Source organism: Adiantum capillus-veneris, chromosome 18 (genome assembly GCF_014529385.1).
Source record: "Adiantum capillus-veneris isolate H3 chromosome 18, ASM1452938v2, whole genome shotgun sequence".
NCBI classification, from domain to species: Eukaryota; Viridiplantae; Streptophyta; class Polypodiopsida; order Polypodiales; family Pteridaceae; genus Adiantum; species Adiantum capillus-veneris.
This window is the reverse complement of record NC_140948.1, coordinates 131,841,046-131,913,134: the sequence shown is the minus strand read 5'-3', so window position 1 is coordinate 131,913,134 and position 72,089 is coordinate 131,841,046. Positions and strand designations below refer to the sequence as shown.

Genomic DNA, 72,089 nt, shown 5'->3' with positions numbered 1-72,089 from the left:
ACAGGGATGCTACCAAGGGAGAGTACCATACGACGTCGTAAGTTAATCGAGATGATTATGTATAATGTATAGTTTGTTTCAATGAGTTGATTTCAGTTATTAGATGCCCATAAACTTATGTGAGGGTATATGGTTAGACAACCCGAACCGCATAGATAGATATGATTAAAGTGGCTTTCTTTTTGGGTTACCGTTTGCTGCTGTGTGAGTATCATATGGGGAAAGTGATGTGATAGAGTGCTAGTATATATTATGGAGTTGAGCTTGATGCATTGGTTTGAGGTCAAATACTTTCATTTGCATGTTATGCATGCTCCCGAAAATGGCAAAAAGTTGTTTCTTGCATATGTGCGAAGTTAGGGTTTATGGTTCACCTAAAGGTCGGAGCTGTTTTGCATCATGTTTATGGTGATGGAATGTTATCATATGATGTATGGAACCTTACGGATTGGTGTGTATGCCTCATGTGCATGGTTATGATGATTTCCACCTTTCTAGGTCAAAACTAGCTCTATGTGCTAGAGAGGTGAAGTGCAGATGTGATGCATCAACTTTGCATGGTTGGATGTTGTCAAAATTGGATTTTTATATCATGTTTAGTTGCTGGTCGAATTTCTTTTATGCATGAAAAGCTCATGTCTTAAGAGTCATGTGTGTATAGACACCGATTGACTGCAGGGGATATGTCAAACTCCAAGTGTGGGAGTTCGTTCATTGTGAATATGATTTGTGGTTAAGGACTTAGATTCCTCATGGATTATGATTGTGATTTTTATGGTGGAAGCTGGTCTGGCTCTTGGTCTTTTTTTTCAGATATGGTTATGTTGTCGAAATGCTGCCGAGATTTTTGCAGCCATGTTATGTTCTAAAGTGGTTATGAAGGATTGGGTGTGCCTCACCCAAGTTGGGTGGAGTGCTCACCCATGTGATGTGATTGGATTATGGTTTATGGTTTTGGGATTAGATCGTGAGGTGATCTGGACGGTTTATGATAGACGTGTAAGGGTAGAGACCCTGTACAATCGAACTGCTTCGAAAACATTGTTTGTGCATATGGAAAGTGCTATTGTGATTGGACTCATGTGTTATGTTTCTCATGCAGCGTCGCTACAAGACTAGTGATAGTCGTTTTTCGGCTCGCCGTAATTGCCATAGTGAGTTAACCCACCCTACCAAAATCATCCAAACACTGTGGCTATCCCTACCATTTCACTGTATATATGTGTGTGTGAGTTAGGGGACTTTTCCCATATCTTCTTAAAAACCCTCAATTAGCTAGTCACTGGGCTAGTTGAGCCAAAAAAATAAAAAAATAAAAAATTATAAGTATATTATGACCCATTTGTGTGTAAACATTTCATTGTATATAGGGCCTAAATAAAAAGATTTTTCATAATTATTTTGGTATTTATTTAAATATTTCTACCTATGGTGTATTATTTATGCTATGTACATTGACTCACCATTACCATATTTTTTCTTACCATTTTGCATACTCTTTATTCCACATAAAAATAATTTCATGCAAGCTTCTCTTATTTTTGGTGTAACTCCATCCCAACAAAAATCCAAAAAACCTAGTTCTATATTTTTTCACTATTGTGATTTTTTCCTTCCTACATCTATTCTCTATTACTCTCATAAATTAAACCACCAAAAATATTCATCTTTTTATGGTAGGCTTATAATGAGAGATATTTATTTTGACCCCTTTATATTTTTTCCACCTATATTATTTATATTTGACATGTACATATTTTTTTTGACCCCTCAATATTTGATTTTCTTAGTTGTACTATTCATTTATGTCATGATCTCAACAATATCTTCAATTATAGACCTACCAAATAAGGTGAAGGGTATGTGGCATGCATGCATGCACTATGGGGGGCTCACACTTGGAGGTATTCAAAAGAATCATCCAAAGAAGGACTCACAAGGACTTTGTGCAGTGGAAAAAAACAGTCGGTTTTTCTGAATTTTTAAAGATCACATGCTCCCCGAATTTGAAAAGGTGATACAAACAAAAGTTGTAGTTCGTGGGCTGAACTTTTACCTCAAATTCTTTCATATTTTTTTGAGCTACGAGCTGTGAGCTATGATTTTATTGGTGGACCTCAGTTTGCCCATGCTATGCAGCCACACTCCCTCTTCCACTTTATCATTTTCCTCTTTCACACACACTTCTCCACTCATCATCCCCACCTCTCTCACCACTCCTCTCTGCACCCTACTCACCTTCTTCTCAACCTTGAAGAATAAGAGAAACCATGGTGAACTCATGTCTCCTACACACACTTCCATTCCAAAATTGACCACCTAGTCTCATTTTTCCTCTTCCATATTACCCATATCTATCAAGAAAACCACAAAATTCAGCCTCTTCTCTTGAAATACAGCACCATGTTGATTGATTACTCATATTCAATCACCTTGGCTCTCAAGGAAGGTCAAGAGTGGAGAAAAAACGTACCGTCAAAGCTAGTGGACCGTCAACAAGCGTCAAAATTGACCCTACTCAAGACACTTGGAGCATCAACATTGTAAGAAATCCATAATTTCTTACCTATTAAGAGTTTTTTCTTCCTTATTTTTATCCTACATGGATACTCCCATTGTAAATATCCAATTCCATTTGTAAATCAATAAAAATACTAACTCTACTAGTTTACTAACACTAACCTACTATGAAAAGTCCTATCACCTCCACTTCTCTCCTCTCTCTCTTCTTCATCTATCCCCACCAACTTCTTGATAATTCCAAGCAAAAGAAATTAGATAAGTGCTGAAAATCTAACCCAACCATGGTTAGAGGAGTAACCCTAGCCCTCAAAATTGCTATAAAAAGGGGTGTAGCTAGCACAAAAGGGGGGAGCCATAAGCAAGAGCACTATGCTATAGCTTGAGAAGCCAAGCTCAACCTCTCTAGAAGGAGCTCTTGAGTGGAAGCTCATTGTCTTATGCATATGCATGTGTTGTATTAGGGGTGATTAGCAAGGGAACTCTATGCCATTGTAAGAGAGAGTTATCATTCAATTGAGAGTAGGAAATCTATCATTTCTCCTACTAGTGTAAGCCCAACATTTGCTGAATCAAGGAGGGTGGATTTGGACTAAGCTTGGATACTTTGTCTCTCTTCCAACGTAAAGTAATGGACAACAATGATGTGTAAGTGTCTTGGTGTTTTTTAAGTTCTTGATAGCTTGTCTCTGGGTGTTGTCATCAAGTCAACCATAAATTCCACATACTGTAAGAAGGCAACAGGGTGGAGAGGACTCCCCTGGCCTTAAGACAGTGATTGGGGTGGCTTTTCTTGTGATGTGCTGTGGTGTAATTTACTCAAGCTATGTTGAACAAATACTAATCTCACTTTGATTGGTCGTGACAGATTTGTAAGAAGGTATTAATGCAACAAGCATCCCCTCCCCCTTCTCTCTCTTTCTTACATATATAATTGTATTTGCTTCATCACGGCCGATACATTTTAAAGCAGCCCGAGCATTCTCTCTCTCTCTCTCTCTCTCTCTCTCTCTCTCTCTCTCTCTCTCTCTCTCTCTCTCTCTCTCTTTACACGTCCTAGTTCGCATCCAAAACTAGGTGGTGCCCCCAAATTTGTGTAGGGTTAGGTTGCGGGTTTGTGTGTGTGTTTGTTGTTTTTTTCCAACCCCAACCCAATTGAGCAGCACGGGAGCCTAGAAGAGTGCTTAGAGGCCACTCTTCTTGTTGCCCGCCCCGGACCGCCTTCAAATTGGTGCCCCCACTGAGGAACCAACTTGTGTATGTTTTTGTGTAGGATCAATCTTTAGAATAGTCAAGTAGTTTGCAAGAATCACGAGAATTTGTATGATCCTTTCATTCCGATTGCACGGCAAAAGGTACACATAATTGTTAGTACTAAGTTGCAATTTCAACGTGTAATTCGTAGAATTTTAGGTCCCCTTAGGTTGGCAGAGATAAACGCATCAGTAAATCCCTTTATTTTGCCTCTCATTAGGTACGACCTTAGTTTGGACGTCTATATTTTTGTTTTGTTTTAAGGATTAGGTCATGCATAGACCATGGATAATGGCCCAGGAATAGAGGTTTTCCCCTTCCATTCCCAGGAATAGAGGTTTTCCCCTTCCATTTCACTCCACACATTAGAATAAACGTTGCAATTAGTAGGAAGATCCACTTTCAACAACGTATAGTGTTCATGTTTGGTGCCCAAAGAGTAGGAGAAATTATGGCATCACCAAACCCTGTCATCCTGCCTCTTATTGATTCTCATAGGTCATTTGATGTGAATATTTTTATTTTGTTGTAGAATAGATTGCAATTTAGAAAATATTACTGTGTAAATCTTTTTTTTTTTTTTAACAAACAAACAAAAACGTGTTGTCACCTTAAAACTGATTCAATGGAGGCCCAACGCCAAATGTCTGGATATCCTCTTTTCTTTGGAGAGCCTGGAGAGGATGCAGAATTATTTTTAGCAAATTTCAAGATGTCTTGTCGTATCAAGAGGATAGTAACTGATCAAGAACGCGTAGAGATGTTTGAAGTGGTCCTTAGGAAAGATACTAGCACTTGGTTTGACTCGTTGCCTGAGGAAGTTAAAGGGAATTACACAGAAGTTGTGAATCATTTCAAGAGATACTTCTTTGATCCCCAAAACACTCAAAAACTATGGTAAGACATTGTTTCTCATAAGCAAAAAGACCTAGATGACTACTACTTGTACAAGCAAGAGTTTCTACGTCTTTGGGTTGTATGGGTGAGAAATGTTGCTAACCCTGGTGATGGTGCAGAGTTCCTAAAGAAGGAGAGGTTCATAGCCGGACTCTTTCCTGACCTTAAGATAAAAGTTGAGGCGGGTGCACCTGCTACCTTTGATGCAGCTGAAACTAGGGCTGCTGAGAAATATAGAAAACTCAAGTGCCTAAGGGGAGAGGTTCCAATAGAAGGTCTTAGACCCAAAGGTAAGTCACAGGCATCAACATCTAGGGAGCTTCCTGAGGTAACGGCAGAAGTGATTGAGAAGTTAAATGAATCTTTAAGCAGCTTGTCAATTCACCTTGCACAAGCTGTAGGTCCAAAGGGACAAGCAAAGAAGTCTGAAGAGCGAGATTCACGACCTAGGAGAGTCTTGCAATGTTGGAATTGCGGTGAGTCTGGACATGGGATGTATAATTGTCCTTGGCCCCGTGGGGAGCCAGGGAGACCTAACTTGAATTACCCAGTGATGAATGCAGGTGAAGGAACTGGTCAACAACTAAGGCTTCTACAAAGATCAAATGGAGCAAGACCACCTCCACAAGGGGTAGAAGGAGTTCCACCTTTTCCAGATCCAAATGTGCATGTGGTAGAGGTGACAAACTCAAATGAGGTTGACATGGAAGCAAATGGCATTAAGTGTGGCCGAGGAAAAGGTAAAGAGAAAGAAGGTGTCACATCACAGAGTGACCATGGACGAGGCAAGAAGGCAAAGGAGACCAAGGAAGCTAAGAGGACTTGACGTCGTATCAATCTCCAAGACTTCCCTCTTGGACATGGTATGGCTCCATACAACCTGTTGGAAGACCTGCGAGGTAAGGGTCCTGATATCTCATGGCCTCAGTTTCTTGCATTATGCCCACAAGTTAGGAGGGATTTAACAAAGGCAGTTAGCACTAGGAGAAAGGTAAAAGAGAGTGTTCCTATTGTAAAAATTGCACATGTTGAAATGAATAAGGATATTACACCTATGCTAGATTGTTACATCAAAGGAAGATTGGTTAGGAAAGGTCTAGTGGATGGGGGTGCACAAATTTGCATCATGACAGAGGGACTCATGCAAAGACTAGGCATGCACATCCATGAGACACCTGAAATTAAAGTCAAGATGGCAAACAATAGCAAGGCTAGGTGCGTAGGCATTTGTAAAAATATTTTTGTGGAGGCCTTTGGCATTAAGAAGGCATTGGATTTCTATGTCATGTCTACCAAAGGAAATGATTACCCATTTATCCTAGGAAGACCATGGCTAATGAAAATGCGAGCTTTGCACGATTGGGAGAGTCAAAAATTAATTTGCAAGAACGACAATCATAAGAAGGTTGTCTTTGACATGAAGGAGCAACGCCAAGAGGGGCTCCATGAAGAATCATCTCAAAGTGAGACGGAGGAAGGCTGGACCGATAGTACTTCAGAAGGAGAAAGTAGCGGCAGCATTACTGAAGAGGAGTCTTCCATTGAAGTCATGGGGGTAAGGTTTAAGCCAAACAACCAAGAGACCTCTTGCCCAGGTTTGGAAGAGGTAGGTTCCCAAGAGAACTAAAAAGTGGAAGATGAAAGAATGCTAGAAGGTATGTTATCTACAACACTTACAAAGGATGAAAGAGAGGATCTCAAAGGTGTGTTAAGGAAATTTCCTAGGCTTTTTGCTAAAGACTACACCGATGTGTGTGGAGTAGATGCTGTTCAACACAAAATTGAGTTGAAGCCAGAGGCCACACCTAAGGCTCAGAAGCTACGAAGGCTATGAGTCATCAAGGAGAAGGCTTTACTCAAGGAGGTAAGAAAGCTTCTAGCAGCAAGTTTCATTTATTAATTGGAGAATTCAGAGTGGGTCTCTCCCGTTTTTGTCACTCCTAAGAAAAACGGCAAGTGGAGGGTGTGTGTGGATTACCGTCCACTCAATGAGGCAACAAAAAGAGATCACTTTCCCCTCCCATTTCAGGATGAGATACTAAATGAGGTAGCTGGTCATGAGAAGTACACTGTGTGTGATGGCTACTCAGGTTACTTTCAAATAGGTATCGCATTGGAAGATCAATTGAAAACAACCTTTATCACTCCTTGGGGTTGTTATGCTTTTAGAGTCATGCCATTTGGTTTGAAAAATGCTCCTGCAACATTCCAACGTTTCAATCATTCTTTGGAAAGTCATTTAGGGTGTTCATTGATGATTTCTGCATTTATAGCTCAAAATCATTGCATCTAAAAAGGGTAGAAGAAGGTTTAAAGAAGCTCTACGACATGGGAGGTCAACTCAACCCCGACAAGTGTCACATAGGTGAGGATGAAGTGATCTTGCTTGGTCACAAGGTTTCCTATAAAGGCATTGAGGTGGATCCTTCAAAGGCAAAGGCTCTTATTGAGCTCCCATCACCCAAGAATCTCAAAGAGGTCATCTCATTCATTCAAAAGGTGAAGTATATGTCACGCTTTATTCACTTAGCTTCGGAGTTGCTTCATCCTTTGCAAAAGTTGACACAACAAGTAGAATTTGCATGGTCTTATGAGTTTGAAGAGTACTTTTGTAACATTAAAGTCATTTTGTCAGAGCTACCAACACTCATGCCTCCTTGTTGGGGGTACACATTCTTTGTTAGCTCTAGTGTTGGAAAGGAAACAATTGGTGCAGTTTTACTACAACAAGATCCCCACATTACCAGGATGCGACCCATCTACTTTGCTAGTAGAGTCATGAATGCTTTGGAGAGAGGCTACACGGAGGCAGAACTCATGATGCTTTCTCTCATGTTTGCGGTGAGAAAGTTTAGATCCTACTTGCTACCGAAACCTTTTGTAATTCTCACTGCAGAAAATTTGTTTCCTTGGGTGTCATCTCAAATGAATCTTAGCACTAGGATCTCAAAGTGGATTATGGAATTGCAAGAGTTCCAATACTCTTTCAAGGTAGAAGATAGTGTGCGTGCACAATTGGCAGGGATCCTTACTTATAGGGTACATGAGAAGGAGATTAAGGTGCCTGAAGTAATGACCCTACCATTGCCACCACCTAAAAGTATTCATAATGCTTTTACCTTGTTCTTTGATGAAGCTTTTCGACGAGCCACAGGAAAAGCAGGGGGAGGGCTAGTGTTGCTCAACCCAAGTGGGGAGGTGGTCATGAAAGAGAAGGTCAGTCTACCAGGTTCAACTAGCAACAATGAAGCAGAATACGACACACTACTTCATGGTTTAAAGATATGCATTGGCCAAGGTATACAACGTCTCTTGGTAAAAGGGGATGCACTTCTCATTGTGAAGCAAATTTTAGGCATTTGGGCATGCAAGAATGAAAGCCTAAGGACAAAAGTTCATGCCATTCGTAGATTGTTTAATCAATTTGAAGAAGTGCAACTATATCATATTCCTAGGAAACAGAATGAAGATGCCGATTTACTTGCACAGCAAGTAGTTACATGTGATGAGAAAGAAGTGCAGGTCATCATGGTGGCAGCAACTGTCAAGCAACCGAGATACCAGGGATTGAAGTCATTGACTTCCATTATTAGCTACATTTTGGAGGGTGAGTTTCCACAAGACTTCACGAAGGCTCAGAAGAGGAGACTCATGAAGAAGGCAAGCACGTATCTCTTCCTAGAAGGATCCCTCTATCAAAGAGGGAAGGATCAAGTGTGCAGAAGAGTACCAACTATCAAAGAAATTCCAGCCATTCCAAAAGGTTTGCATGAAGAGGCATGTGGTGGTCATTTTGCCCAAGAGTTAACTGTGAAGAATATTTTGCTTGCGGGGTATGTTTGGCCAAATCTGCATGTGGATGTCCAACATTAGTGTAAAAGTTGTCACAATTGTCAGGTAAATGGGAATAGAAGATTGGTTTATGATCCAAGGCAAATCATGCTTGCAAATGGACCCTTTGAAAAGTGGGGCATTGATGCTATGGGTCCTCTGCCTAGGACAAAAAATGGTAAACTCTACATTCTAGTGGCTGTAGACTATATGACTAGGTGGGTGGAAGCACAAAGTGTGGCAAAGCCAATGGTACTGGATATCTAAATTTTGGATAACTACTCTCTCTATTAGCATCTTACATGACTATTTTAGCCCTTTGTCGGATTTGAACCGACGGCTTACGCCTTACCATGGCGTTACTCTACCGCTGAGTTAAAGGGGCCTATGTACTGTGAATAAATATAGACTGGCGATAAAAATGGGGTAGAATCCCAATTTTTATTTCCTCGATTGAACTAATTAAGCTGCATCCATGGGGAAGTCAGTAGAACGGAAAGGAAAAACTGATTCTCTTTAATCCCCCGTTACCTGTCGTTGCTGATCAACGCAGTGTAGTAGCGTTACCTTAACGTGTTGATTCACACCTAAGGTTTGGAAATAATGTTGCCTGCTCTTTTCATCAAAGCAAACAGGGCAATAGCTTTTGTTAAGGCAAAGCCTGGAGACCGAATAATTGTTTGGCTAATGATAGATTTCACGCCACAGGGCTTGTCGCTTGCTTTTTTGCTTTCGTTTCTTTGGGATTCGGCCCAAACTGTTTGGCAGATTCCCACGCGTTACGCACCCGTTTGCCACTTTGTCTTCAACTGTTCTATAAACAGAAAACAACGTTCAACTTGCATGTGTTAAGCATATCGCCAGCGTTCATTCTAAGCCAGGATCTGAGCCAGGATCAGAGCCAGGATCAAACAATTGGGAGGACAGTGAGAAAATTTGTCTACACTCACATTTGTTGTAAATTTGGCACACCTTGGAGATTTTTTCTGATAATGGTCCAGGGTTTAGAAAGGGCTTGCTCACAGAAGTCTGTGAAGAACTTCACATTGTACATCATCATAGTACACCCTACTATCCCCAATCAAATGGTTTGGTAGAAAAAGCTAATGGTGTCATTGCAGGCATCATTAGAAAGATGGTGAAAAACAAGACAAAGTTGTGGGATGACTTCTTGGATGGTGCCTTGTGGGCGTATCGAACCACATATAGGGAAGCCACGGAGTTCACACCATTTCACTTGGTCTATGGTCAAGAGGCTTTACAACCAATTGAGCTCAACATTCCAACAATGCGACTTCATGGCAAAGCAGCACAAGATGATCAAGAAGCATGGATGGATCAACTTCTTACCTTAGCTGAGCTTGAGTGGAAAAGAGAAGCAGCATACGAGTGCTACAAGAGGAAAGCTACATAGACGAAGGAAAAGCTTGACAAGAAACTGAAGGACAAAGGCATCAATGAAGGAGATCTTGTGCTAAGGTATGACAATCGACTCGATAATCGTTTTGATGCCAAGTTTGAAACTAGATGGCAGGGGCCATACATAGTCAAGAAGGCTTTCAATTCAAGTTACTATCAACTTATGGACTTGAATGGGAAAGAGCACTCCAAGAAGGTAAACGGGTATCGCTTGAAGCCTTATTTGAGTCGCCTTCTACCAAAGGATCTACAAAAGATCTGTCAAAGGGCAGCTGTCTCATATAAGTATTGTTACATGACGCATGAGTGTAACTCCAGCCAAAATTCTGAGGGGCCAAACAATGAAGATCTCGTCAAGGACTCTGAAGCTCTCTCTTTGGAAAAGATGCTCTATGATGGTACATGAATATACCATCATCCTCGGGGAGGGCTAATGATAGCCGTTTTTCGGCTCTCCGTAATTGCCATAGTGAGTTAACCCATCCTACCAAAATCATCCAAACACTATGGCTATCCCTACCATTTCACTGTATATAGGTGTGCGTGAGTTAGGGGACTTTTCCCATATCTTCTTAAAAACCCTCAATTAGTTAGTCACTGGGCTAGTTGAGCCAAAAAAATAAAAAATTAAAAAATTATAAGTATATTATGACCCATTTGTGTGTAAATATTTCATTGTATATAGGGTCTAAATAAAAAGATTTTTCATAATTATTTTGGTATTTATTTAAATATTTCTACCTATGGTGTGTTATTTATGCTATGTACATTGATTCACCATTACCATATTTTTTCTTACCATTTTGCATACTCTTTATTCCATATAAAAATAATTTCATGCAAGCTTCTCTTATTTTTGGTGTAACTCCATCCCAACAAAAATCCAAAAAAACTAGTTCTATATTTTTTCACTATTGTGATTTTTTCCTTCCTACATCTATTCTCTATTACTCTCATAAATTAGACCACCAAAAATATTCATCTTTTTATGGTAGACTTATAATGAGAGAGATTTATTTTGACCCCTTTATATTTTTTCCACCTATATTATTTATATTTGACATGTACATATTTTTTTGACCCCTCAATATTTGATTTTCTTAGTTGTACTATTCATTTATATCATGATCTCAACAATATCTTCAATTATAGACCTACCAAATAAGGTGAAGGGTATGTGGCATGCATGCATGCACTATGGGGGGCTCACTCTTGGAGGTATTCAAAAGAATCATCCAAAGAAGGACTCACAAGGACTTTGTGCAGTGGAAAAAAACAGTCGGTTTTTCTGAATTTTTAAAGATCACATGCTCCCCGAATTTGAAAAGGTGATACAAACAAAAGTTGTAGTTCGTGGGCTGAACTTTTACCTCAAATTCTTTCATATTTTTTTGAGCTACGAGCTGTGAGCTATGATTTTATTGGTGGACCCCAGTTTGCCCATGCTATGCAGCCACACTCCCTCTTCCACTTTATCATTTTCCTCTTTCACACACACTTCTCCACTCATCATCCCCACCTCTCTCACCACTCCTCTCTGCACCCTACTCACCTTCTTCTCAACCTTGAAGAATAAGAGAAACCATGGTGAACTCATGTCTCCTACACACACTTCCATTCCAAAATTGACCACCTAGTCTCATTTTTCCTCTTCCATATTACCCATATCTATCAAGAAACCCAAAAATTACAGCCTCTTCTCTTGAAATACAACACCATGTTGTTTATTTACTCTTATTCAATCACCTTGGCTCTCAAGGAAGGTCAAGAGTGGAGAAAAAACGTACCGTCAAAGCTAGTGGACCGTCAACAAGCGTCAAAATTGACCCTACTCAAGACACTTGGAGCATCAACATTGTAAGAAATCCATAATTTCTTACCTATTAAGAGTTTTTTCTTCCTTATTTTTATCCTACATGGATACTCCCATTGTAAATATCCAATTCCATTTGTAAATCAATAAAAATACTAACTCTACTAGTTTACTAACACTAACCTACTATGAAAAGTCCTATCACCTCCACTTCTCTCCTCTCTCTCTTCTTCATCTATCCCCACCAACTTCTTGATAATTCCAAGCAAAAGAAATTAGATAAGTGCTGAAAATCTAACCCAACCATGGTTAGAGGAGTAACCCTAGCCCTCAAAATTGCTATAAAAAGGGGTGTAGCTAGCACAAAAGGGGGGGAGCCATAAGCAAGAGCACTATGCTATAGCTTGAGAAGCCAAGCTCAACCTCTCTAGAAGGAGCTCTTGAGTGGAAGCTCATTGTCTTATGCATATGCATGTGTTGTATTAGGGGTGATTAGCAAGGGAACTCTATGCCATTGTAAGAGAGAGTTATCATTCAATTGAGGGTAGGAAATCTATCATTTCTCCTACTAGTGTAAGCCCAACATTTGCTGAATCAAGGAGGGTGGATTTGGACTAAGCTTGGATACTTTGTCTCTCTTCCAACGTAAAGTAATGGACAACAATGATGTGTAAGTGTCTTGGTGTTTTTTAAGTTCTTGATAGCTTGTCTCTGGGTGTTGTCATCAAGTCAACCATAAATTCCACATACTGTAAGAAGGCAACAGGGTGGAGAGGACTCCCCTGGCCTTAAGACAGTGATTGGGGTGGCTTTTCTTGTGATGTGTTGTGGTGTAATTTACTCAAGCTATGTTGAACAAATACTAATCTCACTTTGATTGGTCGTGACAGATTTGTAAGAAGGTATTAATGCAACAAGCATCCCCTCCCCCTTCTCTCTCTTTCTTACATATATAATTGTATTTGCTTCATCACGGCCGATACATTTTAAAGCAGCCCGAGCATTCTCTCTCTCTCTCTCTCTCTCTCTCTCTCTCTCTCTCTCTCTCTCTCTCTCTCTCTCTCTCTCTCTCTCTCTCTCTCTCTCTCTCTCTCTCTTTCTTTACACGTCCTAGTTCGCATCCAAAACTAGGTGGTGCCCCCAAATTTGTGTAGGGTTAGGTTGCGGGTTTGTGTGTGTGTTTGTTGTTTTTTTCCAACCCCAACCCAATTGAGCAGCACGGGAGCCTAGAAGAGTGCTTAGAGGCCACTCTTCTTGTTGCCCGCCCCGGACCGCCTTCACTAGGATCACCTACATCACTTAGCCTTAGACTAAAGGGTCGTTGACCTGGGTCATTGCTGGATCGGGGGTGTTTCCTAGGTCTTCTTCTTTTGTTACATTCATCTATATAGTTAGTGCGTCGGGGACTGAATGACCTAGACAGCTGAGGCGGCGAGGATTTTGCCTTGGCTTTGCCTAAACACCAGTGCTAGGCATCGAAGAGGCGTGGCACCTAAACTGGTAGTTAGTGTTGATACCCTACCACCTATTGGTACTTGGGATCCTTTCAGAGCTTGGGTTCATGGAGGGAGGCAAAGCGGCCTCAGGTTATGTCTCGCTTAGGTAGGTTGGAGGTGTTATGGCTCGCGAAGTGAAATTCTCTCTGTCAGTAGTAGAGCGGAAGTGGATGGGTGGACCGATCGATCCCTACACAGGGTCCTGTGCTCTGCTAGTTATTTTGTCATAAACTTTTTGATGTTTTGGTATACCCAGATTTTGTCATTGCATTAATACATGGTTGCCTGTTTCATTTAAATGGGGCATTTAAAGATTCTTATTGTCATTCTCTCATGTCTCTGTGCACTCTATTTCACCCTCCACTATACTCTCTCTCTCTCTCTCTCTCTCTCTCTCTCTCTCTCTCTCTCTCTCTCTCTCTCTCTCTCTCTCGCAATGTGGTGTACACATATATTCACCCTCCACAATGTTATATTTTTCTTGAGTATGATTCATTCATAACATCCATTCAGAGGTAGCACTAGCCGCTAGGTGCCTCGGGATGTAGTCCGGCGGCTCATGGCCTAAACTCCATGCTTGGTCGGGTGCTGAGAGCTCTCCCTTATGCAAATTCTTCCACATCTCTGGTGTATATTGAAAATTGTATAAAGGTGTAAATTGTATATTTTGTGTATAGACCCCGGGGAGGGGTGTCTCTCACTCTCTAATCCATAGGCAAAGCTATGTGCTCTAGCATTAACTAATTAGCCTCTTGTATAAGCATATCAAAGAACTCCATGTCATCCATTTCTATGTGTGTCTCTAGGGAGCAAACTTGCTCTACCTCTATCTACATAGACTCTAATGATACATGTTATGTCTCACTAGAGTAATCTCGCTCCACCTTTGCCTCTGCAAAGTCCATTGGCATGTCCTACATAGCTATATGCTTTGTCTCTTGAGCATACTAAAGTTCACTTGTGAATGAGACACGTCTCACCTCTCACATATGACATGTCAATGATGCAATCAAGAGCAAACCATCTCAAACCTTAGATACGTCCGATGGAGCAAAGAAGTGATATATAGTTCCTCTCACATTCACCAGCAATTTGCAATGCATCTAGAAAGACTGCTCTCAAAGTAATACATGATAGCCACAACCTGCTAGCTGTCTATAGCTTTATTTTCCCTCAAGGAGACAAAATAGAGCTGCATAATTCATTTTTAGCACCAACATTTCTGCCAACCAACCAAGAGCTACCTCTTCTCATCACTTGGAGCTTCATCTCTTTGGAGTGATTTTGGTTGTTAAGTGTTGGTGTCTTCTTGAAGCGAGGCCTTTCAAAGTATGATATGCGAGAGACCATATTGCACTTTGCTTTTCAATCAAATAGAACAATTCAGTGGCCTCTAGCAGACATTCAAGAATAGTTCCAATCTTTGTTGTTTGTATTGTGGGGGAATAGGGTTTGTTAAAACTTCTTCGTATCTTTGATGAGTCGAGTCAATGATTCTTGTTGCTAACCCTTCTCTTGGTTGGAATTCACAGTTAAACACTTTGGCTTTGGGATTGGAGGTGTGGTTGCTCAAGTAGTGGATTCTTGGGAGCCCTTAAGCATACTAGATATTATTGAACTTCACAATGGGAAGATGTCATGGGAGCTCACATTAATTATGCATTTGTCTTGGCTCATTCATAAGAGAAGACTTCACTGTTGGAGATAGAAGAGTCATAGGTATAGGCAATCATTAAGAGTCACTATCAATAGGAAATTTGAGAGCTCTATAAATCGATAGTCTACAACATTTAATGGTGCTTAGATTTCCTTAAGGGGGGTTCAAATACTCTTTCTACTAGCCTTTTGTGAGATTTTAATACTCTCATACAATTTGGTAGCATTTGATAGCATGACAGCTTCATTTGTGACCTATCAAACAATAATACCATGAGGATCTACTAGCATGTGATGCCTTGACATCGTTTGTGCTTTCTGCAAAAAGCTTTCAAAAGGGGAGTGAAGATCTTGTAGTATGACAACAATGATTTTCAAACCAATCCTTGAACAAAACTAGCAATAATTTAGCATGCTTCCACTATCGTTATGAGACTCTATGGAGAAAAGAGTCTCTAGGTAGCCTACAATCGATATGTAACATGGAGAAGGTCCCAGGTAATCCACCTTCCAATATATCACCGATAGCACATGCATTCACCAGTCTTTTTAATTTCACTCAACACACACACACACACACACACACACACACACTCTTCACCATGGATTAAATGATTCCTTTTCCTTAATAAACCTTTTTTTCAAGATTCTATTCATTAGCCCCTCCAATAAATGTAATTTTTAAGAAATTTAGAAAAACCCTCCTTTTGAACTCATGTGCTACACACCCCCCCCCCCCCCCCGCATCCCACCTCAAGAGTGATGTAGTGATGAGATTAGAAGGTTTCTGAAACTCAAATTGGCATAGAAGACTAAGTTTTGTAGGCCATCATATTTGGCTTTGTCTCTCCATTGTTGGAAAGTTGGGTCCATATGTTGACCTTCAGTTCTAACCTTCAGTTCAACACGGTTGCTCAAATTTTGTATGCCATTCCAGGAACTATTGAAGTAGAAAATCCTCACCTACTCACATTTATTTATTGAAGAACTATGGTACTCACTATGCATGAATGAGAAGAATTAATTGCTTCAGATTTCTCATCAACATGTACCTTACACATATGATTGTGTTAGCTTGGGGTTTCATGTCGATATGGGTGTTAACACAATAAGTGGAAGAACATGGTGATGTTTTGAAAGGGCCTAAATATAAGAGTTTGTGTGTGAAAGAGTGAGAGAGGAGAGATATAGAGAGGGAAAATACTAAAGATGTGGGAAGGGGGCTTATCAGCTCCGCATAACCATCATGACCACAAGCCCTTGAAGGAAAACATATACAACATATCCAATGAGTAAAAATGAACCCCCCACCCCCTCCCCCCACAACATATATAGGATACAAGGGGCTGGGAGGGACAATACATAAAGGATAGCCCACAAATAATAAATAAAGTGAAGGGAAAAATAAATGAATAAAAGGGCCCAAATGCCCAACTAAAAAGTGGGTGGTTGGTGGCCCAAAATAATTGATTGGACCAGATGCAACATAAATTCCAGATGTAATGGGTGTGGCTAGCCGGAGAGACACACTAGCCGAACAAGTATTCCCTAGGCCATAGTGAATCAATAGGAGTGTTAGAATACTCTAAACCCCTCTCATCACATGATGCTAAATAGACCACCAAAGCCAAAGTTGTGAGGCCGACAAAATTAAGATGTCTAATGTGACGTCCATTGAAGGAAGACTCCAAAGTGTAGTAGGATTTTTGGAAATGAAAACCACTAAGAGATCTTTGTAGTAAAATGCTTTCACACAAGTTCCATTTTCAACATTTGTAAAGGAAATTAACAACTCTTAAGGGATAGATATTCATTTGAATATAGTAATTGCTCTTGTGATAGACACACCAATTGTAAAAGGAGTGCTGATAGGCCTATAAAATTTCTAATCTTGCTCATGAATATGTGTCTAAAGAAAAGATGGAGAAGTCATAACCCAAAGTGGCTACGCAGCTCATCTACAAGAATTCTCCATAAGAAGGAAAGCCAGACTCAGTAGTCTACATTATAACAATCACCAAATAGACTATACAAACCACCATCGTAGGGTGTCTTGTTAGTAGTTAGAGTCTTCCAAGATGAGGGAGAGCTAAAATAAACAATTTGGTGAAAACCACAATCCAAGACAAGGGAACGATAGTAGGAGTCCACATTGTGGTCATCCTTTGAGAAGGAGGGAACCAGTCTAATCAAGAGCCTATGAGAAAAGGGGTGTCCAAACCAACCCATCTGAGCTTTGGTGACAACCAAAGCAAAATTCATACCAGCAATGCCAACAAACCATCTAAGCCATATTATCTCTATCTCCTACCTCCAATCCTCGTATATCAACCAAAGCTCGATCCATACCAATGACACCATCAAATTACAACTTAATGTGGCTCTTTATCTACACAACCTAGGAGAGAAACTATGTCCATTTTGGGGAATCCCTCTACTATGAGGTTATGGAAGGTGCGTGCATATAAATTTGAAGGTAACAATTGAACTGACAAGGAGAGTAGAAGAGTAACAAAAAGGCCAACCAAACCAATCTCTGAGTGGATTTGGATGTAACCATAAAATTCAAATCTTCCATATCCAAGATATTATTCCTAAGTCTGTGTGTATGCTCATGTATAGGCAATGTGTTAGGCCAAGGGTAGTCGGGGGCAGGGCCCAATGGGAACATGGCATGGGGATCAACATATAGGGAAGAGGTAGGATGGGAGGAGCAAGTGGGTTCCTGGTATTCCCTTGGCCTTTCACTAGTATCAAAGCAGTTTTGAATCTTATGGAGAGGGGAAGTGGTGGATCTCAGTTGCATGGCATGTGCATGAAGCATGCAAGAGGGGAGGAGTTAAGGATGAAGGCGAGCAAGGAAGGCATGGGAAGCATGGTTTCCATACACCAAGCAAGGATGCTCATAGCCAATGACTCCAAGAGCGACCACTTTTGAGGAAGATGAGCCATGGAAGACCTGCACAAAATCGCATGTTGAGCATATTGACAAGGCTGCCTTGAGAAAGGAAAACTTTCACATTTCTTCTATGTTGCTAGAGAAGGACCGTGTTGGCCACCATAAGCCCTCTCTTTCTCTTGCCTGAATTGCTTGCTTGTCATGCCAAGGGTAATACTATGAGGGCACAACCCTAACAAAGTGACGGACACACTTGCAGTATTGGAGTCTATATATAGCTAAGAGCTAGAGGGCTAGAGGCCGATATATAGGGACGGTTGGGTGGTTATTCACAAGTCTGTCTCCCCTTTGTCTTGCACCGGTATCAAATTCAAGGGAGGAGGGAGCTATGGAAGAGGGGGGAGAGTATTGCATGACTTTGCATGCTCTCTCTCTCTCTCTCTCTCTCTCTCTCTCTCTCTCTCTCTCTCTCTCTCTCTCTCTCTCTCTCTCTCTCTCTCTCTCTCTCTCTCTCTCTCTCTCTCTCTCTCTCTCTCTCTCTCTCTCTCTCTCTCTCTCTCTCTCTCTCTCTCTCTCTTTGCGGGCTTGGGCCGTGAAGGAGCTCATGAAGATCGTGAGTATAGTCCCTTGGCTCTCAAGGCGGGCTCGACAAGAAGAAGGAATCGCGAGCACACACCCTTGCATATAGGATGAGACCATGGTTGACCTGTATTTTTTTGCTCATGCTCAAGGTCAACGAATGTGAAATGGCAAGGGGAAAAACTTTTGACTCTGCAAGCACCTCATTCGGGCACGTGGAAAACTCTTATGCTCCCTTGGTCATCGATGCTCTACACAGTCGACCGCCATAGCCAATAGTTTTGTTTTTCCCTTTAATTTTTTATTTCAAAGGTCACTCTAATGGGCCTAGCCCACGACTGAAGCACGGAAGGAACCTATCCCACAACAGAAGCATGGAAGACATGAAATTGCATTCCGAATTGTGCAGGGAAGAAGCTAAAATAAGGGGCAGCTGCTCGACAAGGCAAAGTTGGCAGATTTGACATGCAAAGGGGAACCAAATCTAAGCAGTCGTCTCTCAAGGAGACGAACGATTGTCATGTAGCCATAAAACCTAGGTCAAATCCATGCAAGGTATATTGATCGTGGAGAATCATGGGCATGCATAGAGGTCGACTTGCGATCTCACATCTTCATCATGATCCTGCATGGGAACGGACAAGAAGAGGTTAATTTGCAACCTCAAATCTTTGTAGACGTCCTTCTACCTAAGCCACGGGGCTTGCATGGGAATGGATGGGAATTTACCATGAGGACCTTCTCGAGACGATACGAGACACAAGTATCAAGTAGAGTTTAAAAATTCTATATTTCATTAAACTTTATAGGTTGAATGGGCATGGATGTCTGCCAATGGCAATAGCACATAGAATTTAGACTACAAAGTCACAACTATTTATTGAGCTATGTCATGCAAATATGCTCCACATGAAATGACATGCAAAGCATGTGGTTGGTTTTTACAAAAACAACGAGAATATTTTGCTCTAGTTTGGAATTTGAATTTGAACTTTGACTAGGGCATGCCTCCTAGGCAAGTTTCTCCGACGGTCTTACAAGGCTAACTGGGAAACAGTCATGTTTAAATGAAGGAGCAAGGCATTCCTACCTTAAACAAGGCAAAGTTGTCTAGCAGTAAAGCCAAGTCAGGCATCGCCTGTGACTTGTAAGGGACAACTTTTTTTACCTTGATGTAATCAAAAACGATTATGATCATCATGCATGCTATTTCATTTCTCAGGATTTCTTACTCTGTATATGAATTTCATTTACCGGATTCTATGGATGGCTTTTATCAAGTTATATTTTCGATGCAACTGCATGCTTGGTTGCTAGTTTTGGTCATGCAACAAAGAGGAGCAAGGCTCCATAGGATTACTTGGTCATAGGTTTCGTTGACCGGTACCTCTTTCATATGTCCTCTTTGTGCTATCATAAGTAGCGCATAATAGCAAGGCTTCCAGGAGTACCACTCCATATGTATATGCATTGGGTGCATAATCACTCCAAAGGAAGTACGGCTTGCCACAGTGCAAGTAAATAAGTACGTAAAGTGCATTGAAAGCACAATCATGCCACAGGGTGACAAGGTCATGTAATATAAAGTTTCTTTTTGTTTTTCTATGTTTCAACTTTTATTTTGGAAAGGGTTAGCTATCGTTTAGAGAAATGTGCTTTGATCAAATTCACGAGAAGCAAAGCTTCTAACCCATGCCTAGGTATTCTCCATGGACATGGGATCAAGGGCATTGGCACACACGTTCAAGGGTTTGGAAGTATAGGGATATAAGCTCACACTTTATGTTTGACAGCATTGAATTCTGATGTATCCATGCCAGTCCAGATTGTGCACGACACTTATGGTATCGGCTCACTCTGTTGAGACCATCACTCTAGCCAAGGGCTTATCATTTTCTTTTTTGATTTGCATGCATGACATGCCAGTACGGTGGACTTAATTCGACCTCATCAATGTTTACGCTTTTGATATAACATCAACCACTCTGGTAAGGACACAGTCAAATATGGAATGTTTAAAATCATTTAATCAAATGAACTTCATTCACGGTGTCGGGGGATATGTGTTCGCTACGTGAGCCGGGTAGGCACCAGGCCTCTTGTTGTGGGAGGCGTCAAGAGAACAAGAACAACAGGTGAAAAAGGCTTTGTCAATCACCGAAACCTTCAATTAATCAATTTAAGCTCTGAATACATTCTACTGGGAATAGCCAAGTCGGGCTGTTAACAGCACCGACACTTAGGTTCATTGAAATCAAGGAGTTTAGGCTCCCATTATAGTTACCTGGGCCGTTAACGACTCTGTGATTTAACAAAAAGGATTAATTAAGTTTACGATGCTGTCGATGATCAAAATTTTCCTCCATGTCCTATTTCCATGCTTTGGATGTCGTTGAACTTTATATATATTGCATTGCTTTCTATTACTGAGCTCGAGAGATCTTTCCCTCCTTCAAAGAGGATGATAGAGAAAGAGAGATTTCCCTCATCTCAAGTTTCTCGTCTTTGATTGCTTTGGTGGCTTGTTTAATCTCGACCTTGCTTAGAGTGTCCTCTTGCTTTGGCTTGCTCAAGCCTCGACCTCGATATCCCTTCTTGACCAAGCTTGTCTGGTGAATCTCTTCTTCTCCTTTGCCAATCTTGCCCTTGTTTAAGTTAGAGATCACGAGAATTGGAGCTATTGTCCTCCTTTGATCGATTGAGCATGAGGGAGAGAGAGCAATGTTGCCCTTTGTGAAAACTCGAGAGAGAGAAACCTTGCCTTGTTTACCTTGCCGAGCATGAGAGCGAGAGAGAGGGAGCCTGCTCGCTCCTCCCTTCAGGCCTTTCTCTAGCCGCGGACAAGAGAGAGGAGAGAGAGCTTCACTTTCACCCTCCCTTCCAAGCTCCTCCGTCGTCTTGTTGATAGCCCTCCTCTTCCCTTCGTTATGCTTCTCTTCCCTATTTCCCCGTCTTCAACTCGTTTTCTATACCCTATTAATAGCCCTCTTTAAATTTATGCAACAACGGCGCCGTCGTTGTGGGAACAGTGCTGATGACGTAGCAATGTTGAAGTTCTAGTTGAGCCAAACGCGACGGGACTTGCACCAAAACCTTCGCCCTGGCCTGCTAGGTGGTGTTCGTCTCTTGGCCGTCCTCAACCGACCCCTTCCCAGCCCTGTGCGAGCTCGTCTCTCACTGCCTGAGCCGCCGCTCGCTGCTCACGCCATGGCTCTCTTCTTTTTCTTTCTTTTGTTCACATTTGCCTTTATTAAAAAACATCGGGCGGCCATTGTACTGCACCTTGGGCGGGCGCTCGACTTACCTCTTGGGCGGCCATAAGCTTGGTCCCTTGGGCGGCCCTTGGCCCTTGTTGGGCACCACATTTAGCATACATGCCGACTGAGGCACCGGCAAACAAGAAATTTTTCTCTTAACATCCCTTGACTAGCAATATCATCGTGAATTCTGCTGCCCACTCTAGTGTGTTGAATGCCGCCACAACCTTCGAGATGCAAGTTTAAGTGATTGCATTTGGTGAAAGACATTTCCTTTGCACTCGGTTGTTTATTACTTGTATCAACTTCTCAAATAATGCCAAAATTATCCAACTCAATAGTGCTGGCAACTGACATCGGCCTCAAGCCTTATTATCTGATCAAGCGAAACTCTGTCTGACGAGCCGTAAATCCCTCTAGACCTCTCAAGCTGCATAAAATGCATACAAAACTCTGTTGAGGCTGTAAAAATCCCAGATGGCACTCAGTTCGAGCGAACCAAACTAGTGCGAAGTCGGCCCCTAGTGAATCTTTAACGGCTAATATCTTTGCATCGGGAACTCCGATCGCTTATCTAAAAAGCCTGACGCGCCCCACAAAGTGAGCACTTTAGGCCCGTGCATTCATTTTTTTTCTGTCACCTCAACTGTAGTTGCCCAATCCGGTACGGATCTGCAATCGACTCAAACTTCAATATGCAATAACGTTTTCACCGTAGCTCCTATCGACAAGCCGTAAAGACACGCCGGTAGAGCACTTCGAGCACTACAATTCTAGATCATAAACTCCCATATGTGCTCACTTCAAGAATAGTCATTTTTGGCATCATTAAGGCATTTGTTGGCCCTTTTAAGCCGCATCTGGCATACATTAATCATTAAACTTGACCTGCTATCAAGCCCTGATCACTGCTCACTAAATGTGTAGGCTTCAAAGAAGCTTAGCCTACATTTCTTTGCTCTTTTTCCTATCATGGAAGCGGAGCTGCACGACATCCACCCCCTCTGAACCTGCACAGCCTCCGGTCTGTGCCAACAACACTTCAATCTGCATCTGCTATATGTACCTTAAGCTCTTTGTCATCATCAGACTCACGTAACTGGTAAATATATGAAAAATGAAATAAGGCTTATACCCTATTATTAATGTTCTAGCTTAATCATTAGATAACTGCCCATCAAAAATCTCTGAACCACATCTGCCGTATCTTCAAAGCATTCAATCATGGATAACTTGTTTAGTGAACCCCGCCAGACTCAAGTGCTCCAGTTAATGATGCACACGGCTTGACCATTATGCTCTCTTTAAGGAACCTTGTGAAGCTCAAGTATGCCTTACTCTGTCTGCACACAGAATGGCTGTCAAGTCCTTTACCTCAAGTTCTGGTAGCAGAACCAACTCAAAATATGTAAGGATACTTCAGCAATTGTTCAAAGAAGTCAGCTGGAAGCCAGCCATGTAATCTTATTGAATGCATAACCAAAACTCTTCTGACTCATTATAAATCTAGAAAACAAAATCTTGTACCATGCAACCTGCTACTATAGATACCTAGTACTCTTCAAATCTGCAACTAGAACTTTAGTAGCCCTCGGGATCAAACGGGAAACCAATCATTTGCCCCATTGCGAGCATTCCTTTGAAAAATTTGCACCATCCTCTAGGATCTTAGGGAAAATACAAGAATTTCCAATCAATAAAGCATAAACATAAATTAGCCCACAAATCTTCATGCAAACCGCCTGGATCATATGGCATATAAGTCAATTGCCCAGGACCATGCATATACCTGTCACCTCCTGGGCCAAAAGCTAGCTCAAAATCCCCTTCATCATAGGGTAACATCAGATTCCATATAGCATCAGGTAGCACTAAATACTGCCATATCCCCTGTGCAACTGGCTCATCCAATTGTCAATCATCAATCACATGTAAAAGCATTGGTAGTGCACCTTCACTCTCACTGGTATTGAGATTCCGATCATGCATATCTGAATAGATCAAGTCTCTGGAAAAACTCTCTTCAGTAGGCTCAAAAGATGCATCTGAAAGAATTTTCTATCTTGTAGAGGCTCAAAATCAAGTAGAGCGTCATCCAACAGCTGCATAAGTTCATCATCAGCTGCATCTGAACAAACTTGCTCATGCATGATTCTGGATTGATTGGTATCCTTAGCATCTGTATTTGAGAACCCTTCCAAAGCTTCATCCAATAAGCACATAAGATCTAGGTCCGCTGCCTCAGAAGGTTCCTCCATCTTGCACATCTCAGGTTGCTGTAAACTAAGATTTCCACATGTGACATGCATACCAAATGCATACTAAATGCATCTGTTGTAAATTGCTCTTTAATTCTTTCATCCTCATCCAAATATCTTTGCACTTCTGTAGCACAAAGTTCAGCATGCACATTGAAAATTTCATCTACTGCCCTGTCTGTATCATTGGCACAATGAAACCAATCATATTCATCTCAACAAGAGATTGCACTTCACTATGCACCTCCTCTGAATCAACATCATCATTTTCATGATCATTTTGCCATAGTGTGGATCCTGTCTCACAAATTCTTGATAGAGAAGAAGTTTGCTCCCTCTCTAAATCACCATCATCAAATTCAAGATCAGTCTTCCAGATCAGTAGCTCTAGGTCACAGAATCGTGTCAAAGGAGTCTGCACCCCCTCTGAATCATCATAATCACGTTCAAGGTCAGTTTTCCAATTTGGTAGCTGTGCTTCACAAACACTTGTCAATGAAGGAATCTGCACCCCCTCTGAATCAAGCACATGATCTTGCTTAGCCAAGTCCTCAAAATCTGGTACATCCAAATTTGGTAAATATGGCAAATCCATGGTCTTGCTGCTCTCAACAATAGCCCTGCTTTGACCTATGACATATGTATCATTAATCAACTCTTTGGCAAAACCTGTACCAGTATCATCAATCACCCTATGGCTTTACCAGAAAAATTTTGCTATGATTCTGAGTCAGTAGCAAACGTATCAGTTGTAACTGAATCTTCCCGCATGTCTACTTGAATATGGTTGCACTCATTCACCTGCACAATTCCTTCCTGAGCTTTTTCCACTTCGTTGTTTTGATCCCCTGATTTCTTTTCCTCTTGTACTACAGGTATATGTTCTTTGAAAAATTCACCCTGTGTAGTTTGAGACTGTAGAGACTCACCCTCAAGGACTTCTACTTCATGCAAGGCATCTGCAAACCCCAATTTTTCATATACAGCTTTGACTATGTCTTCATCATTAGCTTGTAAGAAGGTAGCATCCTGCACAATACACTCATCGATCATAGCTTCTAACTTTGATCGTACTTGTCCTCGGATGTCTGCGTAGTCTCATAGACTTGCACTCTGTTCTTGATAGCTTTCATACTGCTCATAACGTACTTGCACAATAGCTTCTTTGAAAGACTCCCAATCGTCGTCGCAAGTTCTGGTAACCTCTTGAATCTGCTCCTTCACATCTGAACTCACTAACTGCTCAAAACATTTGATCATCAATTCTTCTGGTATCCCTCTTACCTTGGTCTCCAGCTCATAGCACTCTAGGTAGCCCTCTGGATCGTGTCCATCAAAGAGTCGTTTCTCATCGTATACTGCATCTAAAGCTGCATCCAAAGCTTCATCCATTTGATTTTTCTTCTTTAGGTCTCTATTTCAAGCAGAGATCCTTGAACCAATTGAAGCATCTTCGAAAAATCTGGAACTGTTGACTTATCATCAAAACCGTTTGCGCTTAACTCTGCAATCATCTTCATCATGTGCTCTAAATTCTCCATCTCTACCTCCACGTCGGGTTCACCAAAGATGTCGGGGGATATGTGTTCGCTACGTGAGCCGGGCAGGCACCGGGCCTCTGGATGTGGGAGACGTCAAGAGAACAAGAACAACAGGTGAAAAAGGCTCTGTCAATCACCAAAACCTTCAATTAATCAATTTAAGCTCTGAATACATTCTACTGGCAATAGCCAAGTTGGGCTGTTAACAGCACTGACACTTAGGTTCATTGAAATCAAGGAGTTTAGGCTCCCATTACAGTTACCCGGGCCGTTAACGGCTCCATGATTTAACAAAAAGGATTAATTAAGTTTACGATGCTATCGATGATCAAAATTTTCCTCCATGTCGTATTTCCATACTTTGGATGTCGTTGAACTTTATATATATTGCATTGCTTTCTATTAATGAGCTCGAGAGATTTTTCCCTCCTTCAAAGAGGACGATAGAGAAAGAGAGATTTCCCTCGTCTCAAGTTTCTCGCCTTTGATTGCTTTGGTGGCTTGTTTAATCTTGACCTTGCTTAGAATGTCCTCTTGCTTCGGCTTGCTCAAGCCTCGACCTCGATCTTCCCTTCTTGACCAAGCTTGTCCGATGAATCTCTTCTTCTCCTTTGCCAAGCTTGCCCTTGTTCAAGTTTGAGAGCACGAGAAATTGGAGCTATTGTCCTCCTTTGATCGATTGAGCATGAGGGAGAGAGAGCAATGTTGCCCTTTGTGAAAACTCGAGAGAGAGAAACCTTGCCTTGTTTACCTTGCCGAGCATGAGAGCGAGAGAGAGGGAGCCTGTTCGCTCCTCCCTTCACGCCTTTCTCTAGCCGCGGATGAGAGAGAGGAGAGAGAGTTTCACTTTCACCCTCCCCTCCAAGCTCCTCCGTCGTCTTGTTGATAGCCCTCTTCTTCCCTTCGTTATGCTTCTCTTCCCTATTTCCCCGTCTTCAACTCGTTTTCTATACCCTATTAATAGCCCTCTTTAAATTTAAGCAACGACGGCGCCGTCGTTGTGGGAACGGCATTGATGACATGGCAATGTTGAAATTCCAGTTGAGCCAAACGCGACGGGACTCGCACCGAAACCTTCGCCCTGTCCTGCTAGGTGGTGTTCTTCTCTTGGTCGTCCTCAGCCAACCCTTTCCCAGCCCTGTGCGAGCTCGTCTCTCACTGCCTGAGCCGTCGCTCGCTGCTCACGCCATGGATCTCTTCTTTTTCTTTCTAATGTTCACACTTGCCCTTATTAAAAACATCGGGCGGCGATTTTACTGCACCTTGGGCGGGCGGTCGACTTACCTCTTGGGCGACCATAATCTTGGTCCCTTGGGCGGCCCTTGGCCCTTGTTGGGCACCACATTTAGCATACATGCCGACCGAGGCACCGGCAAACACGAAATTTTTCTCTTAACATCCCCTGACTAGCAATATCATCGTGAATTCTGCTGCCCACTCTAGTGTGTTGAATGCCGCCACAACCTTCAAGATGCAAGTTTAAGTGATTGCATTTGGTGAAAGACATTTCCTTTGCACTCGGTTGTTTATTACTTGTATCAGCTTCTCAAATAATGCCAAAATTATCCAACTCAGTAGTGCCGGACACTGACATCGGCCTCAAGCCTTATTATTTGATCAAGCGAAACTCTGTCTGACGAGCCGTAAATCCCTCTAGACTGTTACCATATACATGTGGTAGTGATGTGTGTGAACACACTAGGACCGCCGAGGCATTTTTTCCCTTTTTAGGAGGTTTTTTCCCCCGTGCATTGTATATACGCCCATCACTCTAGGGCTATCTATCTTTCCATTGCACACTAAGTAACACACTCTCTATTGTGTGCCTTGAGCTTCCTTCATCTTCTCCAAGCTGTGTGTGTCTCTCTACAACCCTAATTCCAACAATTGGTATCAGAGCAGGTCACGTCCTCCCAGGCTTAGTCGCCAGCTGCTCCAGCACACGCCTGCTCACTTTCTCCGATTTGGGCTCGTTTCGGCCTCCGTTTCCACTACAGGCAGTACTGCACAGGCTATTTCGTCATTTTGTGCAGAATTTCTGTCAGTGCCATTTTCTACATAACAAGTGCCTTACAGTCTTCTACGGTTTGTGATGCGAGTCAAAAATTATACATGAGGAAGATGATATGGACACTTTCCTTGCTAGTGTCAAGGATATCAATGAGCAACTCATTTCTGCAGGTGAAGTCATTTCAGACAGTTCCCTTGTGCAAACTGTTCTAGATGCCTTACCAGACTCCTACCAGACTTTTGCTAGTACTTGGAGACTGATGACCCAAGGAAATCCTGAAGTTGTCAAGTTTGATGCATTATGCACATTGCTGTTACAAGAGTCACTTTCTAGAAAAAACAGGACTAGGCAGCCTGTAGTTGAACAGGCTTTTATTGCTTCTCAAAAAAAGGGTGGTAATAGTAATGCAGCCACTTCTTATGGTTCTGCTGCGAGTGGCAGAAATTATGTTCCTAATGCTTCTCCTGGCAGCAATTCGTCTGGAAATTCTGGTGATAAGGGCAAAAAGAAGATGCGTTGCCATTATTGTAAAGCTAATGATCACTTGATCAAGTCGTGTCCTAAGTTGAAGGCCAAAGAGGCTAAGAAGAAAGAGGGTGGTTCCACTGCAAATGCTGGTTCCACTACAAATGCAGCCATTGTTGAGTCTTCTGTGAAAGGAGATTGTGTTGCTGATGTGATGCAGAATGGGCTTTTAGCGCAGAGTACACTTACAATTCTGTTGTCCATGATGCATGCTTGTCAGTTGCTGCAGATTGACATGTGTGGTATTTCGATAGTGGTGCTACAAAGCACATTACCTCACATCGTGAATTGTTTACCTCTCTCGAGTCTGTCCCTCATGGGAATTCAGTCACTTGTGCCAACAACGCCTATTATCCAATTCAGGGAGTTGGAAAGATTGTGCTCACTGCTGCTAATGGCAATTCCTTCACACTTGTTGATGCACTTTATGTACCTGGGATCAAGAAGAATCTCTTGTCTGTATCCGCACTTGCTAGACTTGGACTTGTAGTTAAATTTGTGGATGACAGATGTACAGTTCATGATCTCAGTTTTGGTGATGAAATTGTTGCATCTGGCCTTTTGTGCCGTGGGCTGTATAAGCTCACTTTGTATGACAAGTGTGGACAAAATTTTGCAAATGCTGTTGCAGATTCAAGGGCTATTTCAGATGCAAAACTTTGGCATGCACCTTTTGGTCATTTGAATTTTGCCAGTTTGCTGCATTTGCAGAAATCTGATATGGTTGCTTCTTTGCCGCCTCGTGAAGCACCTGTCAAACATGTTTGTGAAGGTTGTATTTTGGGTAAGATGCAGCGTTTGAAGTTTCCAAAGGATGGTTCAGTTTGGGCCACATGAAAGTTGCAACTTGTGCATAGTGATGTTTGTGGGCCCATGCAAACTCCGTCCTTGGGCAATTACCTTTACTTCGTGAATTTCATTGATGATTACTCCAGGCATGCATGGGTATTTCCGCTTAAAGAGAAGTCTGAAGTTTTTATGTGCTTCAAACAATTTTTGGCTATGGCTGAAAATGTCTCAAAATGTACTATGGTCACCCTCCGTTCCGATCGAGGGGGGGAGTATATGTCTCATGAATTTAATGCATTTTTGGCTAGTCGTGGGATAAAACATCAATGTACAGTGCCTTATACACCTCAGCAAAATGGTGTTGCTGAGAGGAAAAACAGGTCACTTACGAAAATGGCACGATGTATGGTCAAAAGTCAAGCTTTGCCACATTCTTTTTGGCTTGAGGCCATCATGTGTGCCACTTATGTACTTAACAAGTGTCCTACGAAAGCTTTGCAGTCTATTACTCCATATGACGCATGGCATGATAGAAAGCCTTCTATTGAGCACATGCGTGTTTTTGGTTGTTTGGCATATGCTTTGGTGCCACAAGTGCAGTGCAAAAAATTGGATGATAAGGCTGTCAAATGTATTTTTGTTGGTTATAGTGCTGAAAGCAAAGGTTACATGTTGTATCATCCGCAAACAAAACGTATTCTAGTTTCTGGGGATGTAGTGTTTGTGGAAGATTCTGTTCAGCCCTTGTTGTCATGTACTAGAGACAGTAACATAAGCTCATAGGACATTTATGACACTTTGTTGCCTCTTTTCAGTGGTGGAAATACGAATGTAAGTTCCAATGAGACAAATGTACAACCTATGGGGGTTTTTGAAAATGTTTGAGATCAGCCTATTACTGATGCAGATGTACATGATGTACTTAATGAGGAAAGGGCTGAAAATGAGCAGGCTAGAGGTATGCCAAAATGGCTGGTGCACACTTTGCGTGACAGTAAATTGGATGCACCTTTGTCTAGTCGTACTCGTTCAGGCTCTTGCCATGCATCTTATGCATCAGATTGTTATGCTTTGGCTGTGTCTAGCTTACCTGATGTTGAGGAGCCTCTATCTTTTGATGAAGCACAAAATTCAGAAAATTGGATGGCTGCCATGCAATCAGAATATAATGCACTTATAGAAAATGACACATGGACTTTATGTGATTTTCCTCCTGGCAAAAAGGCCATTGGTACAAAGTGGGTTTACAAGTTGAAACGCAAGCCGGATGGTGAGATCGATCGCCATAAGGCTCGACTTGTTGCAAAGGGTTATGCATAGTAAAAAGGCATAGATTATGAAGAGACTTTTGCTCCCACTTGTCGTATGACTACTGTGCGTTTTCTATGTTCATTGGCAGCTCATTTTGATTGGGATGTACATCAATCAGACATTGTTACTTCTTTCTTGAAAAGGTGACATATTTGAGAAAGTTTATGTAACGCAGCCTCGTAGTTTTGTCATTAAAGGACAAGAGGACAAAGTGTGCAGATGTAAGAAGGCTTTGTATGGGTTGAAGCAATCTCCTCGTGCTTGGTATGAGAAAGCTGACACTCATTTGGTCAAACAAGGCTTTCGTAACAATCCAACAGAAAGCACATTGTATGTAAAGTGTGAGGGTGATGTACTTCTCATTGTGGTTCTTTATGTTGATGATTTGCTGATCTCTGGACCAAATGAGAGACATATTGCTGAATTTAAGGCTGATTTGAATGCTACTTTCAAGATGAAAGATTTGGGGCTGTTGCATCATTACTTGGGTATACAGTTTAAGCAGTGTGATGGTGGTATTGCCTTGTGTCAGAAAAGTTACATAGAGACATTGCTATGTAAGTTTGGACTTGAAGATTGCAAACCTATTGCCACTCCCATGGAAACAGGTTTGAAGTTGAGTCTACATGATGCTGGCGATCCTGTTGATGTCACTCTTTATCAAACTGTTGTTGGCTGCCTCATTTATGTATGCAACACGAGGCCGGATATTCAGTTTGCAGTCTCACAAGTCAGCAGATTTATGCATAGCCTAGGGTCTAAGCATTGGCAGGCTGTCAAGAGGATTTTCCGCTACCTTAGTGGCACTTTACATCTTGGCTTGTTTTATCTCAAGGGGGGATCATTGCCGCCAGACTTACATGCTTTTTCGGACTCAGATTGGGCTGGTTGTTTTGACACACGAGTGTCCACAAGTGGTTTTTGTTTCGTGCTTGGTAGTTCATGTATATCATGGTTGAGCAAGAAGCAACCTACTGTGGCCACTTTGAGTTGTGAGATTGAGTACAGGGCAGTCTTCACAGCTACGGTTGAGTGTGTATGGCTCAGACGCCTTATGGCTGATTTGGGTGTTGGATAGGACACTGCCAACACTATCTACATTGACAGTCAGAGCGCATTGGCAGTTGCGAGGAACCCAGTTTTTCATGCTCACACAAAGCACATTGAGGTGCATTACCATTATGTCAGGGAGAGGCTCTCAGTAGGAGAGATCAACTTGGCTTATGTGCCAACACAGGACAACCTTGCAGATCTTTTCACAAAGGCATTGTCTCGTGAGAAGCTTGAAGCTTTCCGCAAAGCTTTGGGCTTACTTTGTCCTCAGGGCATGGCACTTCCCTTTACTCGTGTGCCAGCTCTCATTCACCGCATCACTCCAGGGGGGATTTGTTACCATATACATGTGGTAGTGATGTGTAAGTCTACACTAGGACCGCCGGGGTATTTTTTCCCTCTTTAGGAGGTTTTTTCCCCCGTGCATTGTATATACGCCCATCACTCTAGGGCTATCTATCTTTCCATTGCACACTAAGTAACACACTCTCTATTGTGTGCCTTGAGCTTCCTTCGTCTTCTCCAAGCTGTGTGTGTTTCTCTGCAACCCTAATTCCAACAGACAGGATCAATAGGAATTGTCAATGTTGATTGTTTCAGTTTGATTTGGGTCTGCAATGCAGTCTTGAAGAGTTAGTTTTGTTGGAACTTTGTGAAATAGAATGACTGGAATGTGGTAAAAAGAGGCTGGGATGCACAAGTTCTAAGAGAAGCTCCTCACAAGTAAAAGAGTGGTATAGAAGCTCTTATGCAATTGAAGGCAGATATTCAAAAATTCAATGAGCAATACTATCCTCCATTTGTGATTGTGGACAAAAATCGCAAATCTGTTGGTCCAATTGTTGATGGTGATGCACTTGTAACCTTCAACTTTAGAGCATATAGAATGATCATGTTAGCAAAATCTCTCAAGTATGCAAACTTTGATAACTTTGATAGGGAGCGTGTGCCCAAAATTCACTCTGCGGGTATGCTTCAATATGATGGTGAGTTGAAGTTCCCTAGCAAGTACTTGGTGAGCCCTCCCGAAATTGACCGGACATTTGGTGAATACTTCGCAAATAAAGGACTTCGAACCTTCGCATGCAGTAACAGTTGGAAGAGGCCTGACGAGCCAGCTTTCTGTTGTTAATCCTCATGCCAAGGAGGGCTATGCAGTATATTTAGAAATTAATCATTTTGGACGCTTGAGACAGCGAGGCAGTGAAGTTTGGACATGTTACATTCTTCTGGAATGGGAATCGGTCAGGCTTATTTGATAGCAAGCTGGAGACCTATGTGGAGTTAAGTAGCTATTATGGTCTCTCTCTTTCTTTGTCACCCAAGTGGTAGCTTGGGATCTTGGTTTCCTCTTTGTAACATGTCTCAAGTCCTAGGCTTGTCATAGAGTTCTTTGCCACACAAAACTACATGTCCAAGAGCATAGTTCAAATATTACAATATCCAAAAGGACGTTACACTCCCAAGCTACATAGTTGATGTCCGAAGAGAGGCATACAAAAATAGTTGTTCTAAAATTGGATCAGAAACACCTCAAGGCAAGGCTTGAATAACATCTTCAATTTGACAATAAGGTCTCTCAACATTGGCAATTTGTCCGACCATCTTGGCATCTACAACTCTAGTGTCGATTATCATTCGTTTGACTCTATCGTGCTGATTGTTGATATTGTAGAGTCGACACTTCTCGAGCTTCAACTTGTCTGCAACTTCAAACCAGAAAAAAGAACTCTCATACATGGACTTTGGTAAGCTTAACCAAACAATCTGTTGCATCTCTCCCTCCAAAAGTTGATTTATGGAATTCCCTAAGACTAACCGACTCCAAGAGGGAACAAAGCCCAAAGAGGGAATAAAGCCCAAAGCTTTGAATAGATGAGAAATGTCATATTCCTGCCATTGACACCTAGGGCATTTTCCGTTCGAGACACCGATACTCTCAGTTTTTTGACCTATTCAAATGGCTTTTGATCTCTCCCTATTAAATTTACAAATTCTGATGCTTTTACTGAAAAAAAAAGAGCATAGTTCATACTAAACTTCAAGAATTGCAAACTTGATGGTTTGTAGTACTTGGTAGACTTTTCATTGAGCATCATGAACACATTCATATTTGTGATGAATTAGATTGGAAAGAATTCAGAAATATACATCTCTCTCTATCTCTCCCCCCCCCCCCCCCCCCCCCCCCCACAGGCCCCCAAGTTTTTGTCTTCTAGAGGTTCTTGTTTTCTCTTACCCTCGGACTAACGAAGCACTCTAGTTCCTGAACTTGAGGGGTTGATGCACTAGTGGTAACATTTTTGCCCTTCATTTGACGCTGACTTGGTTCTAGAGGTTCATCTTCATGAGATACCCCTTCACCTATTTTCTTACAAGTGTGGAAGCCCACATGTGTCAAGCTAGACTTTGTTCATAGGGTTGCATCTTGAAAGAGGTTCTTCTATTAGCAATCTCTCATACTTGGAAGGTTGAGGATACCATAGTGTGCAATAATAATGATACCATGTCAGCTTGAGATTGAGAGGTCAATGCACTAATGCTAACATGTCTCGGCTTGTCGGTTTGTTGACTAGGCTACTGAGGTTCTTTTGCATGATCCATGAGCTACACCACCTTTGTGGGAAACCCTCTCTCGTCACTAATTGACACCTCCCTAGGGAGGTGGGATCAATGGCCCACATTAGGTGTCGCGAGGCGGGTGCAATCCGGCCGTCCGATCGCCGTTTGAACTAGGTGTGAACTAAGAGTGAACTTGGGAAGTATGTGCACCACACCGAATTTGGTGTGAACTCGATGTGAACTTGACGTGAACAAAGTGTGAGCTTGGTGTGAACTGGGGAGGGTCTGCACACCACACCAAATTTGGTGTGAACTTAGTGTGAATTGGTGTAAACTTGTCCGTGACGACATGATCTATAAACTTGCCACACACATACCTTTCAACGAGCACGCGATAGCCTAGTGGTTAGAGTCAATTCCAACCCTGGATCCGAAAAAGCAAGAATCTTTTGCATTCCATAGGCAATCTAACGGTCACAATCAACCTGTGATTGTGAGCCATTGATCCCACCTCCCACAAAAGGGGGTGTCCATTAACCCTCAGTGCCTCACCACTTCGCCAAGCCACGACAAAATTTAAATTTTCGACAAACTTCACATCGAGTTCTCAAAGTAGTGCAGGAAGTGAGTGGAGCCGCGAGCGATGGAGTGTACTCGGATCTTCTTACTGCTCTGCGTTTCGCTCCTACTCTTGCTGTCCACTGCCTACTCCAGGACTCTCAAACGTGACGGTGAGATGCGATCTTTTTCCCTGTGCGATATGTGTTTAAGATAGAGCGCGCGCACAACACCAACCCCCCCCCCCCCCCCCCCCCTCCTCTCAAAATGCCGTGGGAATGAAATGTAGCATTGTGTGCTCCCATCAGAAATCACGTGTCCGACTATTGCAATGAAGGTCAAGTGCATCTGTTAAAATTCTAGCGTTGCAAGGTTTTCTCCTGAATTGATGATGTGTTGTTTTGACTTGCAAATGTTGGTTAGCTACCGAGGCGCTAGTACTTGAGCACGGCCCTACTCTGACATTAGTCGTAATGATGAGTTTTCTTCCTTTTTTGGATTTTCCTGTAATTTGAATATGAGGTGAAGGAGATGACCTTTCAACATTGAAATGCAGCGTGTTGCAACTAAGACAAGATTCATGGGTGGCTTTGTTTTTAGTCTGAGCATGTCAAAGAAAACTTGGTGAAAGTCGTTTTCAAGCTGTTTTTGTTTTCATATTAACCAAAACTAAAGCATTAGTATGAATATAGTCAGCTGAAAGACGTCTCGATTCTTCAAATCCAAGCTAATTGCAGTCTGGTTTGATGAGGGACTTATCTATTTTCAGTGAAAGCCTTGAATGATATCAAAGGATCTCTTGGCTGGAAGGTGGTCTATGCATGGGTTGGAGACGATCCTTGTGGAGAGGGTGATGTTGCTCCTTGGGCTGGAATTACCTGCTCTCCTCGTGTTCAGGGGGAGTATCGTGTTATTACGGAGTTGTAAGTGCTCATAAAATTCCTGTTTGTCCGAGTTGCTGCACGGGTTGATCAATTGAATGGGTTTCTCATCTTACATAGTTGTGCCAATTCGACCTTGTCACAAACTAGCCCTGCTTTGTTAATATCTTTGTGACAAGTGTTTTTATACTCTATTACATGCTAGGGAATCATTTTTCAAAAGTGTTTGTTTTCATGTAAAAAATGTGGATCAACTTTCAGTCTGTAAAATGTGAAATTGTCAACTGTTTGGCAGATTTCTAAAATAATATGATTCTTGATCACATGATCTTGAGCCCTGCTTTGTTAATGTCTTTGTGACAAGTGTTTTTATACTCTATTACATGCAAGGGTCCTTTTTCGAAGGAATCATTTTTCAAAAGTGTGTTTTTTTTTCATATAAAAAATGTGGATCGACTCTCAGTCTGTAAAACGTGAAATTGTCAACTGTTTGGCAGATTTCTAAACTATCATGGTTCCTGACTACAGCAATTAAACAACTCAAGAGGAAACTTCCAATTCTACAACATGTGAAATTGCCAACTTGTCATAACTCTCCCAATGAAAAACAAGATATGAACAATGACGACTAAATCAAGATATCGGAGGAGGAAATGACCACATTGGTGGGTGGAACTGCCATTTAGGCGCCCCATGAACCATGGTGAAGAAGGGCCCTGGTTGCCAAAGATGCAGGTAGGCCTCGCGGCGCTCCTGCATGTGGTCGGAGCTGCCTTGAAGCCTCTCAATTGTCCTTTGAGTGTATGGATCAGCTCCAGCCAGGTGTCACGCACAATCTTTGTCCGTTGGACGGGTCGAGCCTCGAAGATGCGGAAGCATGGGGCTCTCCAGATGAACCAAAGTGTTAGGCTGTAGATGAGCTCCCAACAACTCTCTATCTCGGCTCCACTCTTGAGGTACAAGCTCTGTGGTAGGCTGGAGTGTAGGCCGGCCCTCTTGTTGTATTAGAATCATCTTGCTAACTGAAGCCATCTCAAAAGGAAGTGTTGGGTCCGTGAGTTGTCGAGAAAGTGAAGGCATCAGCCGAAGAATCGGAAGCCAATCATGCTGTTCCATGGTGTAGTCCAACAGACAGTGGCTATGTGTCTCAAGTGGGTGGTCACAGACGTCACATACTGTCGAGTGGCCGCTATGCACCAACCAACTCTCAACTACAATACCTAGATGGGCGACTAGCCGCTCGAACATGGTGACTTTCCTCGGCTGTTTGCAGTCCCATAGGCGGCCCCAAGAGTCTGCCAAGAACTTGGACGTGAGACCCTCCTCCTGCCAATGATGTAGCTAGGCGAGCCTCTCTCCACGCTATCAGTATGTGATGTCCCAATGGTGCTGTGTACTGAAAAAAGAGGGTCCCTTGGTGTAAAAGGATCCCACCAGAACCACTCCCCGGGTCCCACTGCACACACACGAGAGGGTAGCTCTCTCAAGCCCATAACCGCCAATGTCCTGTCTCAAGAGCGGACGGGTCAAGGTCTCACACAAGTCCTCCATTGATGCCCACAACTTGGATCCGTTGAAAGCAACACTCGACCACTTCTAGTGCCTCGATAGTGACTGTGTGGAGGCGATCCTCTCTCTACAGCTCAAAGAACATGCAGAAACCTATGCATGAGCAAGCCCTAACTACGAGGAACTCCAATCGAGTGAAAGCCCCCATCTAGCGGGGAGCTGCCAGCTCAAGAGGGATGTGCCACTCTGCTGGTATAGTCTCTACAATATCCTAACACATGCTCTGCACCTCTCTCATGTCTCGCAACTGAAGGCTTTGAATCTCCTCAGGAAGTGCTGTAAATTGCAACCAGTCCCTAAAAGTGCGGGCTTGATCTTGGTTCTTGGGGTTCTTGAGTTCTTGAGGTTCATGCAGGTCTTGAGGTTCTTCTTTTGCTTGCAATCTGTGTTAGAGAAGGATCTTCTCTTCACCCGAGTTTTGCTCTTTTTCGCGGGCGCACCCCTTGGCGGCCTTGCGCTCACTTCTTTCCTTGGATTCTTGTCACTCTTCAAAAACACGATTAGGAATCGACACGCCCAAGCGAACTTGGGTTCGTGCGACCTCAACAAGCAAAAAAAATTCTGTTGATTCTTGTGGTTCTTTCTTTGAGTGATACAGAACACTGCCAAAGCTCTGATACCAATATTAGGTGCCTCGGAATGAATGTTTGCGCTTTGCTCAAGATGAGTGCTTTGAACTGTGCTCAAGGTTCCTTTTGTTCTTATGGAAGGTAGAGCCTTCCGTTCTTAATGAGAGTGCTATGATCACGAATAAAGTGAGTGGACACTGTGCGTGCAAGTGTATGAGACTGAGAGATAGAGAGAGAAGAGATACGATACCAGAGACGTTGTAAAACCCTCCGAAGGCCCCACTCTCGTCGGCGAGAGTGGTCTACTTATGATTGCACAAACTAGTACAAACTGAATGCATGTGACTGATGCAAGTCTAGGCTATGTCGGCGATGACGACGGTGATGAAGAAACCGACCTAAGGGCTGAAATCTGCAATCTTTTATCTGCTGTCCAAAAACGCTATGGACTGAAATCTACTGTTGCCGAAAATGCTACGGAAAACGCTGATTTTGCGGGTCTCTAGGGCTGAAAATCTGCATCTACTGTAGGGCTGAAAACTGATGATCTTTGGGCTGAATCTGCTACTCCTTTAGGGCAGCTCTGTCGTACTGATTGTGTAACCATGAACCGTTCCGCTCGTCCTTCTACCAACAACACCCGATTGTGCACACGTTTGTAAAGAGATCACACCCCTCTAATCCATGCATTTGAAAAGCCCATTTGGGCCTTGGTGCATAGTGCCCTCAAGGAAGCCCCAATCAACTCCATCATAAGCCTTCTCAAAGTCAAGAAGGAGCACCACAAGATTCTTTCCTCAAAGACAAGTGAGAGCAGCCGCCTCCCAAAAGGTGAAAATGTTGTCAAGGATACTACGCTCCTTGACAATACCCGTCTTTGTTTCATGTATGATGCTCTCATGTAGCGGTTGAATTCTCAAACTTGAAGCCTTTGCTAAAATTTTGTAGGCCAAGTTGAGAATGATAATGGGTCGCCATTGCTTGATCTCGTCCAAAGAGCCCCTTTCCTTGGCGAAAAGCAAATCAAACCCTCACTCATGCTATCTGGCATCTCCCTAGTGTGCAAAATGTGCCGGTATGCACTACATAAATCTCAACCAAGAACCTTCCAGTACTCAAAGAAGCTGGGAGTCAAACCATCCTCCCCTGGGCAGCGACCACGGTGGAGGGCCCTAAGAGCCTCCTGAAGCTCCTCTGACTGGAGTGGGCTCTCAAGTCTTTGGTGCATCTCCTCAGTGACTAAGCAAGGCATTTGTGCCCGTATATACTCTTTGCGTGCATCTCGACGCTCTGACTGTGGCTCGGTTGAAAGCAACTCACGGTAAAAGGTAGTAGCAATTGCACGCATATCATCGAGCTTTGTGGCAATAGGCCCATCCGGCCTCCTCAATTGGCAAACACTGGTGTACGCACGACGAGGACCCACTATCTCAAAAAAAATCACCAAGAAGTGTCTCCCACAACGTGAGTCTACCGAGATGCTTGATGATGGAAGGCAAACTCGTGGCGTTGCTCCTCAATGGTAATCAGCTCTTGCCGAGCATGTTGCATCTACTCCTCCATCCAAGGGCTACCTGGGTGATGCTCTTGCATCTGTTGGAGGGAAGCAATGCCCTGTTGGAGCCGCTTCTCCTCGGTCGTAGCCAAGCAGGCTGCTGACTCTTGGAGGAAGAAACGACTAAGCTCCACAAGGCCAGTGGCTGCTCTAGCAACATGGTCGCCGAGTGTGTTCAGACTCATTGTCCATAGGGCCACACCTGCTCTCTAAGCTCTGTATCCAACAAAATTTTCTCTAGAATGCGTAGCATGAGACTGCCACTCTGTTGTCTATCTGACAAAGTAAGAATCATTGGCATGTGGCCTGAAAAGGCAGTCCCTACCTAAATGCATACTTAACCTCCCATGTCATAGAAGTGGTAACTAGCGTAAAGACAATCTATCCTGGATAGATTCACCCTTGCTACTCTGCGGTTAGACCGAATGTAAGATAGGCTTTCTGAGGGCCGCAAAGCCTGCATGTTGCGATTTATCCGAAATCCTCAAAGTCATACATAAACGCTCCCAAGGAGCCAACTCAGCCACCTGTATAGTAGAATGGCTGCCTTTAATCCTATCCGAAGGATCCTCAAGCATGCTGAAGTCCCCTTGAATGTACCATTGCTCTGCTTGAGGTAGAGACTCAACAATATGTAATGTGGATAAACATGAAAGTACGAAGAGGAAACTCCATCCCAAACTTATGCATGCGCCTCCATGTAAAGCAAGCACCGTCAGAGATGAGAAGCCAAACATGGACGACATCTTCTGCCTAGGCATGGGCACTACTTTCTCGGTCTTCGCATATGCCCGCAGGAGCGACCTCCATGGCATCCATCCATCATGTTTTGGATTGGCTCTCACAAATTGAGGAGGCGATTCATCTTGTTATAGCAAAACATAGACAAGCCTGTTTTAATAGTGGAACCCCTCGTCTTCTACCTACACCCTCCAAGCTTCGGGATGGTCTGCTTTTGTGATGGACCAAAAGGCCCTCGTTCAACAAAGCGTCCTTGCCTTGAAGGTAATCCTGGCGCTATTTGCTCAGTGCCCCTTTGGAGCCCACATTTTTCAATTTTTATCATGATAAAGTGAAGTGTGCCCACATTTTACCAAATGGTAGCACCTATATTAGTTTCTTCAAGCTCTGTTGCCAACTATCAGTTGACAGGGTACTTGTCTCTAAAGAGGTGCTCTGAAGAGGTGCCAACATGTGCACCTTGAATCTTTGTTTGTTGTGCCTGGCCAACCTTGGTAGGCTGAGTCTGATGTGCGGATCGGGTCGTGTGAGGACTAGCCTTTGCAAGATGGTCCATCTGTCTACAGAAGCACTGATTTGGGAGTCCCGAGTACTCAACACTCTTGCGGAAGCATCCACCACTCTCCCTAGGCAGTAGGACTACCTTTGGGGGAGAGATTGTCTCGAACGAGATTGCGTACTATAGGTATACTAGCTTGCCTTGGCAGCTACTGAAGCTGCCGTGGACGGTGTCTCCAAGACAGTCCCAATTCTGGAACCTATCTTGGATAGAAGCGGGATGTACTTTCTCCTCAAGCCAGGGAAGTAGACCGAGATGGGCATTTATGCTTCCGCGACAAGAACATTCGAAGCCCGATTGAAACCATGGCGCCACTGTCCAAAATGAGCCTTGATTGCACGGATGACCGGGGGGCTTATCGAATGACCTTGACCACCATCTTGGGAGTCTCAAACTTGATCTGATAGTAGCCACGCCCGAGGAATTGTACGTCGATGATCTTTCCCACTTCCGAGAGAACGTGGGCCTGGAGGAGATTGCGCACCTTGCCTCTACTAGGTCGGGTGCCGATAATCTTGCAATTAACAGAAGTGGCCTGCAAGCGCTCCACCTCTACTGCAAGGCTTGCTTACTCCGTTGACGAGAGAGCAAGCTGGATGTTGGTTTGTGCGGGGTCGGGTGAGGGGGCTTCATCGGAGAGTCCTCCATCTGCCTGTTGCTATGAAGAAACCCTAGGGTCGAGCCAAGGACGAGGCAAAACGAAGATGATGAAGAGGAACACCTTGCTGACAAGTCCATATGCATCTACTCACCACGACAGGAGGGGAAGCAAGAAGAAAAGAAAACAATGGGCGGCCAAAGGGAAAGCGACACGAGGGGGGGGTGCGGCGTGCTGCAGGGCACCTGCAGGGCAACACAGCCTGTAGGTTGAGGAGAGGGAGAAGCAGCACAGGCAGAGGGAAATGGTTGCACGGGAGGTGTGGCAGCGGAGAAGAATGGGTTGCAGCGCGGGCTAAGGGAGAGTGCAGTGTGGGTGGAGGGGGGGGGGGGGGGGGGGTTCTACATCAGCAGCAGCAGCGAGCTCCAGAGACAGATTTCTTGATAGCATTATCTTGTGTCACGTGCACATCTAACCCTATGTGCATGTGGACAAGCTACTTCATGACTAGGGTTCAGTTCAGCTTAGGAAGTGTTCTGGCACCTTTGTGAGTCTGTTCGTAGGCCATGCATGTCCAGGCACTTAGAGTAGTTGTATTTCCTCTGGTTGCACACAACATGATCTTCAGATTACAGTCAGTACCCATCAGGAGCATTGTACAGTGCATAGAACCCATTTTCCCTATTTTAGCCATTTTTCACTTATTATTAATAAGGGACTCTGTTGGGAAACTGGGTAGGGCAACTTTGGCAAGTTAATATATAAGAAAGCTAGCGCTAGCACTTTCTGGCAGAAGAGGCAATAGAGACCCAGTTGTCTGGCAGTGCACCTTCTCAGCAAGACCCCAACGGAACAACTTAGCGTTTTCAGCCATCAAGAAAGGCCAGCGTTTTTCAGCCATTGCAAATCAGCCCCAGCGTTTTGCAGTTGGAGATCAGCTCGGCGTTAGCAGATTCATAGCAGATCCCCTAGCGTTTTTGCAACAGACAACAGATCAGCCTAGCGTTTTTGCATTTGCAGACTACCAATCGCGTTTGCAGATTCTCGGCGACAAGTACCCTATTAGCATCAGCGTTTTGCATTTTCAGCAGTCAGACTCCGCACCACAGCCCCCAAACCTCGCAGATCTAACCTTCCCGCAGCAGATCCTCGCCGCACGGTCAGATCAGCTAGTGTTTGCAGATTCAGCCCGCTATTCGCAGATTTCAGTATCTGCGTTTCCAGCGCATCGTCGTCGCGTCGTCGTCACCGACATAGGGTCAGAATTCAGCAGATACAAGATTTGCAGATTTTAGGCCTTAGTGTTTTCAGTTTTCAGCCGTCTCGTTGTCATCATCATCGTCGCCGACATCGTCGGCAAGACCATTGCATTCAGACCATTGTAAACATTTGTGCAATCATAGTAGACCACTCTCGCCATAGAGAGTGGGGCCTTTGGAGGAGGGTTTGACAACAATCTGGTGTCGTATTCTTCTCTCTCTATCTCTCAGTCTCAGCACCTTCATTCACAGTGTTTATCCACTTTGTTTGTGATCACTTGCACTCTCTCACTAAAGGAACGGAAGGCTCTCCCTTCCGTAAGTAAAAGGAACCCTCGAGCACAGTTTGGAGCACTCATCTTGAGCAAAGTTCAACATTCACTTCCACTGCACCTTACATTGGTATCAGAGCTTTGACAGTGTTCCTGTATCACTCAAGGAAAGAACCACATAATTTTTTTTGCTTGTTGCGGTCGTACGTAACCCTTGTCCTCTTGGGCGTGTCGATTCCTAATCGTGTTTTTGAAGAGTGACAGGAAACCCAAGAAAGAAGGGCTTGTCCAGCCTCCCCTTGTTTCTCTTTTCACTCATTGAGAGCGGACCATGCACTAAGCGGCTAGTCAATTGACGTGAGGTGGGAAAAAGCAACCTCTGTGTGAGCGCAAGGCCGTCAAGGGGTGCGCCCGCGGGAAAGAGAGGAGCTCGGGTAAGAGAAGATCCTTCTCTAACACAGATTGCAAGCTAAAGAAGAACCTCAAGGACTCAAGACTCAAGAACCTCAAGAACCCAAGAATCCAAGAACCACAAGAACCCTAGTTCCTCGTGAACTTAAGAACTCCAGACTTCAGTGGATGGTCATCACTTGAAGCGGAATGGATACTTCGCATGGAGGTGGTGAGCATGGAAGTGGCGAAGAAGGATTTTCCCTACCAGGAGGTTATTCCGACCTCCCCCTTTCCCATCTACGCCAAGGATTGCACCAAATCCTATGGAGGCTTTGGTCAAGACGATGATGGACATGATGATACGACAAGAAGTGCAACGTGCCGTCTTCATTTTTGTGCTAATTTTTCCATTTTAATGCTTCTTTTAGTGCTAGGCTTCATTATGGCCAAGTCTACCCTTGATCTCCGGAGTCATGACAGAAACTCAATACGCTGAACTTTGTGTTGATGTATGCTCATGTGTGTGTGCATGTGGTGTGTGTTGTGTTGGGGAGCATATGTTAGTACCTAGTTCTACACCCACTATTGGGCACTGACGACGTTAGTGGGGATGTCGTGGTTTAGTCAATACTATGCATGATGGAGCTGATGGTTATATCGTGAGCGCAAAGAAAGAAAGGCAGAATTGGATTGCGAGCGCGAAGAAAGACGGTTAACCTTGGAGCGTGAGCGCGAGCAAGTGCGCTTGGTGACCGAAGACAAACGAGCGGCCTTGGAATTAGAGCGTGAGACACAGAGAGACCAACGCATGCAAGAGTTTGTCCTACAGGTACTTACCTCAAAGCCCGAGCCGATCAAAGATGGTGGTTCATCAAGTGGCACAAGCCGAGATTCGGACTCCAACAACCCCGTCACAGAGAAGTTGACATTCATTAAGTATGACGGTAAGAGGGATGCTAGCGTTATTCATTCTTGGTTGCATCAATTTAATGCTTATTTTGCGACAACTAAGAAGACAGGAAATAGCAAGGTTTTAATGGTAGCCATGTACCTTGTTGGCGATGCCATTAATTGGTACCACGTATGGCAAGAGACACAGTTGGCCGTGCACCTAGAGGAAGCCAATGGAGACGTGCCCCTTTCCTTCAATTGGGCCGACTTCCAAGACAAGCTCAAGGCGCGGTTTATGCCTCCTCAGTACCTAGCGCGGTTGAAAGAAGATTGGCGCAATCTCAAGCAGAACGATATGCCAGTCATGTCTTTTTCTAACCGTGTTTTGCAGCTTGGCACCCAATTACGCAAATCGGATGATGAGCGCAAGGAGGCTTTTCTTTTTGGGTTGGACGAATATACTAAGTTTGATGTAGAGGTCTTCGACCCCGTGGATCTCAACAAGGCGGTAGCAATTTCTCTCCCCCTAGAGATGAAGCACAACAAGGGGAAGCCTAAGGAGAACAAGTTGTCTCAAATTACCTCCCAGACTTCTCAGAACCCTCAGAATGGTAAGAATGGTAACTCTCCTAACGAATCTTACTCTTTTCTCTTAGAAAAGAACTCACAAAATGAATCTAAGGGTAAAGCTAACACAATTGCTAAACCTAAGCTCACCCAATATGAAAAAACAGCACAAGGAATTTTAGGAGGATACATCACGTCAGAAGAACAAAGCATTTATTCTAAGGAAGGTCGATGTTATCATTGTCACATCAAGGGTCATATAAAGAAAACATGTCCTAAGATTGAATCTAACGAATCTAAAGAACCCAAAGAATCCACATCCTCTGTTAATGCCATAAATGAGAACACTTGTGTGTCCCAAGTTTCTCATGATCCTCCCATTGATGAGTCTCTCATTAAGTGTTATGGTCATGTGAAGGGTCAACATTTTGTCATATTGTTTGATCTAGGCAGTATGCATGATGTGATTAGTGACTCTCTTGTCGAAAGAGCCCGCTTGGAGGTTATCAAGACATCTCCTTTCAAGGTGTCGGGTTTCGCTCCCGGTATGGACTCTCTCATTACACGAGAGTGCTTTGATGTGTTATTCACGGTTCAACAAGTGTCCTTTTGCAGAAAATTTGTAGTATCTCCTCTCTCAGGATGTGATATGCTCTTAGGCATTCGATGGTTTCGTGAGCATAACCCTCTCATTGATTGGGCAGCCAATACTTTCACTTTCAATGCCAAAAGTGACTCTCCCATTGTCATTCGTGGAGAGGAAGTTGTTCCTTCTTTATCTCTCATTTCTAATGTGCAGGCGAAGATTGAAAAGAATCGGGAGAAAGAAACTCTCAGTCTTGTCTTCTCCAAAGCACGACACATGTTTTGCATGATAACGATGTGATTATTCACAATGATGATGATTTGCAGGATAAAGATGTGATTGTTCACAAGGATGATGGTTTAGTTGATGCTTTTTCTAGTGAAGCTAACCTCATTGCAGATTCGATCAATCACAAAGAACCGATCTTGGCTCTCGAGTCAAGATCTAAGGAACCCCCACAGGAAGTGCTGTGTATGCGCATGATTAGTCAGTACGCATTGTTCGAGTGTTTCATTCGTGACGGTTTTCTGTATTTTAGTCACCATCTTTATGTGTTCCCTTTTCATAAGCATGCCATATTGTACGATGAACACGATTCACTCATGAAGGAGCACGGATGTATGTTGATTACTCATGAAAAGGAGAAATGTTTGCATTCAAGGAATTCACATTTCATATCTCTTACTTGGCATGACAGTCTTAGAAAGAGCACAATAAAATTTTTCCATCAAGCATCGGCATTTTCATTATGATTTGCCACAGTTGATAGATTTAGATCAGAAAGACAAGTTCCGATTCCATTTTCTGCGTATGTTTGATAAACGGTTTGGCAATCCGTCTCTTTGTTCATCTACATTGCATGCACAATTTTTTAGGAAGACTAGTATTTTTCCAATCACTTTACATGGAATGGGTATGTTCATGTTTTTGTGTTGGAAGTGGTTTCAAGAATTTTCCTCCTCGGAGATTCTTGATGACGATGGACCTACGTCCATAGATGCAGTAGGAGCATTGAAGCAATTACAAATCCCTTTGTGTTGCTTTCGGCGCGGCCCAAAGAAGCAAGCGTTGCAGACCTAAATGAAGTTCAAGTATCGCACGACCCCACGCATCAGAGTGGGTAGGCGAAGAGTCCTTCCTAGGATTCCAGACACTGTTAGCGATCTCCCTCGACGCCATACAATTCGGTACCAGTACCTCACTTTAAAAAGGAGGGGATGTCACGTGCACATCTAACCCTATGTGCACGTGGACAAGCTACTTCATGACTAGGGTTCAGTTCAGCTTAGGAAGTGTTCTGGCACCTTTGTGAGTCTGTTCGCAGGCCGTTCATGTCCAGGCACTTAGAGTAGTTGCATTTCCTCTGGTTGCACACAGCATGATCATTAGATTATAGTCACTACTCATCAGGAGCATTTTACAGTGCATAGAACCCATTTTCCCTATTTTAGCCATTTTTCACTTATTATTAATAAGTGACTTTGTTGGGAAACTTGGTAGGGCAACTTTGGCAAGTTAATATAGAGGAAAGCTAGCGCTAGCAATTTCTGGCAGAAGAGGCAGCAGAGACCCAGTTGTCTGGCAGTGCACCTTCTCAGCAAGACCCCCGGCAAAACAACTTAGCGTTTTCAGCCATCAAGAAAGGCCAGCATTTTCAGCCATTGCAGATCAACCCCAGCGTTTTGCAGTTGGAGATCAGCCCGACGTTAGCAGATTCATAGCAGATCCCCTAGCGTTTTTGCAATAGACAACAGATCAGCCTAGCGTTTTTGCATTTGCAGACTACCATCACCGCTTGCAGATTCTCGGCGAGAAGTACCCCATTAGCATCACCGTTTTGCATTTTCAGCAGTTAGACTCCGCCCCGCAACCCCCAAAACCTCGCAGATCTCACCTTCCCGCAACAGATCCTCGCCGCACTGTCAGATCAGCCAACGTTTGCAGATTCAGCCCGCTATGTGCAGATTTCAGCATCTGCGTTTCCAGCGCATCGTTGTCGCGTCGTCGTCATCGCCGTCGTCACCGCTGACATAGAGTCAGAATTCAGCAGATACAAGATTTGCAGATTTCAGCCCTTAGCGTTTTCAGTTTTCAGCCGTCTCGTCGTCGTCATCATCGTCTCCGACAACGTCGGCAAGACCATTGCATTCAGACCATTGTAGAGATTGTGCAATCAATAGTAGACCGCTCTCGCCATAGAGAGTGGGGCCCTTGGAGGAGGGTTTGACAACATTCTGGTGTCGGATTCTTTTCTCTCTATCTCTCAATCTCAGCACCTCATTCACAGTATGTATCCACTTTGTTTGTGATCACTTGCACTCTCTCACTAAAGGAACGGAAGGCTCTCCCTTCCGTAAGTAAAAGGAATTCTTGAGCACAGTTTGGAGCACTCATCTTGAGCAAAGCTCAACATTCACTTCCGCTGCATCTTACATCTTGCTACTTTTATTTTGGTAAAAGTTTGCATATTATGTTTAGATCGTCTCAAAGAATGAACCTTTAGGATCAAGTCTCCTCCAGAATGAAGAACAAAGGTGTGTTCGTGTGTTTGATGAGAGAAAAAGTACACTGCACAACTTGTTTGATGAAGCTCGTAGCCATAGTGATATGGCAGTCTATTCCTCTTTTAGAAGTGCAGCTTTTTGTTTTGGTGCTTGTGGATGGTCTTAGGAGGGGCCACCTTTTCAGGCCTAGTTAGAGTATCTAGAAATTGTAGGGCAATGAGAATGAAAAGAATCTTAAAGAGAATTCTAAATTCCATGAGTTTTCAGATTCTATTTTGTTTTCAGATCAATCTGGGCATGTCTATAGTTCCATCTATATAGTTATTATTGCTCCATGTGCCTTCCAATTTCTAGTGATTTTACTTTTGAAAGTCATGCTTTAACCTATCATGTCATTTTGGAGTTGGAATAATTTTATGATGCTTGGACTTACTTTTTCTCATGAGCGACAACTTGTGCTTTTAGTATTGTTGCATGCATCCATTTTTCTTATTTTTAAAGCGGATTGCACATGACATTGAGCTCTTTCAAGATTTTTGTGCTGCAGTAACATGTTGTCTAGTAACATCTTTCACTCGTTTTTGTCAAGTGCTTAGTGGCTCAATGATCATGCTGCTTCGTTTTCTGTGATGGTTTTATAAAGTGGCACTGTGCTTGGAGACAGTTGAAAGAATGGTATGCTGATAAAGATTAATATTCTGATGGAGCAGGGAGCTTTTTGGAGTCTCTATTGTGGGTCCATTTCCAACATCAGTCACAAATTTGTTGGACCTCAAGAAGTTGTAAGCCATGCAAATTTGTGCTGTGTGCACAGTTCTGAGATTATACCTGCCCTTTGGAGACATCTCGCACGAGCATAGTGTAAAATAGGTGTGGATGTTTTAGGTTTGAAGTCTAAGAGAATCTTTCAACTTTTGCAGGGATCTTCACGGTAATAAACTCACAGGATCTATACCACCTCAGATTGGACGACTGAAGAATTTGGAAACTTTGTAATAGAATCTACCTTTGTTCTGAATTTCTTAATCTCAACTAGCAGCAACATCCTGTGTTTGTATGTGTTTTAAAGCATGAATTCCCGAGCTGGCTGCATTGAAGTTTTTAGGATTGCCTCTACAAATTATTGGATTTTATTCTTAATGGTTTTGAGTGTCTGATGTCTTGCCGTGACCTATTTATGGAGATAGGAATCTTCGCTGGAACAAATTGCAAGATCAAATTCCTCCTGAGATAGGTGAACTCAAGAAGCTGAAGAATCTGTAAGGCTGGAAAAAAGGCAGGCCTCCTTAGTTTGTCTCATGTTTTACTAAACTTTGCTAATGTGTTTTAATGGAAAATCCTTAGGTACTTGAGCTTCAACAACTTGAAGGGTCCTATTCCAAAAGAGTTGGGGAATTTAATGGAGCTTCGGTACCTGTACCTTCACGAAAATCGTTTGACAGGTCGTGTGCCTCAAGATATTGGAAGCTTACCAAACCTGCGGCACCTGTAAGTTTTTAAAAGTATCAAGTTTTTTGTCGTTTGATTAGGCATTTGTGAGAAAATCACCTATTTTGGAATGTTTTTGTTGGTGGCTCTCAGGGATCTAAGCAATAATCATTTGGTTGGAACACTTCGGGAGCTTATTAGAAATGAGGGCTGCTTTCCTTCTCTTCGTTACTTGTAAGTAAACTGTATATGATTTGTTACGGAGCTGCGTTTATAAAAATCTTAAAACTTCCATTTTCCTTTTTCTTAGCGATCATATGCATCTAATAGAAAGTAATATTATTTTCCAAGACTTGATAGTCCTTACGCATCTCAATATGATGACACCTCAATCTCTGAGTATGTGAATATACGCAAAAGAAAGATTTCTTGTAGCAAAAAAGGCTGAACTTGCTTTTAAGACGTTGAATTGTGAAAGGTAAGCAAATTGTGAGGAGATGAGAGAGGAGCACATAATTTTGGCGGCAAACATGTAGGGAGAGAGATGAATTTTCTTTCAAGAATTTAAATTTTGAAAGATAAGCAAACATAATTTTGGTGACAAACATGTAGGGAGAGAGATGAGGGTTTATAGACCAATAACTATGATAGCCTAAATGAGATCAAAGTGATGTGATACATAGTGAGATAGAGGTATTCTATTTAATGAACCTGGATGCCTGAAGTGGTGCATAATGGGGATGATCATCTAAATGTCATGTGCACATGGCTCTATGTGCTAGATGGACATGCCACTTTATCTTCAAAGCCAAGGTTTGTCAATATGGCTTTGGGAATTTGTACGATCTTGTGGGTATGTTTGCAGGTTGTGCATGTCTAGGCGAGTTCATTAGGTTGGGTTTGTTCGGTCATAATTGTCTTTGCATAAATAGTTGTACTAAGTTTGGCGGATGTGGGCACCGGGCGGCAATAGCATGTAGGTTGAGATAGGACTGAGTCATGTTCCTGATCCCACCTCATTTGGGCAAGCCATTTGGGAGATTGAGGCTCATTGATAGGGCCTGAATTATGTATACACCTTGTGCATGCTTGACTGAAAATTGGGGGCTTATAGGAATTGAAGTGAAAGGGACTGAAAATGCAGGTATATAAGCAAAGCATAGGGCAGTGAGGGGCGCCCTCATTCAGGTAAAGCTGATGGTGTTTTGCCCCTTATTTGGAATTTTTGGATCAGCTATCACCCCCTCTTTTTGGCCCATTCCCTTACCCTTGGGAGACATGCTTTATGGCCCCTCATCTGCCATTATCCTCTCCATTATCTTGATGTCATTTGAAGTTGAATCCATTTTCTGCTGCAGGCCCTTGACTCCTTATCATGATTATTTCAGCCATCTACCTGCATTTTTTCAGCCAGCATGCAGCCATAGATATCTTCAAATCAGCCCATCTCCCTTTTGGTTCCAACAGCAGCCCACATGGAGATGGATCGAATATCCTCATCAATCAGCCCAAAGGTGTTTCAAATCAAAGAGTTGCCATGATGGTAATTCCCCATGGAGTTGAGTCTTGCATTGAGGTACCATTTGTGGTATATTCCCTTCATGCAATGAAAGGCAATTAGCATTTTAGAAGTGGTATTGGGGGGCCCTTGAGAGGGATGGTTGGAACCCAACCGATGTGTGATATCCTCCTATGTCGTTTTTTCTCCCCTTCGTCTCTTATTCCATCTCCCTGACTCTCTATTAGATTTACTATATGGACGTGCTATTAGGACCCAAAGCCAACATGTAAACTAGGTAAGCGTCCAGGATTTTGTATTCACACCCTTGTGAGCTTGTTCATAGGACGTTAAGATAGTTTAGAACTTGGAATCTCTGGATAACTTTCTTTGCATATATGACTATAGAAGGCATGATTGGGCAACTAGCGTCATGTATCTGCGAGAATTGTAGAGCATGATGTGCAAGGTGCACTAGTAAGACTGAATGGCACAACAATGAAGTCGTATTGTGCATGCTCAGTCGCGAAGGCCCGCTTGTAGATGTTTCACTTTGCAATCCTCATTTGGTGGTGGTCAATGTTCAAGTCGATCTGCGAAAATATCTTTATCCTAGGATGTTGTTGATGCGAGGAATAGAAAATTGGCTCTTGACCATCATTTTATTGAGGGCCTTGTAATCCCTACATAATTGCAATGGGCCATTCTTCTTATGAACAAATAAAATAGTAGCAGCAAAAGGACTCATAGTGGGCAGCAAAAGGACTTACATTGACTCACAAAGGGCAGCAAAAAGACTTACACTGGGACATATATAAACCTCCTATCCCACAATTCATCTAGTTGACGCTCGAGCTCCACTTTATGAGCTATGTTCAATATAGGTTGTTTTGCATTGACAAGGTGTCTTACATGATCCTCAGGTGGCTCGGGAGTTAGTATAGGTGGTAGGTCATGTTGGAGAAACAAGTGATTAAACTTTTCAAACAACTCAATGCTCACCATACTTGTTAGGAATACCCAAGTTCTTTGGTGTAGCGTTGGCATAATGTTTGTTGCTTGGGCTCCTCCACGTAGCTCTCTCTTCCCTTGAATGTGAGAAAAGATCAAGAGAGAAGGAATGCCTCTTGAGAATAGGGTACATAACACTATCTTTGATGAAAAGCGTGAGCTTATCCCAATTGATATGGGTTTAAACTTGCGAAACCACTTAATGCCCAACAAGTTTGGGGATTGAAAATCGACAAGCAAATTGTGCTAGTTGAATAACCAAGGTCACATCATTACATCTGTGAGAGAAAGAGGCATTTATGCCTTTAGCACTAGTTTGGTAACCTAGTAGGAAATAAAAGTGTCCTTTCAAGGTTTTGGAAAAAAAATCAAATACTCCTGTCATATATATGTATTTTATACGTCCTTGATTTAGCTCAAAGCTAACACCACACTTTATGTGGCAAAAATAAGAAACACTCACAACTCTTGATTATATGGTCATAAGGAGCTCTCAAAGCCAAAAGAGTGATCAAGTTAAAAAACAACATATTTGCTAGGTGACCCCCAGATCCCCATTTTACACAAGGTAAAAAAATCTATAGACAACAAGACTATTTTTCCGTAAACTTCAATGAGTTCTTGACCAAAGTCTATGGTTGTTGTAGGCCCAAAAATTTTCTTTTGAACATAGAATAAAGTACAAGGAAGGTGCATTTTGCTACTTATGAAAACATCAAATGCTCCCCGGCACAATGCCGTATTGACACTGCTCCTGCATCACCTGTCGCACTTGTCCGGCCATTTGCCTTGGACGCAAATGATTAAAACTAGTTTAACTGATTTATCTTAAGGCCTCATTAAAAATAATCCAGGCCTTAGGATCACTATTCTAAGAACCCCATCTCATTCATGTGCCCGCATTGACGCGGGTAATTTTCTGAGCTTGAAATTTAAGGCTACTGTCTACCCCTTATTGAAGGCACGATTTTGCAGTCTTTGGACATCTTTCAACAAGTATCTATTCCCAAGTTGATAACTTTGGAGGCGCAGTGTGATTGCTACATCTTGGGACTACCATCATCGCTATTGGAACACCGTCTATCCAAGAGCTTATGAACCATGTTGCGGACGGCTACAACCTTATGGAAGAAATCCTACCCTAATTTTGGTGCAGATATTGGACGGAAGCCTTGGTGACTTTCGAGCTCGACTGATGTCGAGAATGCTTTTTCAATTTGATTTAGCTGTTTTCTTAATTCTGTTTGAGCACTTGCTTGGTGATCCTGTTTGGAATTTGTTTGAAATGAATGGTATCTGTTTTTTAAACCTGTCTTGGTGCCGATTTGAATTGTTTGACTCTGATTTTGATATTGGTTTCAATGCTTGGTGATTTACTCTTGGGTGGAGTAGTGAGAATTGATGTTTTGGTATTGTCTGAACCTCAGAACGACGTAGACAGGATGTCTGGGGAGCGTTTCGTTGTATGCTGGAAAACCTCCGAACGACACAGACTGGATACCTGGGGAGCGTTTGGTTGTATGCTTGAAACCTCCCAGCAACGAAGGCTATGGTCTGGGGAGCTTTTGGTTGTATTAGTCCTCTGAGCTCATGGCCCGGACCTTTTTAGGTTATTTACGAGGCGAGTGACGAGGTAGTCGTTGAGTAGCTTCGTACAGCAGATTGTCTGTCTCGGGGGAGTGCTTAGCAGCAATGTTCATCGTGTCTTGTAACATGCATATGTGAGCATTTGTGTTGCATTGTGATGTGCAAACCACTGAATATTCGTAATTGGACGAGATTTCTTGGGTATGTAATTTTAGTGCATCAAGACACTTGTTAGAGATCAACGCGGTTTGGGTGTGATGGCTAATTTTGCTACTCCAGAATATCAAGAACTCCGATCTGGAAAAGAATATACTTCTTATTGAATAAGATTTTCTAGGAAGCCAACGACCCAGGATATGAAGAGCTCCAATTTGGAATGAGAAAACTGATTGTCCCTCGTAATGTCCCTCGGAAATTTTGAGCTAACTTGAGTTGTTTTGCAGATATGCTGTAATCGCGCACAATTACTTTCTTTCAAGGGGGGAATGTTACTAATTGTTGACGTGTGAGGCCATTGAAGACTTGAGCCGACTTATAGATCTCGTCCCAGGGACCTAAACCCTAAGATGCAGCAGCGGAAGAAGAGGAAGCAACAACAGAAGAAGCTTTCACCAACTTACAAGTCCTCGCCGAGTGGGTCTAATTATAAAGAAGTTTGTATCAACTTATGGGACCCCATCCGATGGGGCCCAAGGAACTAGAAGCAAAAACCACAAAAGACACAATGTAAAAATATGATGACGTGGCAGCAGTATGGATGTCTCGCAATTTGCATTGACATGCTGACATGACATTGTACGGACACCCGCATTTTGTGGTGTAGGTTGTTGACGTGGCAGTTGTACGGATTTCCGTGAAACGTGTTGGTAGATTTTAGTGTCAGCTTTTGGAACCAGATGCTTTTAGAACTTGAAGCTTTTCATGTAACCGCTTTTCATGGCCAAGGGCCTTCAAATATGTGCCATAAGCTCATTCTTTGGCACGCTCCGCGTGGAGGTGCAAGGCATGGATTACCGGCTTGTATTGAGTTGAAGCAGTATAAAGAAATATCGAAAGGGGCGCTAGGGTTTGGGGCCAGTGCTCCACTCCGCTACTCCCCTTCTCGTGTGTCGTGCATCTCTTTCATTTCAGTTGTTATTTGAAGTGCTTAAAGTTGTTCAGTCTGTTCTTTTATGTTGGCACGTGGCGCCCGTCCCGTTACATTTGCCCCACGCTTTGCAGAGCTCCGTACTTTCATCCATTTGTTCAGGGTCGATCCCCACGAAATTTGCTACGAGTCTTGCTTTTGTCTTTCCTTTCTTTGTTCGCTCCTCCACTGCTCTAGAACTCTTTGGCTTGTCCTCTGGCTGTTCTTTTGGTGCCTTGTCAGGGCACCTCGAGGTTGGCTCACACATGCCCTTGTTCCTCACAACCGTAACACTTACCCTCCTTGGAAGTATTCGGCTTGTTGCTTTGCCGACAGTCGAGAGCCTGAAGGTCTCTTCTTCTATTGCTTTCCCTTTCTTTTGTTCCTATCTTGTCCGGCCCAAATTGTGACCAATTTGTTTGTAGGGTATGTAAGAGTACCCCCATGCATTGCAAACCTTTGTTTTGCGTGCCCCATTAGTTGTTGTATGGACTTGGACTTCTACAGCAGACAATAATCCCGTATCTCTTTAGGTAGACCACAACAAAATCGCTCTATCTGCTGCTTGAACGTAATTTCTTGAAAGAAGAGGCCGGTAAGAAAGTGTCCCAAAATCTCTGATAGTAAGTATCTAAAGTGTCCTCCTTGGTCATCCTCAGATGATTCCAAGTTGTAATCACATCACGTACGTATTCTTGAGTGAGCCACGAGTTAAGACTTTCTTAAATTGAAGCCACTTTGTTGGCGCCTCCCTCCATAGAAGCAGGGTAGACCACCAATTTTGTGCGTTCCCCTTGAGATAGGATGCTACGCTCCGGACATTGGAATGCTCTAAGTAACGTCCCTGAAAGTACGCAATGTCAAACTGTTGAATGAAAGCGAGGGCCTTGTGGGTATCCTTAAAGCCAAGAAAAGTATCAAACTTATTGCTTGGTCGCCCTCCTTGAAATCCTTGGGTTTTTTCTTCTTGTCCTCGAGAAAATCATACTAGTTGGCTCTGTAAAAATGCTTCCTCTTTGTAAACATCGGCTCATCAAACTTTAATCTGCTTAAGGAAGAAGAATCCTCGTCTGAACCGTCATAATAGTTTTGAGATCTTCTATTGGATCGACTCTTCTTTGCCTTCTTCTTGCCTCTGTTGTTGTGCCTCCAAATCTTTCTCCTCTTCTTGCTCTTTCGTCTCTTGTCACTGGACTTGGAGGTCGAAGAATTGTGAGAGCTATCAAAAGAAGATGAGGACGAACTGGGAACATCATCGAATCTCACTCGTTTTTTTGCCTTCTTGGCATTTTCAAAAGTAGATCTTTGACCCAAGTAGCTTGGGTAGTCTGCTGCTCGACTCTGCTTTCCCGGAGACTTCTTGGTCTTCATGAGTCTGTTAACTCGTTGTTCTACTGCCTCCTCGAGTTCATCCTCTAAGTACCCCCTTTGAGCGGGAGTCTTGGATGTAGTCAGCTTCTTCAATACTGACTTCAAAGGTGATCTGATGGCAGAGTGCCATCTGGAATGCATCTCGTCAAGCGAGTGCTTGGCCAAAAATTTCATGTATTGAGGATCCTTTGAGTTTTGAAGCATCTGCTGGGCACAAGCATCAATGTGTTGTTGTTGCTGCATCTCCATTCTTTTGTACTCAGTAGGTGGAGACAACCCGTACTATTGTGAATCTTCCGAAGATGGATGATGTCCATTAGAATCTTCAATATTTTCTCTCGAATCGGAGTTTCCTCCTGGCGGGATTCGTTGATGAATCCATGTGCGTTGTGAGTGAAGGGATCGGATCTTCGTAAAAGAAAAATCGATTGAGCTGTGATACCACTGTAACAGACTTGGACACTCCAAGTCGAGAATTTACCACAACACATGAGAGCAAACTGAAAGGATTGAACAAAACTGAGAGAGAGAGAGAGAGAGAGAGAGAGAGAGAGAGAGAGAGAGAGAGAGAGAGAGAGAGAAGAGAGAGAGAGAGAGAGAGAGAGAGAGAGAGAGAGAGAGAGAGAGAGAGAGAGAGAGAGACGACAATGCGTGGCGTAGTTCCACGCCCAGATAGATTGGTCCCAAAGATTGGTGTCCCTTTCGTATTTCTTTACTATAATTGCTTCCATGATCCATATCCAATAGGCATCGTCAAGCCTGGACTTTGATACCACGTGAAAGTGCAACGGAAGGTGTACAACTGAACACACAAGAGAGAGAGAGAGAGAGAGAGAGAGAGAGAGAGAGAGAGAGAGAGAGAGAGAGAGAGAGGAGGTCAACTATGACCTATGGGACCAAAGTTACATGTGATGTAGTATGTGTATGGCTGATGAGTGACTCTCGATGCTCCAAAATTGTGGTGATGAGAGTCGCAATGGAGAGCCCACACTATGGCTGGGAGAGGAAGGTCTAAGTCATGGCTGAAAATGTTAGAGAAGCAAGTTCGGATGTGACCAAAAGCTGAGCACTCTAGTAGTGTGTGGTACTCAGACTCTCGAACTTGCAGTGAGCATAATGTGCACAGTCGATTTGACTCTTCTCCATTGCCCCAATGCCCTGTCTCGCATCGAAGGGAATGGGAGCTAAGCCGAATGGTTGCGATAGTGCGTATCGCCGACAAGGGGATAGGCTCAAGCATGTAAGTGTGAGTACGGTTTCCTCTTTCAGCGAAGAACATGGTTTTGTAGTTGGGGGCAATATGGGTGGTATAATGTGAGAAGCGTGACCCACCGGATTTCTCCGAAGCCGTAATACATTGGCGTTGTAGAAAAGCTTCATTCACTTGGGAGTCAATTGAATCATCATGTAGCAAGTGTAATGCATCCCATCTCCCAAACCACTTCTTTATGTCTTGCATCCATCCCGTGCTCAAGATCTTGCTTTTATGCGTCTTGTGAACTTTTTTGCTTTCTTCCCATGCAATTGTAGGAAGTCAATGTGAGGGGTTTTGACGCATCTTTATCATGTACTTCACAGCCCTTGCCATGCCCATAACCTCAATTGGAAGAGATACCGACTCAAGAAGTAGAAGCATATATGGTGTTTGTGTCTTAACTTGGAGAAAGTTGAAAACGCTTTTGGACATTCTCAAACTCTTGCATAGAGAGAGAGAGAGAGAGAGAGAGAGAGAGAGAGAGAGAGAGAAGCCTTGAGTGGGAAAACTTTGCCACGAGAGTACAAGGCTGTGCACAATGCCAGAGTGGGGGCGACAGCCTCTCTTTGTACATGGGCCTAACAATCTTGCTTGACCCACATCAAAGACACCATGAACTTGGGGGTATAAATGATCCACCTAAAATGTTTAATAAGTGGCAACCCGGACATAACTGGAAAATCCCCTTGACATGCCTAGAATTTGGAAAAACCTCATAAGGCCAGCCATAGCCACAAAGAAGTCACTAAGGCAGGGCATACTTACTAGATCTACTCTGACATTCTCATAGCATGAAATGTATATGATATTACATGGGTCAGTATGATTCAGGAAGCTTAAAGATATGAAGAGAAGTGAACGTCAACATGTATATAATGTATCGAAAGGGATGAGGAAAAATGGTTTCATTGAGGATAATGAATGTATTTCAGGTTCTTTGAGCAGGTTTCTTATGTAGATACTATGTATGAGCTTGAGTCTTTGATGGACTCTAGTATGCAAAATGGAAGCCAAGTTGTGAAAGTGTGCTCATTGGAAATGTTTTACAGTGATTAAGGCTTTTGAAAATGAGGAGGGTTTTAATGTCAATGAAGGACCAGAAGTGCGGGTAGAGAAGAAGTACAAAAATGTGGCAAAGAAAGTAACAGCTCCTTGCTTAAGCTTGTAGCGCGGATAATGTGCCGTGCTCTCTACAGTGGGTGGTCCTCAGTGCAATGTGCGTGACAATCTCACTCAAACAGACTGAACAGAAAGGAAACAATAGACATTAACAGAGCTCACAAAGACACAACAGCAGACCAGAACATATGACTCGACTATCTCAAAGACTGATACAGACTTTGGCGTGGCAGCACACTCAGCTCCAGCCCAGGACTCACAGATACAATGGGGGTGTCGAGGCTCAGATGTGCCGAGATGGTGAAGACGTGCTCTGTGTATAGACTCACTCTAAACGACCACGTACAAGATCATACTAATGGCCCAAAACGACTACTCATATGTACAACCATAAAGAGCCACCAACGGCCCATAAATGACAGCACCTAAGTCTATCTCCACTGAGTGGTGGTGGTGACCTGGCCACGATGTCCCCTAGACCACCGTATCGCTGCCACGTGTCACTGCCCAGCGAGTCCGTCCACTGTGAACCGACCAACCAAAGACCAACTGTAAAGTCCAAAGTGTACTAACTGTCCTGTGAAAGTGACACTGTAGCCTGCTACAGGTTGCCCGCCACAAGACCGCTCACCGTCTCGGTGAGAGGAAGACTGAAACTGTGAAAGAAAACTACTAGCTACTACATATGTACAATGGTGAGCTCTTGAATCTGTCATCCAAGAGATAGAGTGGTGGCCACTGCTGCACCCGAAGTATCAGCCTTTGGAGGTGGAGCCATCAAATCAATTGTGGGACCATGCTGTATGTGAGCTCTCCTGTCAGTAACTGGGCCCCCTCGGAAGGGATGAGCCACCTGCTGTTGGGCAAATGGTAGCACCTGTCCTGTAGTGTACTAAGAACGTCGAGTAACACAGCCATGGCGATGTGCTCCAGCAATTCCGTCACAACAAGTCACATTTTGCATCTGAGGCAATGGTGACGACTGAAACCCCTGAGGAGGATACTGTTGTTGTTGATTGTAGTACTGAATTGGAGTCTGTGAGTAAAGTCCCATAAGTTGCTGAGAAGGACCTGTTGCTGCATGCTGCACTGGTGTACTTGCTCCAGTCCACCCATACCCCATACCCATTATCGTAGGGTGGGTTGCCCTATTTTCATGTAAGTGCAATTCTCTAAATCCTTGTACTTGATTTTGAAGGTCACTAATCACTTGAGACTTTAACTTCAGGGCCTGTTGGAGTGCGAAAATAGTGGCATCCCTATCGGCGATGGCGCTCTCATCAACTCGTAGAGATCCCTCCATAGCTGCATAAGTAGCTGCGTGACGCTTGTGTGTAGCTGCTAAGCGCTCTGCTCCAAGCTCAATGGTGACAATGGCTTGCCTAGACTCCTGCAATATATCTTCAGATAGCCGAAAAAGTGATGTAGAGTCCGACACTGTGGAAGGCCCTGTAATAGTATCGGGGTGAAGAGAGCTGGCAAGTGGTACAATTGGTGGGAGTGGTGTGGCAAGTGGCTCTGCTCGTGGTGGACTGGGAGCATGCCTCTCTGTCGGAGTAGACATGGTGGGAGTGCTTGTAGCAAGACTAGGCATAGGAGAAGAAGCAATCAGTGGGAATTGGGAGCTAGTCATTGTGGTAGGGGTAAAAATAGCAGCAGTAGAGAGAGGAACACACACTGTGGTAACCACAGCTGTGACATGCATTGTGTGATTTGCAGCACCTGAACTTACCATCGAATCAGTAGCGGAAGTATGCGAGGAACGTCGAACATGTTGCTTCACTCGAAGCTGCTGGCTTTCTGAAACTGGCAGTGATACTAAAGATTCTATTGTGTCCTTCACTACCTTTGCCCTCTTTTTCTTTGGCTTCCCAGGGAGATCCATTGTCTGTTCAATATCTTTCCCTTTTGCCTTAGAGCTTTTACGCCGCATATCCGCATCCAGATCCATAGGACTAACAGGTTTGTTAATGACCCAGGCCAACATAGGAGCTGCAAAGCATTGAAAGCTAGATTGCACAGATTGTACCTGAGCTCTGAATCTTTTTGCCCGCGACTATAAAGAGGTAAATAGAATTTGATTAAAGGCACACGGGATGGTGTGGATGAGGTAGTATAGGCCTTCGCAGTGCGAGAATATAGTAGGCACGTCACATCTGCCCTTGCTTACTTTAGCAGCTCTGACCAAAAAGTAGTACTTGAAAATGGCCCAAAGCTTTTTATTCCTTGCATAGTTAGCATGACCCGTACTAAGTAGCTCTTTGCATGCCTCGATGGTCGCATCTTTCGAAAGTTGTGAATAGGTTCTTGTAGCCAGTTTTACTGCAGGAAAGGTTGTCATCCCCAAAGCATGACCAATGCTTGTAGCAGTCAGTGGGTGTCCTCTGACTTTGGGAAAAAACTTGAGAACCTCGTGCACCATATCCATGGGAATATCAGAAGGCAGATCGGCCTCTGCTAATGCTGACAGACCTAGCGTATGTAGCTTATCTTCCGATAAGACTTCCCGAAGAGACGGATGAGGCTGCTGCAGATGGTAGTTCAAAGTGAATTTGGTTTGAGTTTTGGAAGGAGGAGGCCGAGGAATTTGATGGCTCAGTACCTGCGTGATGGCTTTCCTCTTCTTTTTGTTTCTCACAGCATCTTCGCGTTCATCATCTTCCTCTTCCTCTTGGCTAGAAGCCTCTAAGTCAGAGTCAGAAGCAGAGCCAGAGCTCGAGTCAGACGCTTTGTTATTCTCATCATTGTGATCAGTGGAGGACAGATCGGTGAGGCCATGGCTGGAGGTATCCACATCCTCTTCCTCTGCAGAACTTTGGGATGTTTCAGTTGGCCTCTGTGGAGACAAAGCTTTCTTCTTCCTAACTTGTTTGCTTCTACTAGCCATCATAAAGTGTGTGCAAATTTCAACCTTGAAAAGCGTCAATTGGTCCGAAAAGCTAGCTACCTGGCCTGGCCAGTGTGCAGGGTGAACTCTGGAACTCCCAGATCCAGAGATGTAGCACTGCACTTGGGAAAAGCTTGATTCCTAGGAAGCTGCACTTGGAAAAGCTTGATTACGCAGGAAGCTGCACTCTAAAAAAGCGATGATTAAGCAGGAAGACGAGTAGGCGGATGGATGTAGGAAGAGGAGGGTGGGCGAGGGGATTGGTGAGGACGAGCGGATTGGTGAGGACGAGCGGTTTGGGTAGGGTAGGGGCGAGGGGAGTAAGAGGAGGGTAGAGGCGAGGGGGTTGGGGTAGGGTAGAGGCGAGGGCCAAAGAGGAGGGTAGGGGCGAGGGGAGTAAGGGGAGGGTAGGGGCGAGGGCCCAAGAGGAGGGTAGGGGCGAGCGGGTGTGGGAGGATGGGTAGGGGCGAGGGGAGTAAGGGAGGGTAGGGCGAGGGGGTGTGAGAGAGTGGATAGGGGCGAGGGGGTTGGGGTAGGGTAGGGGCGAGGGCCAAAGATGAGGTAGGGGCGAGGGGGAGTAAGGGAGGGTAGGGCGAGGGGGTGTGAGAGGGTGGGTAGGGGCGAGGGGGTGTGGAAGGGTGGGTAGAGGCGAGGGAAAAGTGTGTAGGGGCGAGGGGTAGGGGAGAGGGTGGGTAGGGACGAGGGGAGTAAGGGGAGGGTAGGGGCATTAGTTGAAGTCAGTATGTCAGTATGTCAGGCAAAGCACCACTTACAGGGGAAAGCACCACTTAGTAAGCAGGGCAAAAAGCAATATTGGTAGGGGCGAGGGAAAAAGTCAGCAAAGCTAGCAGTAAGCAGTAAGCAAAAGCACAAAGCAATATAGTAAGCAGCTAATAGTTGCAGCAGCGGCTTCAGGTATACTTCTCCAGAGATTCCCCGTGTACAACGACAGTGCCTGCAATTCGGAGTCGAAGGTAGAGAGGGAGAGAGACATAGAGAGAGAGAGAGAGGGATAGAGAGTGTAGATGCTAAGAATTAATGGCCTATCAGGACTTCCACACTGATAGAAACAGAGTGTGCGTGAGAAGCGACTAATGACATTAGTGTGTGTGAGCAGGTGTGAGAGAGATACGGGATAGACAGAGAGAGATGCGCTAGAATATCGAGAAAATCCATATTCTATCCGATTAGAGTTGTACGTCGGCCATTTTGAAGAAATCCACAAGGAGAGGGAGAGAGGTCAATAGAGAGAGAGCTGTAATGTAAGGACCAGAGATAGAGATACCCAGGATACAGATAGACACGGAGACAGAAAGAAACAAGAAGCTGATTATCCAATCTATGTGTGAATTCCAATAATTAAAAAGAAAAAGTTAGAGAGTAGTAGAATCCAACTCGAATTATATCAATGAGGTGAGAAGGAATTTGATGCATGCATAAAACAAGAGAATTTCAACGATAACACAGATTACAACTGAGGTGAGAACTTGAGACAAGGTAAATCTGAGAAGAGGGAAAATGGAGAGATGGAGAGAGCCAAAGATTGAGACAGGACAATCATACAGTTGTATGTGGGAGTTATAACACAACCAGATTCTATAGAGTCAGGCAAGTGAGTGATAGCACTTTATTCTTGATCCATTTACCAGTGGCAAAGGAGCGCCTTCCAAAGTGACTAACTGAACAGTCCCCTGTGGCAAAATCTCCTGTACCTTAAATGGCCCTTGTTAGGCTGGGATCAACTTCTTAGCTTTCTTCAGATACTTTGCTTGATAGAGTAGCACTAGGGCTCGTTGCGTTATTTTTGGTTTTCGAAGATGGCGATTATGCCATGCTTTGCGACGAAGTTGCTCAGCTTGGAGAGCATGTGAAGCTAACCTCCTGCTTTCTTCTAACATTGAGAGACGAGAGAAGTTTGCTGAAGCAATCCCAGCTGTGACACGAACACTTCCCACTCTTGCTGAACCCGAGTTGAACTCATATGGTGCAATTGCTTCTAAGCCAAAAGCTAGCTGGAATGGGGTGTAGTTAGTGGTTGCCTTGAAGGAGGTGCAATAAGCCCAAACTGTGCCGAGGATAGCCTGAGCCCAAGATGTTGGATGCAGATGACAAGCTTTTAGAAGCACGATTAGCACTTTGTTGGTGCTTTCAGCCTGCCCATTTGCTCGAGGGTAGTAAGAGCACGATTTGCGATGAAAAATCTTGTAATTCGTGAGGAGAGTGGAGATCAAGTCGTTGACAAAATGACTACCTCGATCACTGGTGACTTCCAGAGGACAACCAAACCTGCAAAAAATATTTTCATACAAAAATTTTGCGACAGTGGCGGCTGTACAGTTGATGGTAGCCACCACTTCGGCCCATTTTGTTGCATAATCTGTTGCTACCAGAGCAGATGGAGTAACTGGACCAACAAAGTCCAAGCCCCATCTCTCAAAGGGCAACCACGCCATAGATACCTGCAGAGGGCGATCTGATTGCTTGCTAGGCTTAGGCGCACATCGCTGGCAGACATCACAAATCTTGACATGAGCAATAGCATCTCTAAATATATAGGGCCACCATAAGCCTGTCTGTAAGATTTTTTGCGCCGTGATGTGACCAGGGTAGTGGCCACCTGTAGGACCACTGCGTGCATCCTCCAGAATGTGGTCTACTTCATGAGGGGAGACGCACCTGCGCAGCACACCATCTGGCCCATATTTGTAGAGCTATCCGCCAATCAAAGAGAACGGTCTAGACTTCAGCAAGAGTCTTCTTTTTTGTAAGGGAGAAGCATTCTCAGGATATAGGCCAGTAGAGAGCAGATGTAACAACACATCTCCATACCATTCTGGGGTTGTGTTCACCTTAAAAAGACGACTCAGGAAAATCATCATCAACGCCAGTATTGGGCTCACCTGTGTGTATGCGAGAGAGATGGTCGGCCATGACGTTGTCGTGCTGTGACACGTACGTAGTGGGAACGCATGCTACAAGAGTTATCTTGTAACTTTTTAGATACATAGTTATGTTTTTTATAATGTAGATATGCATATTTAAGTATAATAATATGCTTTCTATCTCATCTTATTATTTATATCAAGGGTAACCTATTCTTACTTTACCATCAGAAAATACTATGGGAAAAGCGTCAATAGCTCTGTCTCTTTAACTTGGGGCAAAAAAGCATTGATTCTTTATTTCTACTATCTCATTATCATCTCACACCTTAGCTAGATCCTATATCTAGGGTAAACTCCAATATATATATATTCTATGTATTTTTCATATTTTTCTTATATTTCTTTTTAAATAGCTACTAGGGGGGAATCAAATCCTAGTGGGACACTAGGTGGCATGATTTCAAAGATACACTTATTTTAATGCATTATTGCAAGCATGATTACAAAGCTTTGTCAAGGAGCAATGTCATGCTTTCATATGGCATGAGGTGTCCTTTGGAATCAAATGAAAGTCTAAGCTAAGGGGACCACAAGAAAACTTTTGCTGCCAGAAATGGACCCTATTTTGATGATTTTTTTACACAAGGTTCCAATCTGAATTGGAAAACGATTTTAAAATGAAAATCGTAGCTAATGAGCTGAATTTTCTGCCCATATTTTTACTTTTTTATTTGGAGCCACGATTGAGGAGATATGATCAAAATACTGGACCCCAGTCTGTCCACATCATGCAGGGACAGCTCATTTTCAACTTTTTCAGTTTCTGTTCACACTGGCTCTTCTCTTCTTGTGTAAACCCTTGGGGGTTTCCTTCACGTATAAAAGGGGACCTCTTATTCCTTGAAAAGAACTCAAGCATTCAAGCCATTGATGAGAGGAATTCTTGAGGGAGTGAGTAGTAATGCCAAATTGTACTTAGTCATTAACATAAGCCTAAGCCTACACTTTCTCCTAGAGGAAGACTAGCCATTCTTGTAACAAGCTAACCTTGGAAGATCAACTCTAATCAAGAAGGTTTTGCACTTGGCGTATCAATCAAAGTGGAGTTCTCCCCTCTTCTTATCTCTCCATCAATAATGGTGCCGAAGGGTTTGTCAAGTAAGATGTGTTTTACATTGATGTTTTCTTGATTTCTTGTTGTTTTCTTTTTCATCTCTAATCCAACATATATATATATATATATATATATATATATATATATATATGTATCTAATCTCATCTCCTTAACCAAACCTATCTCTCTCAGTCTTAGTAATTCATCCTCTCTACAAATTCTAGGTTCTCTTTGCTACAGGTACATCTCTCCCCGCAGTATCCTTATTGCTCACGGGCAAGAATAGGGCTTGGGAGGAAAAGTTCTCATCTCTTCACTTCTCTCATATCTACATTTTTCACATACTAGAGTTATCCTAGATGAATAATCCACATGATGATAATTTCTATCGCTTTCACTCTGTACGGTCTATTAGAATTAACGTATGGATTAGCCGTAAAATACACTTTCAACAACGTATAGTGTTTCTCTTTGGCCCAGAAAGGCTCAATGAAATACTTCTATCACCGGATCCCATCATACTACCTCTCATAGACTATAACTTTTCTTTTGATGTAAGCGTAATTATCTTGCTATGAACCAAAAGGTTTTATACACACAATTAATCCCAATCACTAGACAAAATATATATATATTATGGTAAGCACAAAACTACAATTCCAAAGAACAATTCGTAGCCTATTCGGTCAGCCAAGATTGAATGCCATTAACTCATCTATTAACCCTTTTATATTACCCATGATACGATATGACCATAGCCTTGATGTTTTCATCTTTGTGTTGTTTTGATATTCTCTTTTGTGTTCTTTCTTTGTGTGTGTGAGTGCAAAAGAGAAAAAGTGGGACTTCTTTGATTGCACTACCTTCCAAACCCTAGTCTTCATGGCATCTATGGTTTAACTCCTTCATATAGTTTTTTGGAGTTCTCTCACAAACTCTCACAGCCATAAGCCCGGTGCTTTCATGGCAAGACCGCAAATTTCTCGACAACGTGCCGCTTTCCTGGACTAAGAACTACTTCGAAGTCGAACTCCTGGAATATCAGAAGCCACCTCCAGACTCTTCCTGCAACTTGGGGTTTATTAAGAAGATAGCGTAGCGCATGATGATCAATGATGATAGTGAAGTGAATCCCTAACAAGTAATGACGAAACTTTTGTAAAGAATACACCATAGCCAAACCTTCCCTTTCTGTGGTGCTGTAGTTGCGCTTTGCTTTGGTGAGCATGCGACTTGCATAGTGAACAGGGCGATCTAGGTTGTACTCTTTACTAGGCTGAGTCGGCACAGCCCCCACAGTCAGTTGACTGGCATCAGTATGCACATGAAAAGGTAGAGACCAATCTGGAGCCACTAAAATAGGTGCTTCAGTGAGGCGCTTTTTGAGGTATTCAAATGCTTTAGCCTCGGGTTTTGACTATTTAAAGGGTACTGTAGCACTAGTGAGTCGGGTTAATGATTGAGCCACTTGTGCATACATACGTATAAACCTGCGATGATAGCCTGTGTGGCCTACGAAGCTTTGAACACCTTTCGGATTGATGGGAGGTGGTAACTTCATGATTGCCATGATCTTTTCTGGGTCAGGTGCTAAACCTTTGGCAGACACCACATGACCTAGAAGTGTGCCCTCAGTGACCAAAAAGTGACATTTGTTAGGATTGAGTTTTAGCCGTGCCGCTCTGCACCCGAGGAAGACAGCAGAGAGTTGAGTGAGGTGCTCCTCTAGATTTTCCATTGGGGTTGAACATTGGGCACCTGAGAAGGTCGAAAAATCGTCCATGAAGATGCGAAGATGATCCGTAAGCAGAGGACAAAAGATGAGATATACCGCTTGATTGAAGGAAGGTGGAGCGTTTTTCAACCCAAACGACATCCTAGTGTAGATAAAAATACCCCAGGGAGTCATAAAGACCGTTTTCAACTGATCACCTGGATGGATGACCAACTGATTGTATCCACTAAACCCATCCATGTAATTGTACAAAACATGTCATGCTACATCTTTGAGCACACGCTCAGTGAAAGGTGTGGGAAAACCATCTGAAATAGTTACCTTATTCAGCGCGCGGTAATCTACACACACCCGAATTTTATTGGACTGCTTCTTAGGCGCTATCACCATGGGTGATAACCACTCAGAGTGCTCCACAGGTACAATGATCTTGGCCTCTTGCATTTTTTCGAGCTCTGACTTGATAGCCTCTGCATACTTTGGGTTGAGCTTATAAGCTCGGCCTCTGACAGGCTTAGCTTCTTCAACCAGAGGGATTGTGTGGAGACCCAATTCTGGTGGGATCCCTTCCAAATCCTTGTAGGACCAAGCAAAAACATCCTTAAAAGAGTGAATAAAAGAAACTACGTGGTCAAGTAATGCGGGATGCTCCCATAACCAAGCTGCTAAGAGGACGTGCTAAGGGTTGTCAAGGTCGCCCAGGTTGACTTTTTGACAGGGTTAGGAGGTGTAACTGTGGAGGGTACTTCAGAAGTTGAAAAATGAGTTGCCTTTGGAGCTTCGAGACATCATGTGCTGGCGTGTGATCGATTGGAAACTCCGCATACTCTTCTTGTAACCATCTTGGTGGAAGCTCATCGAAGGGTAAATCTTCAGACACAGACATAACAGGGTGCTTTAGTGTGGGCGGGGCATCCGACCTAGGAGATGTTAGAGGAAGGGGGGAATCATTGGCGAGTTCATGCAGAGGAGATTTTTTCCCCCCTTCGGTGATGTGTGATAGGTTCCCCGAGGCTGAGGGCTTCCATAGGAGGATCATCTGAATCATGAGAATTTGGGGCTGACCCACTTACTTCTTGGACTGGTCCACTGTCTGCTGTAGGACTACTGTCTAGTGTAGGACTTGTGACATCTCTGTCCGCCTGAGGAGTTGGAAGAGAGAGTGTTACCGGCACATGTGAGTTTTGAATAGAGACCACATAGCATGGCATCGAGGAGGTAGCTTCCAACCACTGTAACAGGTCTTCGTCGGACCCGTCAGGTGGGATGGGCTGCTCAGGGTCGGGGTTGGACTGTACTGACAATGAGCTGTGATGAATCACTGGATCTATACCTCCTTCGAGCCGAATTGGTTGCATGGGGGAGCCAGGAGTATGTATCCACATCATAGTTACCCGGAACGCGGAACGGGAACGGCAACGGGATCCCCGCGGAACGGGGGAACGGCTAGGGGTCCGGAACGGGAACGTCGCGGAACGGGAGGTATAAAAAACACCCAAATAGTGCAATTTTTAGCTCCTTGTGTTTAAATACAAGGAGTATTAGAGTGCTTTGACTCTAATACTCACAAAAAACTCGTTGTAAACTCCTGTTGGTTCTGGCTTGTGCTTGCAGATGTGGACGCTCGTTGTTTTGGGCAATCCTTACTATAGTGATCCTTAGCTTCAAGGCAATGTCGGCAAGGAGGGGACCCTTCTGGTAAGGGACATTTGCTCTGATAGTGTCCATACTCCCCGCACCTGTAGCACAAAATTGGCCTATTTGAGGGGCGAGGTGGTCTCGACCCTTGCTGCATTGGACCGGATGCTTACGTGTAGAAGTTTTGAGGAACTGAAGGAGTACTAGCATGATAAAAGCTGGGGGATGTAAAGTTGTTATGCATACCTTGCATAGGAGGTGTTGTCAGCAGAGGTGGCATCGGGTTCTGATGGCTATATGGTGACACCAGGTTTGATGCAAGTGTAAGCCCTTGTTGGAGAGAAGGACCTAGACTTTGTTGTATCTGCCGTAATCCCTTGATATCGTAGCAATCCTTGTCTCTATGCCCAAACTTCTCACAGAAGTGGCAATAAGCCCGAAGGGGACAGTCCTGTGGAAGATGTCCTGGAGAGCGACACGAGCTGCACCATACCATAGCCTTAGTCTCTTGTTGAGACCAAAGCTCTTCTAGCTCTCTCTTGATTTGATCCAAAGCCTCAAGATGTGGGGGTTTTTCCTAGCGAAGAGAGATATTTTTCTCCTCTTGAAGAGTGCGTTGTATTCTTAGGGCTTCAAGTTCTCTACGTAAAGAAGTCAATGGATCAGCAGGACTTTACGAAAACACAGAGGGGGTCTCTATGTGAGGGGAGTTGTTGAACAGCTTCCTAGCCCCCTCTATCCTAGTAGCAGTTGCGATGAACTCCTCCAAAGTGGCGTCGGGTCGGAGACTCTCTCAGAGTTTTTGTTGAGAAGTTTTTGGAAGTGCCTTCTCCACCCACTTCTTCACCATGAATTCACCGGGTTGTTGAGGAAGCTTGGCAACCAGAGACTTGGTCTTAGTCATAAGCTCTGCAAAAGTCTCCTTTGGCTGGAGCACCATGTTGGCTAACTCATCCAACACCTTCTCTTGGTAGTCACCGGGCCTGAAAGCTGCACAGAACTGTTGCCGTAAGGCTGCCCAGGTTGCAAAATGGTCCTGTGCAAACTGGCTGTACCATTTGTATGTGTCATGCAGTGACCACCAATCCAACCAACCCTTGGGCAAGAAAACCTTGAACTGGCTGAAGACTGGTCTAGACTCTACTAGACCAGGCGTGACTAGACCAGGCTGGGACCAGGGACGAGGAGGACTAGACCAGGGTTGAGGAGGTCTAGACCAGGGACGAGGACAGGTTGGACCAGGGCGAGAGAACAGTTGGACTAGGCGAGAGGAGAACAATGCAAGGCAAAGTCAGCGAAGCTAGATAGACCCAACTAGCTTCAAGATTTGCACCTCACAGAGTGAGATTTCAGTTGAGGTCCCACCGTGATCGCCAAAATGAGAGCACCTGTAGCGCGGATAATGTGCCGTGCTCTCTACAGTGGGTGGTCCTCAGTGCAATGTGCGTGACAATCTCACTCAAACAGACTGAACAGAAAGGAAACAATAGACATCAACAGAGCTCACAGACACAACAGCAGACCAGAACATATGACTCGGCTATCTCAAAGATTGATACAGACTCTGGCGTGGCAGCACACTCAGCTCCAGCCCAGGACTCACAGGTACAATGGGGGTGTCGAGGCTCAGATGTGCCGGGATGGTGAAGACGTGCTCTGTGTATAGACTCACTCTAAACGACTACGTACAAGATCATACTAATGGTCCAAAACGACTACTCATATATACAACCATAAAGAGCCACCAACGGCCCATAAATGACAGCACCTAAGTCTATCTCCACTGAGTGGTGGTGGTGACCTGGCCACGATGTCCCCTAGACCACTGTATCCCTGCCACGTGTCACTGCCCAGCGAGTCCGTCCACTGTGAACCGACCAACCAAAGACCAACTGTAAAGTCCAAACTGTACTGACTGTCCTCTGAAAGTGACACTGTAGCCTGCTACAAAGCTGTTGAGGTTGATGTTTGTTTTCTGCAACTTTGTGGGCAGTGGAAAGAGGAGGTACAGAAAGCCTTAGCTTGTAATCCTTTTTTTTGTTGGCAAGAGGGAGTTGGATCTAGGGTGTCCAGGTCATATCAAAAGTAGGAAGCAAGAAAATTGTAATTTCTATTTTGAATGGCACAAGAGAAATCTCTTCAACTGCTTCTAGAATTGCACAATTTTATGAAGCATGTTTTAGGTCATGTGTCAAACTGCAAGTGTTTGCTTGATGATAATGAGCATTCTCAGATTTATTTTAGTAGTATGTGAACAGGTAACTAAATTGAGGAGTTTTATCAGACGTCTATTAGAAATTGGTTTGCATGCTTCCAACCTGATCATGAGTGCATGAAGATTGCATTATGAAGTGACTTAATAGCAAGATGGAAAAGAGACTAAAGCCATTCCATGAAAATGTTCGGTTGCAAAATTGATCTTTGTGAGTTGAAGGCTGATATATTTGGAAGTTTATTATCACTCAGGTATCTGAATGACAATTGGTTAACTGGTGGAATTCCTTCTGGGCTTGCACAAATCGGGAACTTAGAAATTTTGTAAGTGGATGACTGCCTCTCTCCTCCTGCGTGAAAATTGTTGCAGTGGCTCTGAGCCAATTTTGCACTTTTGTTACTTTTCAATGCTCATTGCAGACTTTTTTTGGCTATAGGTATCTTTCGCATAACAAGCTGATAGGGCCAGTACCTGAAGCACTTGCTTTTCTTCCTCGGCTTACTTATTTGTAAGATAGCTCTCTCTCTCTCTCTCTCTCTCTCTCTCTCTCTCTCTCATTTAACATACACATATTTTTTTTTTGTATGTATTGTTTATTGGGTCATTGGCTGCAAATGATCCAAGTGCCATTGTAATATATTACTAGTTGAAAAGCTCTATTTTGCATGTATGGGCAAAATGGAGATGTTAGGGATTGACAGTCTCCAATACTCTGACAGATTCATGATAATTGGTCTAGGGTGTGTTGTGGCGTGTTTTTAGATTGGCAGGCCCAATCACCGATTCCTCTCATAGTTCATTTACATAACCTGATTGCAGTTCTGAATGGATGCATAACCCGCTTTTCCGGCATAATATGTGTGAGCTTTGTGTACTTAGGTACCTGAACAACAACATGCTGACTGGCAGAATTCCAGAGCCTTTTTACCAACATCAAACTTTGAAAGAATTGTGAGTTTTTCTAGGGTCATAGAAGAAAGATGAGTACAAGGAGTAGATTGCGATATGACCCATTTTTTCTGCAGGTACATAGAAGGGAACAATTTCAGTCCTAGCGTGAAGCCTTTTGGTGTTCACAGGACAATGGAATTATCTGATACGGAGTTCCTGTTTTGAATGATGTCTACAGCTGAGGCAAACGCTATAACTTTTCGAAGGTAGATGTCCTCTTGCAGATCATTGGAACATTCAACATGATAGACTCTTACAGAGGCCAATACAGCTCCTCCTTTTTCCTAGAAGGAAATTGTAATAGAGGATACAAAGCTCGCAAGCTGTTTATGTAAAGAACTCCCTATTCTTTTTTTTGTTGAGCACCCTCCAGCTTCCAAATAAATCAAGGAAATACAGAAGCACCATGAGTGATTTAGACTGGAGATTCCACTTGGCAAAGGTTCATGGTTTGTTGGCACTAGAGTTAGCACCATTTGCAAGCAGAAGTCTCTACAATGAGCATTGCACCACCTTTTCTATGCATGCTTGGCGCTGGAGAGTTTGACATCATTCCTCATGGTCTGGATTTCAAGACCCACCGTTAACCTCGAATCCTACGAATTCATGGGAATGGTTGGATCATTGTTGAATCTTTTATCAGATTGTATCTCTTGGTAGATCTCTCTCTCTCTCTCTCTCTCTCTCTCTCTCTGTGTGTGTGTGTCGCGCGCGTGCGCACACACATTCTGTACATCGAGTAGGGTTTATCTTAGAAATCTTTTAGCTCCCTAGTCTTCCGAAAGAATAGGGCACCCACATCAAAGCAAGACTCAACCTTGGTATCTTTTATAATAGCAAGACAAGATTCTCTTTTGGGAGTTGTGATGTCCCCTCCGCCCCGTCTCCCCTCGCTCTCTCCAGATTATAGTTCCAATGTTGTTGCTTCTTCTCCCTTGTGTGCAGTCGTCTGTTGCTCTCTCATTTCTCTCTGGCCTGTGGTTGTCATTGAGTCTCTCTCTCTCTCTCTCTCTCTCTCTCTCTCTCTCTTCGTCGTGTGCATCAGGGCTGTTGGTCGTTGGGGTCATAGGTAGCTCAGAATTGATAGGGAGAGAGC

The 72,089-nt window shown here is 43.5% G+C and overlaps 1 protein-coding gene across 1 annotated transcript; it reads left to right on the top strand.

The window, feature by feature from the left end:
* Positions 1–34,235: 34,235 nt before the first annotated feature.
* LOC147436434 (Leucine-rich repeat (LRR) family protein) lies at positions 34,236–71,418 on the top strand. The gene is made up of 11 exons (XM_086489339.1): positions 34,236–34,402; positions 34,999–35,152; positions 47,884–47,955; positions 48,094–48,165; positions 48,361–48,432; positions 48,518–48,661; positions 48,755–48,835; positions 70,294–70,365; positions 70,479–70,550; positions 70,922–70,993; positions 71,068–71,418. Exons 1-11 carry the CDS (start codon positions 34,315–34,317, stop codon positions 71,156–71,158), a joined length of 990 nt encoding a protein of 329 aa, XP_086345465.1. The 5' UTR covers positions 34,236–34,314; the 3' UTR covers positions 71,159–71,418.
* Positions 71,419–72,089: the final 671 nt, after the last annotated feature.

What these genes read in the sequence shown, in the direction of transcription:
- LOC147436434 (XM_086489339.1), top strand. Translation starts at nt 34,315, where the DNA reads ATGGAGTGTACTCGGATCTTCTTACTGCTCTGCGTTTCGCTCCTACTC. An exon ending in CAGGACTCTCAAACGTGACG is followed by an intron (nt 34,403 to 34,998) that starts GTGAGATGCGAT and finishes ATCTATTTTCAG; the next exon opens with TGAAAGCCTTGAATGATATC. An exon ending in CTTCCTCGGCTTACTTATTT is followed by an intron (nt 70,551 to 70,921) that starts GTAAGATAGCTC and finishes TTGTGTACTTAG; the next exon opens with GTACCTGAACAACAACATGC.